At 37.0% G+C, this 72,089-nt stretch overlaps 1 protein-coding gene across 2 annotated transcripts; it reads right to left on the minus strand.

Annotated features, from left to right (window-relative positions):
• Positions 1-4,376: 4,376 nt before the first annotated feature.
• Positions 4,377-59,153, minus strand: LOC121314321 (acid-sensing ion channel 1C-like). 2 transcript variants are annotated; one of them, XM_041247444.1, is made up of 10 exons: positions 58,068-59,153; positions 49,038-49,188; positions 46,656-46,783; positions 30,408-30,558; positions 29,579-29,635; positions 28,127-28,280; positions 20,180-20,271; positions 19,048-19,127; positions 17,467-17,538; positions 4,377-4,599 (listed from the first exon to the last, which is right to left on the minus strand). In XM_041247444.1, the coding sequence occupies exons 1-10, from the start codon at positions 58,701-58,703 to the stop codon at positions 4,495-4,497; spliced, it is 1,626 nt and encodes a 541-aa protein (XP_041103378.1). In that variant the 5' UTR covers positions 58,704-59,153; the 3' UTR covers positions 4,377-4,494. The 2 variants fall into 2 exon arrangements, with proteins under 2 accessions (XP_041103378.1, XP_041103380.1); XM_041247446.1 differs by lacking the exon at positions 4,377-4,599 and adding an exon at positions 13,735-13,820.
• Between the last annotated feature and the right edge of the window lie 12,936 nt (positions 59,154-72,089).

Genomic DNA, 72,089 nt, shown 5'->3' on the forward strand with positions numbered 1-72,089 from the left:
GGGCTAAACTAGAGGCCTTTTCAGGGACATTTTTGTCCAATGTTATTCCACGTCCTGATTTATATGATACTTTTAACTTCACTAGCCAAAATAGCTTAATTAATATGCTCAGCAGAACTGGTAAAGTGCCACTATTTTACATACTTATGAGCTGAGACCTTATTAAAGTCATTTCTTCAAACTATTCCAAATGTGTCAAAAGCACAATCCTCAGGCAGAACATCTGGTTGCTCCTTAGCACTGCTATTAGTCACATCAATGGTAAATAAGGGCTTAAACAAGGTCACTGGGTCTATTTCTTTCCCAGAATTAAAAAAAGTACAAACAAATTCAAATGTAATCTATAAACAATGGTGACATATAATCATCAATTAAACCTCTTGAAATGATACAACTAAAGTAAAAATTGAAGATGGGAGCATGGACCTCTCACACCAGTCAGTAAATTGAGAATAAGTGAATGATAGGCACCTTGAATAAACAGACACAAATTTTCAGTCCATTTGGTGACCACGTAACTGCGTGATCAAGGCCAACAACATACCAGTGATCAAAACATATCTCAAAGTAGTTTTAAACTACCTGTTAATGTTGCATCCTAATTTGACTTTTACTTGCCATCCACTTCATAGAAGAACCTGTCTGATCTCGACTATTAAGTTAATTAGGTGACTGTCAATGTTGTCAAACGATCTGTGATGGGTCTACTATGTGCAGCATTGCAAGAAAGGCTAATACGAGTTGATTAGGTGAGTTTCTTTCCCCTCCTTGTATTTAAAATCCTAAAAGGTTGGAAATGCAATGCATGTTAATGGAAAATAAATCCTCAGTTACAACACCAGATAGTCCCTGTAATGTTGGAAGGTGTCCTAGTCCCATGTTCTAGATTTTTGCCCAGATATAATAATAAAAAAAAAAAAAAAAACGCAGAAATCATGCGCACTCCCTTTAGTCTCCTGATTATAGTTTCAATGTTTAAATACTTCCCCACTGAAATCATCAGGAAAATGCAAGGGTGTTTGTTGTCTGTTTGTCATTTAGGCCAAGTTTGCAGCTATAGGGTTCTATGTATCATTGAGTTTTCTTTCATATCTTGACTTTTCATGTTTTTTTGTGACTTCGTAGACCTGCCCCCGATGTATTAAAGTCATTTTCACTGCTGTAAGTTAGCTTCATCCGTGCTGCACTAGTTTAGTTACCACTGTTCATTTCAAACTACTTTCGTATGCAAATGTACAATTCTTTATTTATTTATTTACTTATTTTATTTAATCGTTGCCAATTATTAATGAATAATAATAACGTAAATTAAGCTAATATTAAAGAATCTTAAATATAATTTTCTTTTTGAGAATTCAGGAATGGTGAGTTAAACTGGGTAGATAATGAACTGCAAAAAACAATGTATTTTTAAGGAAAAGGTGTTTCAATGGGGTATGCTTTTTTATCTTAGTTGCTGTCAGAGTCAAAGATTATTTGTCTCACTCGCTTGTTTGGTGCTCCCGTTGTCAGAGACTGATTTGTTAAATGTGCCTAAAAGCCACGAATTGTAGGTGTTATTGAGTGATTGAAAATGAGACATTTTGCATTTGGGTGCACAGGACTCAAATATGGGTGAAAGGTTAAGTACACTCTTCTGACAAATATGCCATTTTGACATCACTACTGTGGTATTATGCCTTTCTTTCAAATGACTCAGGATGCAAATATAGCCTTCCATCCATATATATATATATATATATATATATATATATATATATATATATATATATATATATATATATATATATACTTTTATACTGATAAATAATCTCCTGATCACTCATTTTATCACCAAACTCCTCAATAATGCGATCCAAGTCATTATTTTATTACTATAGCCACAGCCAGGTCCAGTTCATAAGCATCCAGGGAGACCACCAACAAGGGTGAGGTCAGCACTGGGTTAGGTGTTAGTGGCGGATCCTGGGCCGAAGCAGGCAGTTGGGTCTGCTGCCTGGCCAATTACTCCAGGACTTGAATCCTTCAGACCGGAAATGTTCAGGGCCTGCTTTGATTGTCTTGCCCACTTAGTGCTCCTCACAATAGATCTAGAGCAGCTGCCAGAGTCTGAGCACACGCGCCAGTGTCTGAGCACAGGGAATACTCTACGAGGGGCGCTGGGACAATTGAAGGATGGGAGAGAGTGGGGCTCCCAGCACTGCAGATGGTTACTGGAACACAGATTTTGCAGGAGGGGGCATCTCCCAATGCAGAGGAGGCGTGATGCAAGCCCAGGCACCTTACACAGAGGGGGTGCTTGTACTCTGGAGGAAGCTTCCTGCCGCATGACGTGCAGACATGGAACTTTTACATGCTCGTCATCATGTGTACTGTACATGTGCGCAGTGTCAGAATCGAAGCACAAGTGTGATTGCCCAAGCACTGAGAGCATCCAAATGGAGGCACTGGAACTCTAAGGTCCTGCGGATATAACAACGCAGAGTGTACCAATATCCGGGTGGATTTGAGGCTGAGATGTCGAGACACTGAAGGCACCAAGGCTCTGCTGTCCTGAGGGTGGCAAGCACCGAGGGTTGGCTAAGTATCAAGAGCTTGAAGCCTTGAAGGCCCAGGCGTGTGAAGCACTGAGGTGCGACAATCAATGGAGCATTGAGGCACCAAAGCACTGAGGGTACCAAAGCTCTGAGGCATGGGAATGCAAAAGAACTCAGGGCTTGAGTGCCGAATCAAACATTGGAGTACTCAAGTGCTGAGGGTGCAGGAGCACATAGGTCTTTGAGTGCGGGTGGCCTAAGCACTGACGGGTGTAAGGGCACCTACTGCATCAAGGCTCTAAGGCTCCGAAGGTGACGAAGCACCAAGGAATATCTAAAAAATGGGTTACCAAAGCACCAAGGGTGCCGAAGCATGGGTGGCACCTTGTGCATTGAGGTTCTGAGGCCCTGAGGGTGACGAAGCACCAAGGGGCACCGCGCAGAGGCCGTGACGACCGCTGGAATTGACTCAACAGCGGGACGTGGCTGTACCCAGTGGAGGAACCCACGTCTCTGCAAATGGCAGGAGAAAAAACACAGAAAGCAGACTGTAACCGCAAACGATGCAGGCTGGTGAAAAGATAAGAAGATTTAAAGAAGAGCAGAGCACAATGATAATAGCTCAGTTCAGAAGCTGAGTTTCTGATTCCAGGGAAGTGGCAAGCCGACTTCCAGCAATATTTTAAAAAAGTAATATTAGGAATTCCAGGCTCTTTCGTACAGACTCAATCAGCAACTGGTTTGGTAAGTACCTTAACACAGTGAGAAGCAAAATAATAATTGAGCTCCGTGGAGTAACTATTTGTTCCCTTGGAAGACGGGACAGAGGACATCACTTCCCGGGGAAGCCTATCTGCCGCTCTGATATAAATTCTCAGTGAATACCTACCTACCAGTGGCAGGCATTTCCCAAAAGCATTGCTGGTGGTCGTTTTTGAATTGAAAGGGAACTTGACTTTCACTGTTCCGAATTTATTGATAATGAGGTGCAAATTCCGATCTCTCCTGTATAATAAGCAGTCATTCGTGCTGTTCGTAAACTTGCGGTTAAATTATGGTATTTCACAAAAAAGAGCTATTTTAGCACATCGCACATAAAAATTCTATCAAAGAAGGAGGCTACAAATTCATAGCATTTACGAACACGTAAGAAATATTAGTACATAGAGCACATAATGTGCTCCTGGAGAAAGACATTAAAATATTTTGGTTCCTTTCTGTACATTCATGATTTCACGCATTCAGGGGCGTCGGATACATGGATGTATACATTTCAATAATAAATCAAGAGACTAAAGGACTGCATCAGTGTAAACTGGAAACAAACCATATCACTCCCCACCAGCACTGCTTATATAACTTTAAAAAAGTTGGTCACCCCAATTGTTCATGGAACTCTTGCTATCTTTTTTTTTTTTTTTTACAGGCAATTGCTATTTTGTTTTTCTTGTCATGTTCATTTTTTTTGTCTATTTCTTTCAATACTCCACTTCCTCTTGGCTTGCTCTCAGGGGGATTACAAATGGGCATTGTTGTTATAGGGTTACCAGGAAGAGTGTTTCTTTATCAGGGACTTCTTTAAATGTTTTTCTACAGTGGGATGTAATTGCAGATTCTGTAGGCTTCTTTCACATACCCCACAGACTGGGCATGACTTCTTCCAACGTAATAGGATTAAAAGCAACACAGTACATAAGAATGCCTGGAGATGTCAGTTCAACCTGAGTTCTGTTTTGGAAGTGTGTTTTTCAATCAATCAATAAATAAATAAATAAATAAATATGTGTGTGTGTGTGTGTGTGTGTGTGTGTGTGTGTGTGTGTGTGTGTGTGTATTTCATTTCAGGCGTTTACATTTTCATTATTTGTGTTTTTTTTCCTGTTTTTATATATAACAGTTATTGTCACAGTTCATTTCCAACACCCCTTTTTTCCCTCCCACCCCCTGCGGTTTATCGTCAACAAGCAAACTCCTCGAAGTTGCCTAGAGTCGGGTGACGAGGTAACATGTTCGACGTGAATCCGACACTGTCCGAGTGACTCCGGAGTGTATCACAGGTGCTCTGCAAAACAAGAGCGGGATAAAGGAAGGAGGAAGAATAAGGAGAACAAACAGGAGAAAACAAATGGATAAAATTAACGTTCATATGATGACGAAGAGTAGGAGAGAGAGGGTAAAAGGAACAGAAAAAGTGTGGAACAAGATGGAAAGAAGCAAAATAAGGAAAATACAACAGGAAAAAAGAATTACAAAAAAAGAAAAAAGTAAGAAAAGGCAAAAATAGAGATAGACACAAAAAAATGGAAGTGATTGCGAAACAGGACAACATTGTCAAAGAATAGTGAGACGTACAGAAAACCAAGACATACAAAAGATGATTTAAAGAAAGCAGGATATAAAAGAAGAAATGTGAAAAGATATGGAATAGGACATCGAGGTAAAGAGGGGGAGAACAATGTTGCATTTTTCCTGTTAACTTTTACAGAAACACCTCTTTGCCCGTTCAGATTCCACCAGCAGGCCATTGATGGTGACTTTAGGGACAGGTGTACGTCAGTTAATGACATTGCAGAGGTATGTTTAAGAGCTGGTATAACACTCTTCTTTAGATGTTATTTTCTACAGGAAAAGCTCAATTTTCATGGACACATTGCACGTCATCATCTGATGACATCACAAAGCAATGCATCTAGCAATGCCATCTGATACATGAACCATGTCAATGAATTCCAGAAATGGGCTTAAACTGCAGCAACCACCTTTCTCCCAAAGTACCTAATGATTCATGGTTTTAAAGTTTGATCACTTATCAACCACTTATCAGAATGTAAGTAGTAAGCCTGGTCTGTGGCATGTTCATTTCAAATCAGCATACCCTCCAACTGTACCAATTTAGCTGGTACAATACTGCCTGTCTTATTTTGGTACCGGATTCTCATGGCTTGATTGTGTGGACCGAATTTTTAGATCCACTCATGTTCCGAATTGGTTGGCACTGACTATGCTTTGTTGTGATAAAACTTGTGAAAAACATACAGTATGTATTTTAAAACAAATGTCATGCTTTTCTGTGACATTTCACTAAAATTCAGAACATATTATACATAGTACTGCCAGAAAAAAAAAAAAAAATCCTATATAATAGTAATATAATATATAATAGTATATATAATATACTATAATATATTATAGTAATAATATAATATATAGTATAGAATATATTAAATATAGCATAATATATTATAGTACTGCCCCCTCCATAAAGTAAACACTGATCACTTCTGATAAATAAAATACTGCATTCCTGCCTGTAGCTGTATCTGTTTAGTGTGTAGTTTTTATTGTTTAAAAAACAAAATAACTACATTAAATTGCTCTAAACAAAGAAGAAGAAGAAGAAGAAGAAGAAGAAGAAGAAGAAGAAGAAGAAGAAGAAGAGAGAAGAAGAAGAAGAAGAAGAATGTCATTAAAGGAAATTACTTATTTGATATGGCATCAGAGTGAGATGTTGTGTAAAGGTATTTTTTTATGAGGGGTAATTAAAATATCAACATCCTTTTAAATGAACAGAGGGAATGTGATACATTTTGTAATTTTAATCCAGCAAATTAATAATTTATCTAACAAAGGTGGCTTTAAAATGTCATGTAAGTCTTCTGACATAGAGAGATAATTGGTTAGCATTGTCTGCCAATGAACTGTTATTTAAACAAAATAAATTTATTTACAAATCCAGAAATAATCATCACTGGGCTTTGCTTGTTGATTTCCAAAGTTTTCAGGTACTGTTGTTAACCCCTTCTACGCCTAATGTAGCCAATGTATATATATATATATATATATATATATATATATATATATATATATATATATATATATATATACACACACACACACACACACACACACACACACACACACACACACACACACACACACACATACACAGTGGCTCTCAAAAGTATTCACCCCCATTGGACTTTTCCAAATTTTATTGTGTTACAACATGGAATCAAAAGGGATTTAACTAGGAGTGTTTGCCACAGGTGAACATAAAAACGTTCATAATGTCAAAGTGAAAAATAAAATCCTCAAATTGTTCTAAATTAATTACAAATACAAAACAGAAAATAATTGATTGCATAAGTATTCACCCCCTTGAGTTAATATTTGGTAGCGGCATCTCTGGCAGCAATAACAGCCATTAGTCTATGTGGATAAGTCTCCACCAGCTTTGCACATCTGGACACGGCAATTTCTGCCCATTCTTCTTTGCAAAATTGCTCAAGCTCCGTCAAGTTGGATGGGGACCTTTGGTGAACAGCAATTTTCAACTCTTTCCACATATTCTCAATTGTATTGAGGTCTGGGCTTTGACTGGGCCACTAGTGTTTGGGGTCATTGTCCTGCTGGAAGATGAATCTTCTCCCAAGTTCCAGGTCTCTTGCATACTTCAGCAGGTTTTCCTCAAGGATTTCTCTGTACTTTGCTGCATCCATTTTTCCCTATATCTTCACAAGCTTTCCAGACCCTGACACAGAGAAGCATCCCCATAGCATGATGCTGCCACCACCATGCTTCACAGTATGGATGGTGTTCTCAGGATGATGTGCGGTGTTAGGCTTGCGCCAAACACAGTGCTTAGCGTTGATGCCACAAAGCTATATTTTGGTATCATCCGACCATAGAATCTTCTTCCACTTGGTCTCAGAGTCTCCCACATGCCTTCTGGTAAACTCTAGCCGAGATTTGATGTGAATTTTTTTCAACAATGGCTTTCTTTTTGCCACTCTCCCATAAAGGCCAGTTTTGTGAAGCACCTGGGCTATAGTTGCCGTATGCACAGTGTCTCCCAGCTCAGATGTGGAAGAGTGTAACTCCTTTAGAGTTGCCATAGGCCTCTTGGTGGCCTCCCTGACTAGTGCCTTCCCGCCCGGATAGTTTTTGAGGACGGCCTGTTCTAGACAGATTCACAGTTGTGCCATATTCTCTCCATTTCTTAATAATGGACTTTACTGTGCTCCGGGGGATATTCAATGCCTTGGAAATGTTCTTATATCCTACCCCTGATTGGTGCTTTTGAAGAACCTTATTCTGGATTTGCTTTGAATGTACCTTTGTCTTCATGATGTAGTTTTTGTTAGGAAATGTACTAACCAACTGTGGGACCTCCCAGAGACAGGTGTATTTAACCTGAAATCATGTGAAACACCTTAATTGCACACAGGTGGACTCCATTAAACTAATTATGTGACTTCTAAAATCAATTGGTTGCACCAGAACTTATTTAGGTGTGTCATAGCAAAGGGAGTGAATACTTATGCAATCAATTATTTGCTGTTTTATATTTATAATTAATGTAGGACAATTTGTAGATTTTTTTTTTTTTTTTGTGTTGATCAGTGGCAAAAACTCCTACTTAAATTAAATCCATTTTGATTCCATGTTGTAACACAATAAAATGTGAAAAAGTCCAAGGGTGGTGAATACTTCAATGTGTGTGTGTGTGTGTGTGTATATATATATATATATATATATATATATATATATATATATATATATATATATATATATATACAGTGCCTATAGAAATATAGAAAGTCTACACACCCTTGAACTTTTTTCATATTTTGTTGTGTCACTGCCTCAGAGTTTCATGCATTTAAATTATTTTTTTCCACTTATCTACACACCATACTCTACACTGTTAAGGGAAAAAGGAGTTTTTTGGGGAATATTAAAAATACAAAACTGAAAGATCATAATTGGATAAGTCTCCACTCCCCCTGAGTTAATAGTTGGTGGAAGCACCTTTGGCAGCAATTACAGCTGTGAGTCTGTTGCGATAGGTTTCTACCAACTTTTCAAACCTAGATTTGACAATATTTGACCATTCTTCTTTACAAAACTGTTCAAGCTAAGTCAAGTTCCTTGAGGAGAGTTGATGGACAGCAATCTTCAAGTCATGCCACAAATTTCCGATTGTATTTAGGTTGGGACTCTGACTCAAGGACATTTACCTTTTTGTTCCTTAGCCACTCCAATGTAGCTTTGGCTTTGGGTCGTTGTCATGCTGAAAGGTGAACTTCCATCCCAGTTTCAGCTTTCTTGTAGAGGGCAGCAGGTTTTCCTCAAGGACTTCTCTGTACTTTGCTCCATTCATTTTCCCTTGTATTCTGAGACGTGCCCCAGTCCCTGCCGATGAGAAACATCCCCATAACATGATGCTCCCACGACCATGCTTCACAATAGGGATGGTATTCTTTGGGTGATGCGCTGTGTTGGTTTTGCGCCAAACATAACGCTTTGCATTTAGGCCAAAAAGTTCATTTTTAGTTACGTCCTGACCACAAAACTATTTGCCACATGGCTACAGAATCTCCTGAGTGTTTTTTTGCATACTTCAAATGGGATTCAAGGTGTGCTTTCTTGAGTAATGGCTTCCTTCTTTTCACCCTACCATACAGACCAGCTTTGTGGAGTGCTTGGGATATTGTTGTTACATGCACATATGTCTTAGCCATAAAAGCCTGTAGCTCTTGTAAAGTTGCCATTGGCCTCTTGGTAGCCTCTTTGATCAGTCTGTTTCTTGCTCGGTCATTCAGTTTGGAGGGACAGCCTCATCTAGGCAGGGTCTTGGTGGTGCCATACACCTTCCACTTATAATTAATAATCTAATTATCATCTTGACTAATAATCGTCTTGACCATGCTCCAAGGGATATTCAAGCATTTGATATTTTTTTATACCCATCCCCTGATCTGTGCCTTTCAACAACATTGTCCCAGAGTTCTTTTGAAATTGCCTTGGTGCACATGGTTGAGTCTTTGCTTTGAAATGCACTACCCAGCAGAGGGAACCTAAAGGAACTGCTGAATTTATCCTGACATCATGTGAATCACTACAATTTAACACAGGTGGAGGCCACTTAACTTGGTGTGTGATTTTGAAGCTAATTTAGGATTGCTATTACTAGGGGTGTGGACATTTATCCAACCAAGCTAATTAATTTTCTACAAATTTCTAGAATACATTTTTCACTTGGAAGTTGTGGGGTAGGATGTGTAGATAGATAACAAACAATTTTAATGCATTTTAATCCCAGGCTAAAAGGCAACAAAAGGTGAACATTGGGAAAGAGGGTGTAGACTTTTTATATTATATATATATATATATATATATATATATATATATATATATATATATATATATAGAGACACACACACACACACACACACACACACACACACACACACACAGTGCCTTGCAAAAGTATTCAGACCCCTGACCAATTCTCTCATATTACTGAATTACAAATGGTACATTGAAATTTTGTTCTGTTCGATATTTTATTTTAAAACACTTAAACTCAAAATCAATTATTGTAAGGTGACATTGGTTTCATGTTGGGAAATATTTTTAAGAAAAATAAAAAACTGAAATATCTTGCTTGCATAAGTATTCAACCCCCACACATTAATATTTGGTAGAGCCACCTTTTGCTGCAATAACAGCTTTAAGTCTTTTGGGGTAAGTATGTACCAGCTTTGCACACAGTGTCGGAGTGATTTTGGCCCATTCTTCTTGGCAGATTTGCTCCAGGTTGTTCAGGTTGGTTGGACGATGCTTGTGGACCGCAATTTTCAAATAGTGCCACAGATTCTCAATGGGATTGAGATCAGGACTTTGACTGGGCCACTGTAGGACATTCACCTTTTTGTTCTTGAGCCACTCCAATGTTGCTTTGGCCTTGTGCTTGGGATCATTGTCCTGCTGAAAGGTGAATTTCCTCCCAAGCTTCAGTTTTTTAGCAGACTGAAGCAGATTCTCTTGCAGTATTTTCCTGTATTTTGCTCCATCCATTCTTCCTTCAATTGTAACAAGATGCCCAGTCCCTGCTGATGAGAAGCATCCACACAGCAAGATGCTGCCACCACCATACTTCACTGTAGGGATGGTGTGTCTTGAGGCAGGGGCAGTGTTAGGTTTGCGCCACACATAGCGCTTTGAGTTTTGGCCAAAAAGCTCTATCTTGGTCTCATCTGACCACAAAACCTTTTCCCACATCACAGCTGGGTCACTCTCATGCTTTCTGGCAAACTCCAGACGTGCTTTCAGATGGTACTTTTTGAGTAATGGCTTCTTTCTTGCCACCCTCCCATACAGGCCAGTGTTATGCAGAGCTCTTGATATGGTTGACTGGTGCACCATTACTCCACTCCCAGCCACTGAACTCTGTAGCTCCTCCAAAGTGATTGTTGGCCTCTCTGTAGCTTCTCTCACAAGTCTCCTTCTTGTCTGAGCGCTGAGTTTTGGGGGACGGCCTTTTCTTGGCAGTGCCTGGGTGGTGTGATGCAGCTTCCACTTCCTGATTATTGATCCAACTGTGCTCACTGGGATATCCAAACACTTGGATATTATTTTGTACCCTTTCCCTAATCTATGCATTTGTATTACTTTATCTCTAACTTCTGTAGAATGCTCTTTGGTCTTCATTTTCCTTCAGATTCACAGCCTTACCAATGATCCTTCAACAGTGGGGTTTTTATCCAGAAAATGTGACAGCAACTTTAATGGTTCACAGGTGGAGGCCAATGGTAAGGTAATTGTGTCCTCGTTAGGGCAATTTCTTTCATCGGTGCAAACTGGGAGCTTCCACAGCACAGGGGTTGAATACTTATGCAAGTTTTTTTATTTTTCTTAACAATATTTCCCAACATAAAACCAATGTCACCTTACAATAACTGATTCTGAGTTTCAGTGTTTAAAAATAAAATATCAAACAGAACGAAATTTTAATGTACCATTTGTAATTAAGTAACATGAGAGAATTGGTCAGGGGTCTGAATGAATATATATATATATATATATATATATATATATATATATATATATATATATATATATATATATATATATATATATATAATTTATTTTTTTTTTTTTTTTTTTTTCTGATACCTGGGACCAATGTACATGGTTGCCATGTACAACCCCGGTGAGTGTAATAACAGGGGGCACTCTGTTCGGGAGTGTTTATTTTCGTTTTTATCAAAGTCCATAAAATAATAATAATAATTTATGTAAATACATACACTTATTATTTATTAATAATAATAATGTACCAAGGTTATTGATGTAAATACATACACTGGAATAGGTGCATTTTGTACCAAGGTTATTACATGTATTATGTGAGCACTGTAAAAGAAGAAGAAGAAGAAGAAGAAGAAGAAGAAGAAGAAGAAGAAGAAAGAAGAAGAAGAAGAAGAAGAAGAAGAAGACGCTTACCAATAAAGCTACTCCCCTATTGACATAGCCACTAAGGTTTCCATCACAAGTTATTTTTTTATTAATAAAATACAGTTCAATAGTCATGAATCTGTTCTACACTGTTTACTCACACATTCAAGCTTTTTCAATTGATCTTTTTCTATATTGTTCTGTTGCTTTGGAGAAACAATGGCAAACATGTTGAAAAGTAAACATTTTAAATTAATGATGCTGTCTAGGGTGTATTTTGTATGTTCAAACATATTACAGGGAATGGTAATTTTTGTTCAGGGGAATGCACCTGGTTTCCATTGCAACATTTTACCTTAACAATCTCCACAATACAGTAATTATAGTGTATTTTTGTACTGCCAAAAAGCTTATTGCTCCAAAGTACCAAACAAACAATCCATATACTACAGCAAATGCTAGGCACATGTGTATGTTAAAACATAATAGCAATTGTATAAATAGATTGATCAAATTAAATTAACTTTTTTTAAATGTCAATAATACATAAAAAAATGATAAAGCAATCATTATTATTTATTTATTTTTGCTGTTTACATTCCAAAAATAACAAAAGGCTTGTCTGATTGATGACAGCATGGTTTGTGTTACACTCAACTTTGGAAGCTGTAGTATACTTAAAGAGAAAGTTGGTAGGGGTAGAAAATAACATTATATTTATTCATTTGTTATTCTGGTTCTTTAAATTGTATTTCTGTAATTGTTTGATGTTTATGTTTACATGTTGACATATTTAACTTTTTCTTATTTTTAGCCAAACATATAATACTGTAGTGTGGCAGGGGGTGATAATGTAATATAAAATATTTCTTACTGATCCTCAAGAGCGCTTGACTCTTTTGTGCCAGGGTTAAGTGCTTATTTGGGATTAGCGCCCATCTCCCAGCAGCGCATCATTTGCTAAAGACTCAGCCCTCCAGTCTTTGAGACGAACACTGATGCCCCCTGCACGACTACAATACTGTTTTATTTATTTATTTATTTTGCAGTTCATGGCTGTTATAGTACGCATGGTTTAGGTCAACTTGAATAATAGCAGTTAAAACCTTGCCATGGCTGTAAATACATAATTAAAGCTATCAGTATCATGAAAAAAGTTCATTACATGACCTATATCCACAATATGTGCAGTACCATCATTTCCAAACTTAAGTAAGAAAAGTCAAGTAGACAAACATTTCAGGATAGAGCCTTCTTCAGTGTGTTGATTTAAACTGTATTGTTGTGTCAGTGACAAAGGGGTGGCCTTTCCTGTGACCTTCTCTGTGAGAGCCATGTGTAAACACATTCCATCATGTCTGTCTACTTGACCCTGGAATTATGCTGTATGCTGTGCCTCTGCTATATCCCTGTAGAGTACATATTATGAAAATGTTTGTATAACAAGACTGAACGAGGTAAGATTATTACTTACATACAGTAGATAAATGGTTTAAATTCTAACCACTATTCAACTACTATTTGGGGTTACAATTAGATTATGTGACATTCCTTTCAGCTGGCTTTGTGATTTATGTCTCATTCTATTCCACTTCCTAGTTACAAAAAAGCAGGAATAGATTTGACAAGGAAGTGCAACAAAAATACCAACAGGACTCTGAACACCTTAAGAAATGTAGAGAGCTAAATAGGTGGTATAATAATTGAGAGAAAAGGGTTAAAAAAACCAGCAAAACAAAGCAAATACATGCTTCTTTCTCTTTCATTTGAAGTGGTCCAAGAGTTTTGCATTAAAAACCTTCAAACTTTATTTACATTAAATCATCACCATAACAAAAAAATGAACACAAAAACACAAACAAAACCATCCCATAGAACCAGCTTGAATTGAAAGTGTTAGTTAATTAGTGTGTAACGTATGAAATGGTTCCGGTGTAACAGAACAAAGAAAGCGGGAGGAGGCACTATTATTAATGGGGATCGCTACCTGGGGAAATGATTGGGCGTGACACCAGGGCTGGTTGGGTTCTCTGGAAATTCCTGGAATAGACATGATGAAAAGAGGATGAAGTGACTGAAATAAAATAATACAATGCAGAGATTAATTAAATAACAAGTGCTTCAAAATAAATCATTGTGGTAATTGCTCATAATGGTGCTACGGTACTCCAGGACATGGTTAGATAGGCATCAGAGATTAAAGGAGAAGGTGGATACACAGCCAAATCTAAAACACTGAGTTACACTTTCAAACAAATGTCACTAATTACATATGAACTAACACATTTCCTATTGAATTAATTTTGGTGTGCTTAATCATAGTGTTAGGGTATGACTTTATTCTTTGCTTAATTTGAAATTAATAGTTCAAATGCAATGACATTTTCAATGCAGGCACTTATTATAAAGTGTTACCTAGCATTGTTTCAAATACATCATTGTATTCTTAATTTCTTAATGAATGACCGCCTATGAATTGGCCTAGTAGACTATTTGACCAAGCAAACTATTTAACATAACTTTTTATTTGAAAAAGCGCTTCCTAGTTCATTTTCTGAAATAAGTTAGTTTATACAGTAACTTTCATCTATACCGCGTTGGCGTGAAGGTTCGCGGGTGAGGGTTTGCGGGTGCCTTCGTCTGTGCTGAGTTTGAACTATTTCTGTAACTTGGGTTGTAATTCTTTAGAAACAGATATGTTGAATACTACTTTTTTTTTTAACGTGTGGAGGTTTGTTATATTAACACCATATAAAGGTGAAAACAATGAAACATACAGCTTTGATGAAATGTGTTTTATGGCTTTATTTTACTAGATCGTATAGACTAATTCACAGAAGACTGCTGTCAGATTCAGATTGAGAGTTTCAAATTCAAATTCTACCTTAGTATAGTGATGCCTTTAATAAAATCCTGTTTGTTGCAGATGATTTGAAAATTTCCGAGGCCTCTGTGCAATGATCTTCTTAATGTTCAACAATAATTATTTTAAGTAAAAATTCAAATATTTAAATAAGCATGCTTATTTCCAGTCCTTGTCCATATTATTGGCAAACAAATTGAGATCCAGCAACTTTCTGAAGAAACAAAACAAAACACATGTCCTGGAGTACGTTAATGAACGCTATTGTGGGAGATTGATAGCAATAAGGGAAGCCATGGACAAGCCTGTGCATCTGTCAGTACCCCAGCTATACTACCAACAGTTTCAAAATTCACACATCAAGTGAATCAAACATCAAGAAATAATCTTGGACACATTATGATAAGTGGATATCAATGCCTAAGTATATGGGAAGAAAGTATGATCTGTGCATCAGGATGAAATATTAATTGATTAACTAGAATTTCTTAAAAAAAAACACACACACACACTAATACTTTTGAATTCTTATCACTTATTGTAAAGTCTCACTGAAAATAACAAAGATAAATAAATTCAAATTACATTATTCACAGTCTGCTTTTGCAGTCATTTAGAGTGATTCATTCATTCTTTTATACAGCCAGTATTGAAGGGGTGATAACTCTATCACTAGCATTCGCACAATTCCTTACTGTTTAGCTGTTGACCTTTTTATCTTCATCAATACATTTTCACTGTGACTTGTTGTACACCTGTGTCTCTAGGAGGTATTACAGTAAGAAATATTTTTAAAAAAACTTTTTTTTTTTTAAATTTAAGCTCATTTCTGGACCACATGTTCAGCTGTTGTGAATCCAGTTTTGTTCAATTAGAGCATAATACAGTATAAGTATACTGGAGATATACTGATATTACAGCATACTCACAGTATACATTATTCCATGGCCCTTCACATCCATACATTCTTAAATGTCCCCTGATAGTGAACGCATCTCCAGCAGATTATCACCAGTATTATCTGCAGTATTTATTAGCTAGTGCTACTTTTAGTAAATTAATGTCCATATTAAATTGGGAGTTTTTTTGTATACTAAAACACTGCTCACTTCTAATTTCTGCACTGTCAGATTATTATTATGAAGTCATACAATATATACAGTAGTATCCACATTTCACATGCAATATGAATTAATTTCTAAGCATAGTTTCAAACGTATAAACCAGGTTATGCATGCTGGGTCATCACTTCAATTCTTAAATGTTTGTTCAAATTGCTGTTATGCATGAGTTAGACTAACAAAAAAGCACATAATAATAATAATAATAATAATAATAATAATAATAATAATAATAATAATAATAATAATAGCTGTTTTTTATTCTTTTGTGTGAACTTTAAATTTAGAATTTGTGAATGGCAAGCCATTTTATGGGTTCACCATATATATTCTTTTCAGCATCTGAATCAAATTTTAACATTGAAGTGATTGGACAAGAATCACAAAGAAGCACCACCTTTCTGCAGGCATGGTTAAACATTTTGGGATCAAGCTTTGAAGCTTTTTCTTCAACTTCAAAGGTATGGCCAATCGAATGTTGTTATCTTCTTATATCTCATTTGGCATACCTTTATCCCCTTCTAGTTATAGTCCCAAACCTATTTTCAACTTAGCACAGAAAAATATATCACAACACTATAAGGGTGGCCAATAGACTGCAATTATCTTATCTGCTCTACATATATTCTGTACATGCAATAAATCTATTAGCCTGTCACTGTACCGCCTTGGATGCTGCTCTCGAAGCACTGTTGGGCCTGGTCAGTACTTGGATGGACGACCTCCCAGCAAAATCAGGTGCTGGAGGAATCTATGTTGGTGGCAAATTCCCCACTGTGACTAATTCTTAATAGGTGGACATCGCTGACAAGATTTTACATATCAGTGGGCCCATTGGTACTATTTCTTAATCACCTTATGCTTTATTCAGTACAGGAGAGAGCACAAGACATCTGGACTATGTTTTTTTGCTAAAGAAAAATTCTCAACCAGAAAATAATGAAATTAAATGCATTCAACTGACTGTTTAGTTAAAGGGGTAGGGTTTTCAGCTTGTTATGGTTAACAATGCCTTCATTCTTTCCCACAGACAGGTTAACTATTCATCCTCTGCAAAAAGTTCTCGGAACATCCTTGACTCAGAGAGTATCTTCACATAGCAACACATCAGCACTTCTCTGCATAAACAGATGACTCTTTCTTCAGGAAGCTCCTTGAATATGTTCTGTTTAATCAGATGTTCAGGATTCCCCTGGAATCCCCTTCAATATTTCCTTAACCTAATATTAATACTTGTTAATGTATTGTAACAATGTGTTGTTTCCCCTTCTCTAAACTTAAGGCCAACGAAATATAAATATTACAATTTCTTCAGTCTTGATGTTAATTAATACCATCCTAGACAAACTAACACCCATCCTAATCTTAAACTCTTTTCTTTGAAAAGAAAATAAAAGTAAACTTCTTACCATTTAAAAAAAGTATAATAAAAAAATAGCATATTTCTAATCCAGAAGTGAACACTGTGTACACTTCCCCCTGTACCATTCACAGGCTTACATCAATAACGAAACAGCAAGCCTGGGCTGACAGGTATGACTCTGACCCCTTAGTGACATACAGTTTGCATATACATATAGACCCTCCTGGAGCCATGTATGGTCCTGAAACCTTTTTTAGTGGATGAATCAAAATCCTGTAGCACAGGCAGCGATCTGCATGACAACCGTAACCAAGCATAATGAAAGGAGAAATCACTTACCAGATTATCACTCTGGCTCCTCTTAGGCCTTTTCTTGCGTTTCACATAACCAAATACCTTGTCTTTAAATACCTATAAGATAAAAACAAAAACAAATTAAGGTTGTATATTTAAATTTAAAAACGTAAAGCAAACATAGATTAAAAGATTATATTGTTTCTATAAAAAAAAAAAAAAAAAAAATGTGTGCAGTGTTAAAATTACTTTAATAAGGATTTTTTTGTGCCCCATTCTTTGTCAGGTCTCCCCCTTGTAAACTTGGGCACTTCCTGTGTAAACAAGGTAAGTAAATAATGACTATTAACCCAATAAATCAAGGACTTTGGTAAAATTCTTGACTATGAGCCACATGACTGCTGGTTCACATCCCAGGCACTCAATAAAACAAGTGGAAGATATAGCCAAAATATTTAAATTATAGCTGTTGTCTGTTGTCCAAATGTAAAATGTTGCAGAATATACTGACGCAACATTCTGACTACATGTAACACTTTAACAAAGACATTGCGACAAGTAATTTCCCCCACCTTACCGCACACCTTATCAATAGCTTTTCAATGTATCTACTGGAAATAAGTCCATCTGAACTGCAGCTATTATTAAAACCAAAAAATAAACCCAGCAAATAAATAATTATTGTCCCCTCAAAATTGTATGTCATGGGGTAATGAATTCCCAAGTTGATTTATGAACAAAAATACAACAGTCCCAACTTTAGTAAATAACGTGTACTGTAGAACACAGGAGGGTTGCGACAGCAGGGAGTGGGGATGCTATAAGCTGTTAACACACTGCTGCTTCAGTGGACAAAGCTGTCCAACTCTTTATGGCTAAAAGCACCATAGCAGAAAGTTTTTTATAGAGGCAATACAAAAGCTTATTAAATAGTTGAAAATAAGCAACTAAAAAAGATAATGAGTGATGTGGTTTAACCAGACCACATGAAGACACACTTTCAGTAGTTTTCTATGAGTTTTCTGTTGCATGTTTCTGTTGCCACAACATAAATTTTTCTGCTTTTTGACTTCAAATAATACAGATTGTCCTTTGTGGTCTTTTCACTTTCATTAAAACCCCTAAATAGGATACTTCATTAGACCAATATTGTGGAGGTCAGAGCCAAACCTCTCCTAAACTGTATTATGGTACAATAAAAACTTGACAGAAACATTTTTTGTGTGTGACTCAGCAGCAAGCTTGTATGGATGTTTTCGACTTGTTCTTGTGGATAGTTGAAACCCTCCTATATAAACTTTGTTCTGATTTGGATGTTTGTCTTCATTATACTGTTTCGTTCATGGATGGAAATCCCTGATTTATAATTCGTTATTTTGCTACTTGTCAGTACTGGAAAATCAAGCCATATATAATTTCATCAGTGAATGAACAAATACGTAATAAGGCAATACAAATCACATTTATATATGTGCACTACATAATGTATACAATTAGACAAAACTGGTATGAACTACCATATATGTGCTGGGTAAAGAGTTGTGTAATTTCTATACTTATTACATCTAAAGCCTCAGGTGGCTGGATTGGTCATATATTATATCAAAATAAATAGATGTGTCTCACCTCATACAAATAATCAAATATTTCTAATATTGTTAAAATACTGGCTCCGATGAACAGACCCATCTGACCTCCAATGTCACCTGAAATGTGAGAGATACAAGATTCAAGAAATTGCAATAAAGCAACTGTAAAACAAAACAAAACAAAAAAAACAGTTACATGATGGAACACTAAAATAATTGTTATGCTCAAGCCAAGGGGACACTACTCTACATGTTGCTAGAAAATGTAGGATGAAATCTGTTGCTTCTACATTGTTGCTCCAAATTGCAGGGGACACTGTTCTACATCATGTAGAAATTGTAGATAGAGTGTTGATGGACAACACAGAAAAGACAATACATGGATGATATTTCCTATCAAAAAGTGCATTGGTGTTTTTTAGTGTCAATATAACTTACCAGCATTTCTTTGTCAATATAATAAAATACACGTTATTCTTAAATATGAATATATAGGATTGTATTAGTAATATTTACCATTACCCTCATCATTTTTGTTCTGAATGTGTTATTTTTGGCTTGAATGTATTTGTATTTTATTTGTGTAAATAAAACTAATTGCAAATAGAGAGAAGCTGAAATGTGATTAGTGTTATATATTTTTTATTATATTATTTTGAATATAGTTCCTAATTATGCCAGGTGAGGATTGTTTTTTCTTCTTGAAATCAGATATCGGTAACTATGCATAACTATATTTGCAAGTTGCGTCTGCTGAACTGCAAGGTTCAAACAGATTTAAACAAAAGGTAGGACTCACTTTATCCGTTACTATTAAGTTAAATGAAAGCCTTTTTTCGAGACAAAATGAACACAACACATCGTTACACAGTGCTGCAGTTTGACATTAACTTTCTAATGCTTCAGCATCTGCACCAAACCAGCTTTTTTTCTGTAATTTCTAATATTAGACTTTAATGCCAACACAACGTTATGGTAAAGATGACTGCTCTGAACCTGCAGAGCTTTCAAATTGAATAAATACTAGAAATGAAAATAGTCACAACCAAAGTTAATTATTGTAGAAAATGTGTTTTAAATACTCAGTTGCTACATGTTTAAACTAATATATTCCCATCTGCCGTTCAGAGAAGGCTTTCACAGGGGCCTGGTGTACTGCAGGAACTCACCAAGCAATCCTGCCACCTCATAGGCCTTCTTCTGCTCAATTGTCTCGTAGTTCAGAGCCTCGAAGAAAATATCTAAGACTAAAATATTCTCACTGAAACACAAGGGGAATGAGTGGTTGGAGGTTAACATACAGGAACCAATCTTGTTTTTTTATCATACTAGATTTATAATATATTCTAAATTTGAACCACAAGTTGCCATGCAACTCAATCACCTTGTGAATTATTTTGGCTTTCATATATAAAAATGTAAAAAAACAACAACTTGTTTTACAGTTAAGAAAAAAAAAAATATGCATCTTATCTTTATCTTCCAAAGTACTGTTATGAAAATGTGAAAGAATACTGGTCAAAATGATAAACCTTGATAATAATTATAATACAAAAATATGACCAGTTATACTTGCATTTAACTTTTATTCATCAATTATGTTTTGCTGCCTTGATTTATTTATTTTTTTTTTTCAATGCGTGGGCTGATATCTCTTTCTGTGTTTAATGACTTCCTTCACTGTTACTGCTTTATTCATTATTTTTAATTAATTGCTTTACTCCTTTGAACAAATTCAGCTCAGTGAACATTATCTTGTAGGTCAACGCAGCTGAGGGGGGTAACTGCTTTGATAGTTGATTTCTGTACTTTTTTATGCAAAGCACTGAGAACAAAAGAACAAATAAAGTTATACAGAAAAGGAGGCCATTTGAATTAATTATCAGCAACAACAACATGGCTTGGCGACCCAGTGGTGCAGTGGTAAATAAAAAGTGGGTAAACTCCCTTCTCTGGTGCTCCAAGCCATTCTTCCTGGGTTTTTAATTGGGTTTGGAAGACATCAAGGGCAGAAATGAAAGCCATTAAAATGAATTTCTGGCACACTGCCACAGCAACAGTGACAACACTGTTTTAAGAATGATTTTGGTTTTGTAAATAGCACAAACTAAAGAGGAGTCTGCAAGGCAAACATAATGCACACATCATAAATTCAGAACACGAGAAAACCTTGTTTAAAAAAAAATAGCTGAAACCCTCTCCCAAAAACATAAATAAACCAAGAATGTGAATATATGTGGCAGGGTGCCCTGCCCCTGTGCTTATTTTGTGTTATATGCATGTATGTATTGGTGCTCAGAGTGTGCGTTATCACAGGTGATTAAAAATATATATTTGTATATAGGCACAGGGATTGCACAATCACTCCACGTGCAGATTAAAGTGAGTATTAGTATGGAAGCACAATTAGTTCACGTGCAGATGTACTGAGATTCCAATTGAATGATTAATTAGCAATCAAGTCTCGGTACAGCTGCATAAAAAAATCCAGTATTTCACGCACTCAGGGTTGGGTGTTCGGTGAGTTGAGCACAGGAGTAGAGAGTGGAGCTAAAAATAATAGCAATTTCTACTGGTGCTAAACCACCTCAGCACAGTACTTGTTTGGGTCAGTGTTTTGTTTCTCTATTTATTTTGGCCAACGCGCCATTTTGTTTTGTGTTTTGGGAAAGCGTTCTGTTTAAGCCTTTTATTTAATAAATGCTAGCATTCCTGGTCTGACGTCACCCCTATAGCCAGGAAGTAGCAACTAAGAATATCCCTAAAGTGACTGAAAAGTTAACTGAAGATACTCTACTGGTGAATAAGAAACAATTCTGCTGTTTATTATGGAGGTAATCAATTGTACAGCTCAGACTAAGAGTAGGACCGAGAAGATTCAAATTATTGGTAAAGATGGAAAGAAATATTTTGGGATAGAGATAATGCCTATAGAACAGATAAATGAATTACTGGATAGGGGTGGACAGATGGAAGTGAAGCGATAATGTGTTTTAGTATATGTCAATGGCATGCACGTAGTTTAATTGAAAATGGGCAATAATTTAAGATATTTGTAATAGAGTTTAAGATAGTAGATATTTTTGTATACAAGAGATTTTTGTATACATGGTTGGTACTTTATGTACCAGGGTATACACTTATAAGGAAAGTTAGAAAGGAAAATAGAGGTGGAGGAGTTTTCATTGAATAAAGGAAAATATTGTTTTAACTGAAATGGTTATTGTTTCTGAATTGGAGGTTATAGGGGTACAAATACGTGCTGAATATGTATAACCCATGTAAGGAGTTAATAAAGGAAGAATTAATTGTTATTATTGAACATATGAGGGTGGGAAGGATTATCTGCAGAGATTTTAACAAAGAAATAATAGAGGAGTTAAGTTTAGTGGTTTTTAATTTTGGGGAAGGAACAAGGTTTGATGTGAATACTGGGAAAAGTTCAGCACTAGATTTATCGATTGTTTCAGAGTAGTTGGGAGTGAGAGTGGATTGAAAAGTATTAATATCTGAAGAAATGGGAAGTGATAGTTTTTTGATAATTGTTACAATAAATGGGAAGCCTACAACTGAAGAGCAGGTGCAAGAAGAGAGATGGGATTATAAAAAAGTTTAAATATTAAATATTAAAAAAAATCAATATTTATGTAGTATGACCACTGATGAAAATATAGTACATGATACGGTGGATATTTTTAACGAGGCAATGATTAAGGTTATTTCTCAAGCAGCAAAAAATGCTATTCCAGTGATGAAACATTGAATAGGTGTTAAACCAGAGGTTCCTTGGTGGAATGAAGATAGTACTAGACTGATTAAAGAAATTAAATCACGTAATAAAAATGTTAAAAAAAAAATAAAAATGTTAGCACATGATTAATTAAGTACAAAAAAGCAAAGGCTATGGCTCAAAGGGTTATTAGGAAAAGAAAAAAAGAATATTGGCAGGATTATTGCACTAAAATAAGTTGTGATAGTTGGAATACCATAAAGGCAATGGCAGGAAAAGGGAATATTTTTGTTGATGCTGGATGGGCTAGTGATGATGGGTGATGAGAAAAAAGCATCTATGTTGAGGTTAGCTTTTTATAAGGTAGGTCAAGATGATAAATATAGTAATGCATCTTTGGATAAGATGGGTCAATTTTATATTGATAATTCTTTGATATTGGAAGATAGGGAAGCTGTTCAAACAAAAACAAATGTTTCTTTCTCACTTGGAGAATTGAAAGCTGTGACTGAAAAAAGCAAGATTTCTACACCAGGTGAAGATCTTATAACATTTTTAAATTGAAATATTATTTGAAGCGTTATAATAAAGTATGGGAGCTGTGTTTTTTTTGCCTAAAGAATGGAAGAATGCCATCGTTATTCCTATAAGGAAGGAAAGGATCCACGTGAAGTGGCTTCTTATCAACCAATAGCATTGACGGTTGCTATCTGTAAAATTATGAAAAGAATGGTGTATGGTTGTGGCAAAGTGCCCGCCCCTGTGTGTATTTTGTGTTATCTGTTGTGTGTTAATGTTGGTGTATAGTCATTGGTACACAGGATATAAACGGGTTCGTGTAACACAAGTGTTTATAATATATATTTGTATTTAGGCACAAGGATTGCACAGCACTTCACGTGCAAGTAAAACGTAATAATATGTGAGCACAGGGAATTGCACTTTATTAATTCACGTGCAGTTGTACTGCGATTCCAATTGAATGATTGATTAGCAATCGAGTCTCGGTACAGCTGCATAAAAGCTACATGTTTTCACCCACTATGCGTTGTGTTCGGTGAATGGAGAACGGGTGTGGAGAGGAGAGAATTAAGAACGAGAAAACGAAACAAAGTAATATATATAACCGTCGTTTTCACTCACCTTGTTTGTCTGTTAGTCCACTGTTTGTTTAAGGGTTAGTCTGTTTTGTTTGTCTATTTATTTTGACCTCACGTGCAGTGTGCTGTTTTTGTTACAACCTTTTTATTTACTGTTCTGTTCACTCATTAAATGCTGAGCGAAACCATCCACCAAACTCCATCAAACTCCACCACCTCGCTCTATTGTTTATTTCCTGTTTTCTGTTTCTGGCCTGACGTCCCCCACTCCGGCCATCTTTGTGACAGTGGTACATTGTTGTTGTTTTTTAAGGAAACTAAAAAGTTACTATGTGACTATCAAAGTGTTTTTTGTTAATATAGATCTACGATAGACCAATTGGTAAGTTTATTTACAAACGTCAAGGAGGCATTAAGTGTGAATGAGGTATTTGGGTCACTATTCATTTACATACAGAAGGCTTTTGATATTGTTTGGAAAGAAGGTTTAATATATAAAATAGCAACATTGTGAATAAAAGGGAGGATTCTTTGGTGGATCAGAGATTTTCTGAAGGAAACAGGATTTAAAGTGAAAGTTAAGAGGAAATTATCTGAAAGGTTTGAGATGCAAAATGGAACTCCTCAAGGAAGTGTTATCAGCCATTTGCTATTTAATATAATGGTTAATGATTTAGCAGATTATATTTTACTAGGATCTAATGTAGTTGTGGGTTTATTTGCTGATGAGGGGGTTATTTATAAAAGACATAAACATAGTTAAATAGTTAGGAGCGAATTGCAGGCAGTAAAGAATATTCTGCACAAGTGGTATAATCAATGGGGTTTTAAAATATCAATAACAAAGTCAGAGGTACTCTTGTTTTCACATAGGAGGCAAGAGCAGGGAAGTTTAAGTATATTACACCAACATAAGATACTGAAAGAAGTGGAAGAATTCTGATACTTGGGAGTGTTGTTTAATAAAAAGTTGAGTTGGGAAAAACAGATAAGTACTATAATAGATAAATGTACAGGAAGGCTTAACATTCTAAAGAATATTTCGGGGACAAGTTGGGGGGGACGAATAAATCTAGTATGATGATGAAATACAGAGGATTAATTAGGAGCCTAGTGGACTATGGAACTCAGATATTAGTGGGAACATGTAAAAGCAATATTACAAAATTGGATGATATTCAAGCTAAAGCAATAAAAGTGTGTGTAGGATCTTTGAAATCTTCTCTGATTAAGGTTCTGCAGGTTTTGGTAAATGAGATGCCACTAAAATTAAGGAGGGAATTATTAAGCATTACATTTTGGATTAAGGTTAATTCTCTTCATATAGCATTTCTTCCTTGGAAAAGCATGAAAAATAGATGGCTAAATCACAATATAAAGGAGATTTGGGAAACAAATGGGAGAAAGTTGGGTTTTTGGTTGCAGAAATTGATAATGGACATAGGAATTGAAAACCTGAATTTAGTAAACAATGTTAATTTGAAAGTGTCACCAGAATGGTTGGTGGACAAACCAATTTGCTGTATAGACTTGAGTGAGCAAGTGAAAAAAGGAGGGGATAATCATCCAGCGATAGCTGCACCGACACCTAAAGAAGATATTTCAATCCTGCTTGGGAAAATGTATGTTTTGTTCTTGAATGGTCTAGGGGTGGAATTAAAATATACAGTCACCAGAGATCATGCCAAGAAATTGTGTAAAAAGATGACCAAAACATTAAACATGTCTGCAGCAGAAAAAAATCTTCACTTTGTGTACAGAATGTGCGATGAAAGCACTGACCAAAGTGACATGAGTCAAATTATTGTTTACCATTATTTTTTAACCTAACAGAAATACCTGGAGGCTATAATGCAGCAAATATAAGTGCAACCATATTCAGTTGGGAAAATTAACAAAATAATGATGCTATGACAACATTATGAGGTACAGTATGTTTATTTTATATTATAATTAAATGTATGTAATACTAATGGACATGATATATGATCATATCCTAGTGAGGTCAGTATTTTGTAGTGTCCGTCATGTAACATGACTGTGCTGAGTCGACCCCTGCATAGGTGTTATTTTAGTTGAATTACCATAACTGCTTTGTCCGATGCTCCTCAACAAGTTTTTTTTTTTTTTTTTTTTGATTATCAGCTTAAAGTTTATCAACACCTTACAGAACTAACCAATGTTGCATCATTAACAATTGAAAAATGTGATTTTTCGAAATCTAACATGAAATACTGTAACGCTACCATGGCTTCTGGTAGACTTTTGCAATATCATTTTGTAGTTTCTTTGATTAAATGGTGTTAAATAAAATATCAAGATTATGTTCATGGAGTTTTTTTTTTGGTTTTTTTTTGGTTTTTTTAGTTATGTCTCAATCCTAAAATGATATGCACAACTTTTGGCCATAGCTGTAGATTTGATTGAAATATGATATGTACCCAGACCCAGTAGAGGTGTGCTGTGTTGACCAATTAAATATACCACCGTATGACTGAAACAAGTTTGCGCTAGCTCGTAAAATTCACTTGGAAAGTATTTCCTTTGCATTTGTGAGCATCGTTTATCGTACACGGTATATTTTTTATCTACTCCTATCAAACTTTTTTTTTTTGTTTCCATGTTTTTTTATAACCACGAGTTTTGGTGCATAAAAAAGTTTAATGGAAACTTAGCTATATTTACAAACTCATTGTGTGCTTATTGCTTTAAAAGGATATTTTGTTAACAGGGACCATATCATTTTTTAAATAATTCAAAGATACAACACTTGTACAATAAAAGGGATTGCAGTTAAGTTAACATGGATTACTGGGCAATGAAATGGTAGCTCTAGCAGCAAAACATTAGGTTAAAAAAGGTAGAAGATTGACGTAGTGATTCCTCTGGGATCTCTGGAAATGGGAGATTTTGTAAAAGAATGGCAGGAGAGATGGGATAAAAGTGTAAAAGGAAAGTTTTATTATAATATTCAGAAAGAGGTTAATAATAGCTAGATAAATAAGGAGCTGGGCAGGAAAGAGGAAAGATCTTTGGATAGGTTAAGGATTGGACATACTACTCTGAATGGTCATTTATTTAGATTATATAGACATATCAATGGTTTATGTGAGAAATGTATAATTCCAGAAATGGTCAAGCATTATGTAATAAAATGTAAGAAATTTGAAGAAAACTAAAGAACTTGAAGAGGAAGTTGATGAACATGAGGATATATGACTGTGGCAGGGCAGGGCAGGGCCCTGCCTGTAATTGTTTTGTGGTGTTTTGATGGTGGTTGGCAGGGATGGGGTTAATTTCCTATCCCTGCCAAAATACACGTGAGTGTGGCTGGAGCTGATTGCATAATAGGTAATTAGACTCCAGCCACGTTATATAAAAAAGGGAGAAAATCCTTTTTTGATGAAGGGAGTTGGTGAGTGAAGAAGTTTGTCACTGTGTGTTGCTATGTTTTGCATAAGGTTCAGTGAAGGCTCTGCCCAGCCTGAACAGTTTTGTTTAAACTTTTTGTTCTGGCCCTTGAGCTGGTTATTTTGGTTCTGTTATTGTGGTCATGACTTGTTTTTGTTTAACTGTTTATTTAACTCTGTGAGCAGTGTTTTGTTCGACCTTTTTATTTCTTTTTGTTGTGCTTAAATTGCTGTTGCCTAGCCTGAGTCTCTTTGCCTTCCAATACCACCTGGGCCCGCAACGCTACCCTGTCACAATGACTTAAGCATTAATAGCTTGTTGGGAAAAGGGAACGAGGAAGGGAGACGAACAAGAGAAAAGATAATAACTGAATATATTAGGGAAACAGGAAAAGAAGGAATTTTATAAATGATAAATTAAGACGATATAAAAACGAGACTAATGACTACAGACAGTGCACTAATCATCTAAATGTATAGATGGAATGCGCCACAGTTATGAATGAAAGCTCTCAGTTCAGTCACGCTACAGCAACACAACACAGATGCTCACTGTTAAAATATCTTATCTTTTACCCAGGATTTGCATATCACAGGAGAGAAGAAGTGAGTAAACTCTGTATCTCTTATATGAAAAGTGGGTAAACGCGATATTGCCCAAATTAAAAGTGGTTAAATGCTGTTTACCTGCGTATACCAGTTGATTCAAAATTAGTTACATTTTGAATCAAATGAAGCCCATAGATCATCAACTTTTGAAAGAATACATGGACAAAGACAATTTTCATTCATCAATTCATAAACATTGTGATGGATGAGCCTACTGGATTCACCTTATCCACAGAAAGGTTAAATGAAACTCAGTATCCTACTCACCCGATGTACTGTTCAGTCTTGTTGAATTTCTTAGCCAGGTATTTGGCAGATGCTTTGCTGGGGATTTTTACCATGGAGAGCTCCTTACCATAGCGGGTCATGTTGCAGGGAGTCTCACATACACAGTATTCATTGTCCTTCTCTACCAGGAAATCTGAGGGGACATCAGTACGCAAAAATCGCACCACTGTACTATTTGCAAATATGAGCATAGCTATTACCATGAGTACATGTTTGACAGGGGTTGCATATCTGTAATGGGTTTAGACTGTAAATACAGTTTTGTTGTTAAGAAAGAAACCAGAGCTAACGGGCATATTTTAGTCAGCTGAGCACTCTCTGGCAAACAAGCTATGTGAAAATTCAAGGAATATGGAGTGCAATTCTTGAATTGTCACAGTTTGTTAGCACGGTCCAGCAGATGATTGGGTGTAAAATAGAAACATGAATGATTGTTTAGAGTATAAATGGGGGTCTTGAAAAAATGAATTTTGTCAGTGTCAGGTTTATTAGGCTATATTCTGTAGTAGCCATACAATTGCAGTGCAAAATCCTGTGTCACGAAGAAACCCCTGGTCTCCGCTAACATATTTAAAAGCTGATCCCAATACCTTTTACAAGGTCACTAAAGCTACACAAATTGAAAAAATCATGAAATGTGGATGGACATTCTGTCTTGCAAAGGTAGGCATTGGGAAATTAATTACAAATGTACAAGTAGCACCTGACTGGATTGAACTAGATGAATTCTCTTATTGTAGCTTTAGGAACTTCACAACATAGCAGACACTGTGCTGCCTAAAAACAAGTTGTCATTCAGTAGTAATAGTGGCCAGAGCTTACTACTTGCAAATCCATTATTATTAAATGAGAGGTTCTGGACGGGCTTCTCCACAATATCCTCTTTGTGAGCGAAATGCATCCCCAGATGGGATAATAAAAATTACTGATTGGCTAAATATGTTGTCCAGTGGTGTAGGGACAGATTGACAGTTGGACAGCTGCATGTTATCAGCTATTATTAATTACCATAAAGCAATGTGCAATTCATATTTAATATGGATACTTGTTCTGAGACTAAAGGTTTATGTTATGTATCATATTTCAACAAATTATATCTATAAAACAGCCATTTAAATCTGTTACATCTGCTGTTCCTTCACTTTCAAAAAATGAAAAAGGATTAAGTTCTCAGCAACCTAATTAAGCCGTCTTGCACACTGATTTCTAAATGGTTTGATTCTGCCAATTTGATTAGGTGCAGAAATAGCTTGATTACTTTGATTAGTATCCTCTTGTATTCAAACATTTAATTGCTATGAAGTAATCAAGGTTTATACCATACCTCAAGTTTGACATATTTCAGATGCTGAGCAACTCGTAAGCACAGTAATGGCACAGCAATTAGGCTCTACTTACTTTAGACAACTAATGAAGACAGGAGGTTCTTACCTAATGCTGGGTCTGCACACTCTTTATATTGCTCCGGGGTGCACACAATGGCATCACCTGCAGGGGCAAAATACACAAAACTGGGGTGAATTCAACATACCTTAAGAGTATGCAGCTCCCAGCTGGAGTTTTTAATGCAATTACTCAGATATTGTATTTTTATTATTTTGTATGTCTGTGCTAAGTTGAGTTCCGGAGAGGAAGTTATATATAGTGGATTATAAACAATAATGCCTTTCTCAAATACCACTGAGATGCTAGCAGTCTATTACCTCAAAGTTTCCCAGGTGAACTATTAGCAGACCAGCTATGACAACACAATGGATTTAGAACAAATATTACACAGCGGTCGTGATACAGTAGTGTGCTAGTACTGATCCATATTGGTTCATACCATTGGCACCTTAAAATATGTGGTAACATTCCATCAATAGTTCCTGTCACTGTAGATACTTCTTACTACAGAACCATTACTTTACCATTTTAGTGCCACACTTTTCTCATCAAAATTAAAACAATTTGAAGGAGGTGTTAAATGAAATATTAAATATTGCTCGATATGTTTTATGGTGAAATCCAACCAAATTCCCTAGGCCAACACCACTAAACATACCCCAAACTAGCAAAAAGTAAACAATATGTGTTTAAAGCACCCTCTGGAAAATGTGATTGAATTTCACAATAAAACATTAGAATAATGCGCGTGCTGTATTTTTTTTTTAAATGAATTTAGCCAAGGTGGTACATTATACTGACCAAAGCTGTTGGTATGCACACGTTTCACTGTAGATATATATTGTTTCTGGCATGGACCTTGGATTCATCTTACCTGGCATATGAACCATCCTGCAGTTGCAGTTCTCAATTAGGTAGCGTGTCTCGCAGTCAATGCGGCAAGCCGTGATGCTGTAGGTGGAGAAAAACTCTGACTCTATCGGCGTCGACTTGCAGTCCCCCCAGGGGGGAGGGAGGTACATCAGCTAAAGAGTTACCAGGTCAGAAGAAAACATATTTAGTTGGGACCATGTGAATTATCATTAACCCCACACACCCAAAATATATATATATATATATATATAACTAAAAACAAATTAATATATTTTTGTTTTTTTTTTTCTTATTTTTTTTTTTTTCTGGATGTATACAAATGTTAGGGCTTTTAAATGATGTTTTAATCATTTAAACCTTTCGACATCCCCCCATGTAAATGGGTTTTTCCCCCAAAACTCAACACACACACACACACACACACACACACACACACATATATATATATATATATATATATATATATATATATATATATATATATATATATATATATATATATATATATATATATATATAATGATCACATATGTATCTTTTCTGAAATAGTTGTACAATTAGGTAATTGCTACTGTATGCCCATTGGTAAGTGAAAAGCTCAGAGCAACAGACAAGCAGAGACCATGCAATACCAGTCACAGGTGACACAGGAAGTCCTAAAGAAGAGGCACAGAATTTTGGGAAATGGAGACAGTCAGAACATACACAGACCCTTAGAAAGGAAAGCTACAAGATTTGAGTCTATAAAACCCTTTTTGTTTAATGTTATTCACAGTAAATGTTTTTTTTTTTTTTTTCCATTTTAAAAAGTAATACATAGAAAATTGTATTGTAAAAAGCCGCATGAAATATTTATTTTTAGAATGTGATATGCCATGAAATTAACCATTATTTTTTTTACTGTGTGGTGGTTATTCTTGTAATACAAATGACATTTGAGTCCAGCAAAGATTTTTTTGCAGCTTACATCCATTTAGTAGAAATTTAACATGCAGTTAGGTCATTTTTTTGTTCAAGATGTTGTTACACAGAGTGCCAGAAACAATCACGTATTGATGAAGGTTTCTGATGAAATGGGATTGCAAGCATCAGCTGCATTATTTAGGCTGTTAAGCCTGCAGCAGTGGACGTGATTTAAATATCTTGCAAAGTGAAGTGATAAAGCCATGTTTTGTACTTTCCAGGCAGACATAACTAGTAAAAAATAAACAGCTTTGGCTATGTACAATGAAGAAAAACTTTTTTTTTAAATTCTGTAATTCTCATGATGCAAACTATTATTGATATTTTCTGATAATTTTACACAAGGTACATGTTTAATGAAGGTTAAAATTAAATGTTGGGCTCTGTTCAAAAAGCTGTAATCCACACGTCAGTTTTGATGCATAAAATAAAAATGGATTTTCTAGGTCAGGGGTTCTAATACTGTTTTGTTTGGGTGTTTGTATAATTGTATGGGATGAACTTGAATATTGAACACATTTATAATCATAATCCTCTCTGTCTAGCTCTGCATCGTGAAATATTAATAACTGAAAAGACTGACATCCCTCTGACACCTTGTACAGTCTATGCCCAGCTCAACCTAATATGTATGTTACGACTCGTTTAAAATCTGTAAATCTAAAAATTAACTGGTAAATGTGTAGATTTACCAGCTCAGCGGTCAATATATAAAATAACTAAGGTGATGGTAATAAACTGTCTCTTACTTGCATCCACGATCACTGTCTGGCAACAATTCACAATACAAAATAACGTGTTGCCGTCTAAATGACGTAGCACACTGTATGATTGCACGCACATAGGGTTATGCTTTTTACTAAATGAGTTCAATTTAATACTCAATCAAACTTAGAAGAGTTTTACTGAAGAGATATCGATACTACCATACCTATTGTTTGCCCTGTGGTAAATTTTGATTTAAAATAAAACTTTTTTTTTTTTTACACAAAAGTAAAAGACAATGGGGGATAAAAACGTTCAAAATAAAACCATAAATCTGTCTCTATATAGGACTAAACATTAATACATGGTATCTGCTAAATACATTATTATTATTATTATTATTATTATTATTAATAATAATAATTAATAATAATAATAATAATAATAATAATAATAATAATAATAATAACATGTATTGAAGTTAAGAAAGATTAATCAAATAATACCAAAAAAAACAAAAAAAAAGGCTGTAGTTTAACAAAAATAAATAATAAATTTTGTTACTCTACCGGTTAATTTCTTTTTATTTTCTGCCATTAAGATCCCTGGTGTTACATTATTTCCTAATTCACCTCAAATGGATATTTACTGGTTAATCTACAGATTTATCAATTTTACACATGAATCATAACATGTACATGTCCTGATAAAGTGGAAATAAATTGTGAACATGCTCATTTCAGCACAAGAGTTATCAAGGTTTAATGCTTGACTGAAGAACCCATGGACAGAACACCTCGGTCAAACTGCTTCAGTTTATGCAAATAGATCATACATTGAATGTAAACCACGTTGAGGTCTTGTTTTGTTATTAAAACATAATCATAATAATTTTGAGTGCTTATATCTCCAGTCTCGGTGATCACTCAAAGATGTCCCTTTGTTTTCTGGTAAATTGTGCCAAGGGAGACAAAGCTATTTGTTGTTTGCAAAGACTGTTCCTGGGAAAGGTGTCCAATCAGCAAACTAATGATACAATATAATGCATTTCCTCATAAAATAAAATCTATCTTTCAAAAATAAAAATAAAATATGATCCTTCAAAACACTAGCTTATTTTAATCAACATGGTAGTAAAGTTTCATTTTCATATAAATCCAACAGAATCAAAATACGAAAAAGAAGAAATATCATTGTTCCTTCAATGCATCCCTGCCATGAAGATACCTATCACTTGGGCTGTATTTTTTTCACAGTAAAAAATGACTTATTTCATGGCACATCACATTCTAAAATGAGATATTTCACGCTGTATATTTATATTTATTAGAGCCTTGTCACATTCAAAACTGATCAATTTTCTTTACAGTTATTATACAGCAAATCTTCTTAGATACTTCTTGGAACAACAGCTAATGCACAATTCCATAATATTTTGTTTATGTCCACCTATTAAAGGCATTTCATTTTCGCCAGAAGTGAATTATCGAACAACAGACAAAATATAAATAATACAAATATCATCCGACATTTTAAAGAAATCGTGCTGCTCTGGGCAAGAAAAAAACTATGAATAAAATACAACCTTGACTATAACCAACACATCTTAATCTGTATTGGTAATACTTTGTCAAGATAATTCAAGTGCTAACCTATTTTACAATACAGAGTTACAGAGCTATAATTGCATCTCCTAACAATTTTTGTGGGATCAAAACAAAATTTCGCAATGTGAAGTAGTTTACAACATAAGAACATAAGAACATTTATGAACAAGATGAGGCCGATGTGTGGTTGCTGACAGCGATGACTCTATTACAACACCAAGGTCTTTGTCTTGATGTGCTTCTTCAAGTTATATCCCCCTATTTGCTATTTGGATTTTACATTTTTTTGTGGCCATCATGTAACACTTTACATTTGTTGACACTGAATTTCATTTGCCACATTTCTGCCCGGTTCGGTATGCATTCCAAATCTTTTTGGATTTCCTGGGTGGTTGTGAGTGTGTCTTTCACTTTCTAACTGTCCCCTGATCTAAGTTCTTGATGTAGATAGGAAACATGAGTGGTCCAAGGATAGAGCCCTGCAGCACCCCACTGAGTACACAGCATCCCAGTTATCCTTTCATATGCCATATGCTTTCATTTTCGAGGTCCAAGTATATGATATCAGAGTTTCTTTCTGTGTCCATTATTGCAGTGACTTCATCGAAGTCTAAAATGCTTATCGTGCAGGAGTGCCCTTTTCTGGGCTCTTTCCTATGATGCCGTTACTGTGTAGATACACCTGTAGATTCCCTCTTATGATTGGTTTAATGCTTTTACATGTTATGGAGGTGAAACTCATGGGTGTGTAGTTTCCTGGTTATAAATATAGGTATTACATGTGTTATTCTCCACTCAGCTGGGACATCTTCTGTTTTGATTGATTTGTGAAAAATCTTTGCCATTGACTTGGTGATGACCTCTTAGGTATTTGCCATTGAGATATTGTGCAGGCATTGTCTCATTCCTTCAAAGTTAGCCTTCCGGAAATTCTAGACCAGTGTTTTGAATGTTGTTGTTGTGCATGTCCAATAGGCTTCAAAATTGATCATGTTGTGGTCGCTTTTTCCAAGAGGTTCCATGATTTCTGTTATTATTATTATTATTATTATTATTATTATTATTATTATTATTATTATTATTATTATTATTTATTTATTTATTTCTTAGCAGACACCCTTACCCAGGGCGACTTACAGTTGTATACAAAAAATACATATCAGGAATTACAGTACAATTAAGAGCAAGATACAAAATACAATGACTTCAGTCCTAATAAGAGCAAATACAGAACGCTACGATTTGATATCAGGGCAGTTCAAGAGCCGATAACAGTGTTGACAGTTACATCAGGGTTAGATACAAGGGCAGATGAAATACAAAATACTACATAAATACTGCAGGATTAAATACAGTACAATAGGGAGCAGGTAAGTGCAAGTTAAAGTGCATTAAAGGTAGAGTGCTATATTGTCCAGAAGAGAAGAGTTGAGTTTTACAGGTGTTGTCTGAAGAAGTGTGTCTTGAGGAGGCACTGGTGTCTTGAGGTCAGGAACTGGGCAGTCCTGACATCCGTATTAAGGTCATTCCACCACTGTGGGGCAAGGGTGGAGAAGGAGTGAGCTCTGGAGGCAGGGGAGCATAGCGGAGGTACAGTCAGTCTTCTAGTGCAGGCAGAGTGGAGAGGTCGAGTGAGGGTGTAGGGAGAGATGAGGGTCTGGAGGTAGCTGGGTGCAGTCTGGTCAAGGCATAGGTAGGTGATCAGTAGCCAATGGAGTGAGAGGAGCAGTGAAGTAGTATGAGAGAAGCAAGGTAGAGAGAACACCAGGTGAGCAGCAGAGTTCTGGATGAGCTGGAGCAGATGGGTGGCGGATACAGGGAGGCCAGCCAGGAGGGAGTTGCAGTAGTCTAGATGGGAGAGTACCAGGGCCTGGACGAGGAGTTGCATGGAGTTGTTGGTGAGGAAGGGTAAGATTCTTTGTATGTTGCTCAGGAAGAGTCAGCAGCTGCGTGCTAGAGTGGAGATGTGCTGGGAGTAGGAGAGGCAGGGGACCAGGGTTACTCAGAGTTTCTTGGCTGAGGAGGAGGGAGTGAGCATAGTAGATTCCAGAGGAATGGAGATAGAGAGATCAGAGGAGGGGGAAGATCAGGAGGGGAAGCAAAAGAGGTCAGATTTAGAGAGATTGAGTTTGAGGTGATCCGACTGATCCTTGGGGGACTCCTGTTGAGAGAGGGTGAGGTGCAGAGGTTGAGCTGCGCCAGGTTACCTGGTAGGTGCAGTCGGAGAGGTAGGAGGAGAATCAGATCAGAGCAGTGCCAGAGATTCCCAGGTCAGTGAGACAGGATAGGGGAATAGAGTGATCGACAGTGTCAAAGGCAGCAGAGAGATCAAGGAGAAATAATACAGAAGAGAGAGAGGCAGCACGGGCAGAGTTTAGAGAGTTAGTGAAAGGCAGGAGAGAAGTTTCAGTGGAGTGAGTAGAGCAGAAACCAGATTGTAGGGGGTCAAGGGTAGGTGTTTTGAGGAGGGGGGTGATAGAGGCTTGTTTGATGGCAGAGGGAAAGAGGCCAGAGAGGAGAAAGGTGTTGAGAATGGAGGAGATGAAGGGGAGCAGAGCAGGAGCAGCAGCTTGAAAGAGTTGAGTGGGGAGGGGGTGCAGGGCTCACATGGTGGTTTTGTGGCCTTGGAGGAGGGAGAAAGAGGAGAAGGAGGGTGAGTTAATAAGAGAGACAAGAGGGTGTTGGATTTGGAGCAGGGGGAGTTGGGGGGGGGGGGGGGGGGGTGTTAAAGAGTTCACAGATATCAAAGATTTTAGAGAAGAAAGAGGCAAAGTCATCAGAGGAGATAAGGAGGAGGGAAGGTTGAGGAGGGAGGGGGAGGGTTGATCACCCGGTTATGGTGTCCCCTTTGCTTATGTGATAATGTCGTTGTGACACACTTCTAGTTTCAATCCTTCTGTTCTCTTTCAGTTATCTTGACCCAAATGGATTCACATAGGTTTTGGGTTCCACCTATGTCCATTGGTTTTACCCCATAAACAGCCTAAACCGACTAATTGAGTATTCCTCTCTGTCACTTGGGGTAAATGAAGTTTCAGTTATCAAAATGAATAGTTTTCTGAAGCTGCTAAGTCTAGTAGTTTGTTTTTAATACTTGCATTTTATAGTTTGACTATTATTGCCCACCATGACTTGCCTAGTTTCCACCTTTTTACTAGGTTTATACTGTGTGATTTACATAAAAGAAGACTTCATTTTGCACAAGTACGTTTTTTTTTTATATCAGCATCACGGAATCTTATGCCGAGTAGTTATTTAATTATTTATTTCCTAGCAGACGCCCTAATCTATGGCCATTTACAGTTGTATACAAAAAAATACATATCAAGAATTACAGTACAAGTTTGCTTTTACTGGTACACCTATGTTCAGTTTTCCTGCCAACTATGAGATAGTTTTGTTTTTTTCTATATCAAAAATACCCCAAGACAGAGTCACCAGGCACAGAAAAAATATAAACACCACAACAACCAAAGAAGCAAAAACAGTTTATTATGAAAGCTTTACATTCTGTTATAAAGGAATTGTAAGGTTGTTTTAAATGCCTTAGTTTCATGTTTTTATAACACTGTGTTGCTAAAGCCTTTTATACAAAAACTACTAATAATAGCAATTGTTGACCTTATTACTTCACTAAGTAATATGCTCTAGCATTATTAGATGTACATTATGAATCTCCAGCTGCTCATGCACATTTTTAACTGCACATTCTGAGATATCCACTTACACAAACACACACACGCACACTGGCTCAGGAAAGAATAAGCGCCTTCAAGACGAGAGACAAGCATGTCAGCTCGAAGTGAAGGTGAGAATGTGGTGGAGATAGGTAAAGCCACAGACATCATGGCACATTCCAGTTTTTAAGGGGTCCAGTGCAGCATGCAGCAAACCTGGATGGTACGCTACCCGCTGCTCTTGCGTGGAAACCAATGTTTGGAAACCCGGGGGGACCCCAAAACCCAGCTCATGAATGAATGGAGGCTCATTCTGGTTATGAATCTGCACCTTCACACCGGCCGTATAGGTCATTTCGTCTGGGAAGATGATTGACACACCAAACAAACATACAAATAAACACAAACAAAAGGAATGGATACATTAAGAGAGCAGAACTCTAAACAGGAGTAGGAGCAGATTGAGGCCTATCATTGTATTTATTTTAGAACCTGCCTAATAAACCAATGTCCTTAACCAGACCATGTTGTAAAAGCAGCGTTGTCTGTCCAATATAGCATACTGTATTTTCACACATTTTAAGCCAACATGAAAATAATAGTGAAGAATCTTGTTCATACAAATATTAGATTGCTATAATAAATACATTACTATGTTTGTTACTAAAAGTGAACACATCATCTCAGGCACAATTAAGGAATCATAAAAACTCAGTAGTTCTTGCAGATGATTTGGGAATAGATGCTCACAAAGTCTTTTAACTAACACGAAAGAGACATTTTGGTTGTATTTAGGTAGTTTGGTGGTATAAAACCAAAAGGAGACTAGCTCTAATAATAGAACATTTATTACAAAGTGTTATAAATTGGTCAGTCAGTCTGTCAATTTGTATACAGTATTATACTGATATATAGATATGAGATATAGAACCCATCTCAGCTGCTGCAGGACTGAACATCTATCTGGAAATAATACAAGCTAGTTTTTTATTGTTGTACAAAATCATGAACGGTATTGTGTTTAGAAATTGGCAGGGATGGGGTTAATTTCCCCTACCTGCCTGGGTTTATTATGTTCAGGTGGCTGGGGTTGATTAGTTGATTAAATGATTAACTTAATTAACGATCAATCAGCGCCCAGCCACCTGACATAAAAGGAGGCCTCTACTTCTCATTTGGGAGGAGGGAGCTGAGGAAGCAGGTTGGTGTTTTGTTGTTTGTATTTTTGAAAGTTTGAATCCAGTGAAGGCATTGCCCAGCCTGGAAACCTTATTTTTGTAAGTTTGCTTTTTGTATTGCTTTATTTGTGTTTGAATCCTTTTGTTTTGCCCTTGTGCACTTTTATTTTGTGTTATTTATAATAATATTGTTATTTTTTGAACTGCAGGCTATCTCTGGGCCTCTATCCACTCGCCAGCTTGCCACATTTGGTGTTAGAAGTGGGATATAGCGCCTCCAGGAGGCTCGGAGCAGTACTACAGTGTTTGGTTTTTTTGGGGACATTTTTTTTTTTTTTTGGATAAATAAATTAGAAAAAAAAAAAAAAAAAAACATGGGAAAAAAGAGCAGACAATGGCAAAGGCAGGAAAAGCAGCAGCTGAAGAAATGTAAGCTGCTGCAGCCACCGCTGGAGGACCTGGCCAGCCTCTTCCCCTGGTGTTCCTGGTGTGGGAAGGAGGACCATCGTTGGTGGTCCTGCCCAGACGTGCCACCGGCAAACTGGTGTGGCTGGTGTGAGGAGGACGGCCACAACTGGGCAGGATGCCCCTACAACCAGGCCCAGGAAGAGGTGCAGTGTTCACCCCGGGCATCAGGGGCCACCCCACTACCTCCAGCACCACCACCTTCACCACCTTCACCACTGTCCCAGGAGATCTGGGACTGGTTGATGCACCCTGAGGCAGACCTATTCCACGATCTCCCCATAGTTATCAACACGCTGTGGTGTCGAGATGGGGAGAGGTGGGAACAGTGGGAGGAACAACACCACCCAGCGTCCTTCCCAGAGGTTGCCCTCATGGTGGTTAATTATCTTGCGGTAGACATGGGAGATGCCCCAGTCACTCCAACAAAGAGGGTGGAGATGCCTTCCCGAGAGCCAGAGAGGGGAGAGCCGCCTTCCCAAAAGCCAGAGAGGGGTGAGCCGCCGTCCCAAAAGCCAGAGAGGGGTGAGCCGCCTTCCCAAAAGCCAGAGAGGGGTAATCCGCCTTCCTGAGTGCCAGAGAGGGGTGAGCCGCCTTCCCGAGAGCCAGAGAGGGGTGAGCCGCCTTCCTGAGAGGGAGAGAGGGAGGAACCGCCGTCCCGAGAGGGAGAGAGGGAGGAACCGCCATCCCGAGAGCCAGAGAGGGAGGAGCCACCACTCCAAGAGCCCAGAGGGGAGGAGCAGCCGCTCCCAGATCCCAGAGGGGAGGAGCTATGGCCCAAGGATGCCTGCCTTGCACCACCCAAGGATGCTTGCCTTGCACTTGCACCGCTCAGGGATGCCATGCCCGCTCTGCTCAGGGAAGCTCTGCCGTTTAGAAATTGGCAGGGATGGGGTTAATTTCCCCTACCTGCCTGGGTTTATTATGTTCAGGTGGCTGGGGTTGATTATTTGATTAAATGATTAACTTAATTAACGATTAATTAGCGCCCAGCCACCTGACATAAAAGGAGGCCTCTACTTCTCATTTGGTTGAAGGGAGCTGAGGAAGCAGGTTGGTGTTTTGTTGTTTGTATTTTTGAAATTTTGAATCCAGTGAAGGCATTGCCCAGCCTGGAAACCTTATTTTTGTAAGTTTGCTTTTTGTATTGCTTTATTTGTGTTTGAATCCTTTTGTTTTGCCCTTGCGCACTTTTATTTTGTGTTATTTATAATAAAATTGTTATTTTTTGAACTGCAGTCTGTCTCTGGGCCTCTATCCACTCGCCAGCCTGCCACAGGTATATTTGGTCCAAGACCGTTGGTTAATGTTACAAAAATGATATACAATATAGTGATACAGCCAGGAATCAAAATGGTAAATTATTTTCAGTAATCCAATGGAAACAGTACCTGCAAAGAAAATCTGATTCGTCTAAATATTGAGATGGGGTGTATGTGAGGCACCGGAACTTAAGGGCATTGGGACCCTGCGGAGTGGTGGCTGGTGACCATTCTGGATCCAGTGAGAAGCTACGGGTGGAGCCAGAATGGGCTGCCTGTGACCAAACAATGTGGTAACAGGTGCAGCCAATTAAGCTGTGATCAACCGTTATAAAAGCGAACTGGTGGTTTAGATAGAAAAAGGATCAGGGAAAGAAGTGGGAGAGCATGGTGAGAACAGTAATGAGATTAAAAGAAGGATATGTGTTTGGCTATTACTAGCCTTCCTTATATTAGTGAAGATTGATTGTGTTAATCAGTGCTCTGTGAGAGCTAGGTGTCTTTTTTTTTGTTTTATAATGTATTTAACCAAATCTGAACGTGCTGAACTATAAAACTCTGTGTCCGCTTCCTTACTGCTACAAACCCACTACTAGCGGTGTGCAAGTGTCCTGCCACCCTAACAACAAGGGTATTTTACAATGACGCATGTTTGGCCACCCTAAACTGTATTTATCACTATATTAGGATATATATATATATATACTATATATATATATATATATATATATATATATATATATATATATATATCCTGAACCTATTTTACTGATTTTCAATCATCTGAACTGTTCATTTAAAGCCCTGGTTGCAGCTAAACTGACTTCCATGGATACTTGTGTTCTAATCAATTTGGAATTAATTTCAAGGCAGACATTTTATACTTCCAGAGAACCTATTTGAGATGTTTGAATGAAAATATATAGGGAACCTGTAAAATCCCAATCCGATGGCTATGCATGCATATAATTTTTAAGTTTGGTTGATCTGTCAGTATGTATACAAGATCTTTTTGCTTTAATTAATGTACCTTCGACCCTGGGCTTTTACACTGACTCTTGCTTTAAATTTCCTACTGATTCACACAGCAGGATGAAGTTAATGAAAATTATAATGTACAGTACATACACAGAGTGATTTCCCAATGCACTTTCATATCCTTGGCAAGGTCTTGATGATTGACAGTCATTTAAGCGAATGAGAGCATTGTAGCACTGCTTTAGTCAATGAGATCTGTCAGAATAGAATAAAGTGACAGTGAAACTACAGTACTAACTAACCACTGAGATGATTGACAGCAACCGCTTGCCATTCAGAGCTGAAAGGAGACAGGACAGACAGTAAGCATAAAAACTACACAAACTAGAGATGATTTCTAAATGATTATTTCTGGTAAGAAAATAAAAAATAGCGAGTGGTTTTATTGACTTTTATCCTATACACATTTATTTCAGTCAAACTCATATTTTTGTGAGCTTTACCGATTAATATCGAAAAATAGCAAGCCTAATCAATCAACTTATCAATGTCTCCATTTTAAATCATTGAAATATTTGTCAAAAAAGAATATACTACTTTTAGTATCTATACATAAAACAGATTTTAAAACTTGATTTAGAATTTTGACTGTTAATCTATACCTTCAATACACTCAACAAAAACATATGGTAAAAAAAAAAAAGTCAAGTACACTATTTGCAATAAGTTCTCATAGGGAGGAGCCCTCCCCCCCTTCCTGACTGATATTTTACCACCACATTCACATGTATGCAGTACACTGATGATGGTGCTAGCTGAAACATTTGCTTACTTGACTTTCTTATAACATTCTTAGCCGTGTTTGGTTGTTTTTTTATATGTGACTTTAAATTCCCTGTGTAAATGGTAGACAAAGCTGGCATGATTAAAATGGGTCTGCTTCTGACACAGAATCTCCGAAACCCAAACCCAAGGGAGAAGCACCACCATCTCCAGTGCCTGAAGGAGACACGCCTCTGTCTCCAGAGCCAGAAAGAGAAGCACCGCTGCCTGCAGTGGACAAGGGAGGAGTGCAGCTATCTCCAGAACCACAGATTTAAATGATTGTGTTAATTGTTGTATTCAACTGTCACTGGATGGCTACACTGTTTACTGGTTATATATATATATATATATATATATATATATATATATATATATATATATATACCTTTCCAGGTCTGCACACATCTCCCCCAGGTCTTAGCCTTCACACACTAGAACACAATTACTAAATTACTAGCAGGTGTCCTTAATTAAACGAATACAACAGTGTGGTCCAGTGGTTAAAGTCCAGCGTTTGTAACTAGAAAGTCACGGGTTCAAATCCCACCTCTGCCATTGTGTGACCCTGAGCAAGTCACTTAACTTCCTTGTGCTCCATCCTGGAGATAAGCTGTTAAATCAATGTCTTATTTTAAGTGACTCTGCATATTATCACAGACTGGCACATCCCTTTTGTGCTATAAGTCATTAGATTCCTTTGCATGGAAGGCCTCGGTTGCAAGGGTGTGCGGTTCTTTGAATACAATATCAATTAAACTAAAGAATATAAATGTTTTGTTTATATAAAGGTTTTTCTGCAATCAAAACAGAGAAACTGTTAAGTTTGAATATAAGACTATAAAGTGTAAACTGTATAATAACTTTAGTACACAGTAGACTTACTCAAGAAAAATAATTGATTTGTTGGCCCCACCTTTACCTGCTTGTAGCAGAGCAGTGCTGGGCATGGAAAGGTTTTTTTGTCAGTCGAAGCGGGACTTACTGATTGTTGGCAGTTTTGAATCCAAGGCCGAATCGAGCATTTCATTTAAATTAGAAAAGTTGTCTAAAGTATTGGTTCATATCAGAAAGGTAGCGACTTTAATTGTGTTGGTGTTTGTGAGCCAAAAATGACTTCATGTGGTCAATTTGGAAAAGTGCTTACAGTGGAGTTTCATATTAATTAAAACACTAGTCTTGTCAAGTAAACAAGGTATCTGAAACCTACTTGTGCAGGTGTATTTTTAGAAACAGAGGTCAGTCTTAGTCCAAGCATGGTACAAGTTAAATATAAGGCTATTATAATTAACATGTTCATTATACCCTAAATTTAAATTAAAATAACTGAACTAATCACTGCATACTTAGTGGTTTTATTCAAAGGCTTGTGATAAACCCCTACAGTCTTTGTCCAATAAATTTTAACACACATTTGTAGATGAAGTTACACTGGCCCACTGACAACACACTGAAAATGTAACATAATATGCTGCTAAGAGGAAATATATTGTAGACCAAGGTTAATATAATCACACAAAAAGTTGAAGTTATTTATAAAATAGCATCTCTTTAAATACACATATAAACTTGTATCATATTGTATTGTCGCAAGGATCCTGTGAACTTTGGTTCACCTGACTTTTTAAAGAATGGAGGTGTTGAATATGAGAACTATGAGATCATGTTCCAATATTTTGGAAAGGAATTATATCCATTCATTTTTAATGTTTTTTTATAAACTCCAATTACTTATAAAAAGAGTTGACCGAATCCTTCTAGAATATATCATTAAATCAAAGATAAGAACTGTCAAGGCAGACTGATGATCGATTTAATTGGGACTCCTGGTGTATTCAATGGAGGGAAAATCCTATATAATCCCAGAGCAAGATCCCATTATGTACCATTGACCATGATCTTGCAAACTGACATGGTCCATGTTCTGAGGGTCTCTGAGAAAGTGATTTGCTATTTGGTCGTATTTAGAAGTCTCTACTTTTAAAACAGTTCTTATTTTTCATATATCCTACACTACACTTCCATATACTGGAAGGTAAGCATATATTTGAATTTCTATCTTTTTATATTGGATGCATTGCTATAAGGTATATGTATTATGTGTTAGTTTTAAGAGAGAGGTGTATTTAATGTTCTAGAATGTATCTGTGGGTGCTTTAGATTTTTGCATTTTATGTATTGAAGTATTAATGCTGTTAAACCTGTAAAGGCACTGGATTGCCCAGATTGCTTATTACTTGGGATTTATGGTGGTCTGCACATGGGGCAGACAGAAAGATGGGGTGAGGTATCATAACACATACACACACACACACATGCATGCACGGAACACCTGCCCCAGTGCCTCTTGGCTCATCGCTTGGGCACACGTCCGGCTTCCCTTCTCACTCTCTCAGTTGCTCCCTTTATTCCGACTGGTTGTCCGTCCTCTCCCTGTCTCTCTCTCACTTCCCTCAGATGAGGCTCTACCTCCGTGAATAGGGGCCTGTGTAGTGGCTTGGTCATAATAATGGTGTTTGCTGGGCAATTCCCTCTCAGTGTTGATGTCTCAATATTCTTCAGTGTGCCTGTCATCTCCTTCTCTCCCTTGTATTGAGCTGGCAGTCCTTATATACTGTTCTGCCCCTTCTCGCGTCTGAGAATTCGATTGGTGGAGACCTCTCAGTAGCTCTTGCCTCCCGTCCAATCAGTGCTCCTGCCAGCTGTCCATCACAGAGGTCTTTCGAGGATCTTAAAGGGTCCGCCGCTCTCCCAAGGCCTTTACAGTATGTATTACATGGCAGAAAATGATAAAGCTCATTATTTTATTTCTAGCTATTATTTAAAGAATATAAACCATAAATATTTGACCCAGAGGGAGCACCTGTTACATGACAGCATTCAAAAAGACATTCAACTTCTCACATAGTGGTTTCTTTGGGGGATACCCTTCTCTGTCTGCAAGTTTGATTGAATATAGCAATAACATAGGGAAATAACACAGATTTTAAAATGGTGCAGTATTTTTTTTTTAATTTAATAATCCTCTTCATCTTTTAAAATACATTTTGATTGGCTTAACATGCATATTAGTATTTGATATATAGTAGTCTCTTCCGCCAGTTACCAGTTCAAGTTGTGTCTACCAAGCTAAAGCACTTATAAGCATTTCAAAATCAGTGGCCCTTTTCAGATCTGTATAAAATATAACCTTCTCAAAAATCTTGTTATCCATTCTTTGATTTTCTGTGTACTTTCAGTTATGTTCTCCATTGTCAATTATTTGATTCCGAATACCAGCCCCCCCCGTGCTATTTTCATCACTCTCGTGGACTTCCATCTCTTTTATCTGACTTTCTTTTTGCTGAATTCATTGCTTTAAAGTAACATGGATGACACCATGAAGTATAGCACCATTTTGAAAAGAAGGAACCATTTCACGGTTGCATACAGTAATAGTGGAGGACCACCATAAGCTTGCTTTATGATTCCATTACACTACATGACCACTAGCTGCTTGCCACAGTACTTCATGCTTTGTATCTGATATGGTTTACTATTATATTATGTCAATTATATAGCACTGATGTTAAACTGATTAAGTAATTCCACCAGATTATCAAAGTTTTTCTTATCTATATATATATCTATATATATATATATATATATATAATGAAATTAACTAGGATCCTAAATTTACTATGATACCATGATAGTAAGTCATCTAGTCAATCAACCACGGTCAGTGTCATTAATACAGGTTCAAGCAAGCATAATGTTGCAACAAATTCAGCAGAAATAAATCACAGTAATTAAAGGCTCTACATTAACTTATATCACACACGCACACACACACACAAATAATCAGGATGGTCTCTCGTTCTATTGAACAATTTCACTTGAGCACTTGATTATGGGATTACGACTATTGATCTGCAGCCAACTGGAAATGTGCAGTGTGTACTGTATGTAATTTCTTTATAGTCTTGGTGTAACAGGGTTGACCTACTGCTTGATTCATACGATAGCTACATTAAAAAAAAAAAAAAAAAAAAAGGTTATTTCTACAGTAGAATCTAATTCCAAAGTCAAGAAATTCTATTTTGATTATTTAAATATTGATCTTATTTTGGACATCCAATCTGATAATATTTCATTTCTTCATTGTTTTTGTTTTGTTTTGTTTTGTTTTACAAAGCAGGCTTCTAAAGTGGTGGTAATAAACACCCTTCTTAGAAATTATAGCCATACCTAAAGCATATAATTAAATATTTACTCAATGGGGACACTGACCGAAAACCCTGCATGTAAGACCTGCAGTACTTTTACATATAATTATTGTATGGTTCTTTACATTACTTGTGTTAAAATATAGACAACTGGGACCAACAAAGTAGCTGGTTTTAACTAGTTTTAATACAATTTTAATAGTATATGTTTTAATTCACAATCCCACAATTCCATTGGGTGCAAATACAGACATTTATAAACTATAACCACTACGTAGGTGTGCGTGTAACATAAGGGTATGGATAAAAGGTTAATGTAGAGCCCTAAATGGCTGGGGTTGGTGAAGGTGGTGGGCATAGTGTATATTACTTCATGCTAAATACCCTTTGCTGCTGGCATGACACAAATGTCTGAAAACCAGGAGCTACACCAAATCCCAGCTGGTCTATGAAGGGAGGCTCATCTTGGCTGTGGATTTGAACTTTGATCCCTGCTTCATAAGAGGTCTCATCTGTGAATACAGCAGGTCATAGAAGGTAACAGTAGGCTCTCATAGCAAAACCCTACCCAACACTCCAAATTCCATTTTCATTTATCCAATATCAGTCAAGTTCAATATGTGACAGTACAGGACAAAAAAAAGTACAGCTTAAGATTGTGATCTGGTTTTATAGTTTCCGATATCAGCTCTGGACCTGATTGTTTGGCAATTTTTTTTTGAAGTAGTGCTTTATGTGGTAAATAGAAAGTAAACCCTTTTATGTTTAATTGTTCATTTAAATATGGTGTTTCGGCTGTGCAGATGTTTGATATGATGTGCTTGAATAAAACTTTTGAGTTGCAGCCAATAGTTTGTCTTTCATTTTAATACTGATGTTTTTTAAAATGTAAGTGTCATAACGACTGCTGGCGGTGGTTTTAGGTATGAGTATAACCACGACGGTTCTAGCGTTAAATGGTGAAATACAAAGTAAAGGGTTTTGCCTGAATAAAGGTTGCTGCATACAGTAAGTCCACTGTAATGTCATTTTAAATCTCCATAAAACATACATCAACCTTTAAAGCTGAAGACCATTATAAAAATTAATGGACTGTAACTTAACAGGAAAGTGGAATCAATCGGATTCAGTCTGTATTCACGGATCCAAAATGGAAAGTGCTTACAATTTATTGAATCAATGCACAGAGCAACTACTGTAATGTGTAGCTTGTTCTACTCACTTGACACACAAGATTTGAAATCTTAGGCGTTATTTGCACATGTTTTTTTTTTTATTTTTTTTTTTAGCATGGTTATTAGAAACGGTTAAAAATTGACATTCAGCTAAAAGTGGGGTGGGGAGATAGTTTAAACATGACCGTTGACTAGGCAGAATCTGGTAATTACAATCTAGTTAATGTATATGCTATGTGTAAATTGATGTAACTTTAAATGGACTGTAAACCTTTTGTTACAATATTGATGTGATATGGACAACATAGGGTACAGCAAAGGTAAAGTAATGTGCTTCTTGTAAACTTATTCCTCCCAAAGTAGAGCTCTGATTCTGTGTGTGAACGTTTCCCCCCAGAAATACATGTGACCAGTATGACCAGTGCTAGTGTATTGTTTGAGCACATTATTATTTATTTGTATTTTAATGTGGATTTGATTATTATTATTATTATTATTATTATTATTATTATTATTATTATTATTATTATTATTATTATTCTCATGGTTTATGAGTGTTTTGAATTGCATGTTTTATTTATGATTTATAATTACTGCACACTTTGTTTTATATAGGTTTATTTAGTTGATGCTAGCTCTCTCTCTATCAACCCAGGCTGATAAGTAGGGCTGATTGGATACTAATTAGAGGAAACATCGTAGCCCCCTGTCCCGCCCCGGCCTGTCCCGCCCCGCCCTGCCCCGCCCCCCAAGCTACTTGAGTGGAGCATTAACTTGGAGAGGAGAAAGAAAGAAAAAACAAGGAAAACAGGGGGATCGATAGAGAAGATTGCAATAGACGGGGAGAATTTGGGTGCAGTGACTGAACGTGCGGGCTGAGTGCTGAGACAGGCTGACTGGAGGATTTAGCTGGCGTAAAGTAACGTGTTTGAGAGGAAGGCGAGATACTACAGTAGGAAGGGCTGAAGTCGACTAGCCCTTCCGCAAAGTTAAGCGCCTCTCAATTTGTATTCTGTTTTTCATGTTTTGCACCATTGAGAATTTTGGAAAATAATCACAGGAAACAGTATTTTAGTATGATGTTCTAAGCACATAGCCTGATTTTATATTCTCTCTTCGTTGCTGCTTGATACCTTAATCTATTTATTGATATGCTATTTACATATTGCTTGTAGATATGAACATTTTAAGTTTTTATAAATATATCAGCATAATCAATAGAACTGTTTTAAGTAGTTTTAATTTAGTTTAATTTAATTAACACGGCACTGGCCTCAATGTTATTCTTCTAAGAAGTCTTGACTGTGTTTTGTTTGGTTATTTTATTTTGATTTTTTTTTTCCTTTACTGTTATTAGCTTTAGTCTTCATTATATTTATTTACAAACAAAATAAAAATTACTACTACTTAATCCTCCCCGTGCTGTCCATTCCTGGCTGCTGGTTGGTCAATGGTGTGACTCCCCTCTAGAAAGATAACTGACCCTGTGTTTAGCCTGAATTGTTTAGTCATTCAAATATATTTCTTGGGTGCAAATCCCCAGTGACGTAGCCGGAAAGTTCTACATTAGTGTGCCCTGCGACATGCTCACCAGTCTCGCCCCAGACGGGAAGGTACTCATCCTGCTGAATGTCCAGCATGATCTCCAGGCCATTCCCAGTCCCACCCTTCAGTGTGGTCAATATTGGATTGCCGTCTAGGCCAGAGTTAAACGTGTAACATTTCCCGTAGCGTGTGTATATCTGTGGGAAAACAGAAAGAGAAAGTTAACTTGCGCATTTAGTAGATTTTCAGTTTGTGAATTCTCCAAGAACATTCACACCTTGAACAACATGTTTTGTATAAAGATAAAAAAAAATAATCAAGCATCAGTAAGTGCCAGTACCATGTAATGAAAACCTACTGTGGGTCAAGTTTCATTTTTTATTACTAGATTGCACTGGATCTTACAACTATAAGACATTTTGACAGATCTTAGCAATATTACTTATCCTTACAATGCTTCATAACCAATAACTCTTGTCCAACTGTGTCACAAATCTCATTAGAAGTTAAAATAAATGAAAACAATATTACAAATGTGAAGATATCAGCCATCATTTTGGTTTTCCCACATCTCTTCTAGTATTGAATTTTACAATAATAATAATAAAAAAAAACTACAAATACAAAGCAACACAGCATCAGATGTCAAAACAACATTTATTTCTAACAAGGCATCACTTGTTATAGTGCCAGTCCTTTTGTGAAGAAACTTCATTTTTACTAGCAAAGAAATACTGGACATTGTTTATTTCACGTAGACAGGCTGGTGGGAGGCTAATTGGATTCAAGCAATGTAGAAGGCAATGACAAATGACCTGTAACATTGCCAGTTAGCCTGTGCTTTTGACATTATTTTATATGAGAAACAAATGGTCTTTAAAACTTAGAGAATAGCAGTGAGGTCATCACTCAAAAGCTTTCTACAGTATATTTGAATGCAGCTCTAACACATTAAAATCAACTGCATTTTAACTAGTAAATATTCAAGCCAAGCTTCCCTGAGTAGTATTTATTTTGTTTTTACATGGTAAGCCAGCTGTGTAATTATTCTTCTAGCACAAAATCCTTTCACTTGAAATTTAGTTGACATCACTAACACACAGTTGTAATTGAGAATCATAATCAAGCACTGACAAATATAGTACAGAGCAATTAGGACTTGTCACATGGCACTCAGTATCATGCTCTTATGACAGTCTTATGACTGAAAGGTTAGCTTCTATTTTCTTTTAAAAAATAAAAAAGTGAGATTTTTCACTCAGTATCTGTCTTTATTTAGAATAAGTACATGTGCTGTTGTGGATCAGTTTTATTGATTCTTAACTGTACTGTTATTCATTTAAATTAAATAAGACTTGCTGCTTTCAAAACTCACAACTGTCCTTACTTTTTGTCAGCCAATCAAGTGAATGTTAAGGTGAATGTGCAGTAGTCTGGTTTGCAGTTGTGATTTTGTGGGAGCGTACAAATTGCCATGATGCTGTGTTATTAATTGACTGTACTGTTCTGTACTACCAGTACCATGCACAATCACAACCAACTGTTCAACATAACAGTTCTTTAAAATATTTACTACGATCCAAAGAAGCGCATTCAGCATGCCATTTCAAAAGCTGTAATTAACTGCCATTAATGACTAGGATGAGGAACTGTAAGCTATGTCTTTTCTTCTTTGTGCTAATCCAGAGTAAGAATGCCCAGTAATCAGTGACAGGCTAATCATTACCACTTTCATTATTCATATCCAGTGAAAACAAATAAACCACTAGATGTTGTAATGCAGGTTTTATAGAATAAGCAAGATCTGAAATAACAGAAATTGTCAGAATTTCTTGTGGCTTATCAGAATGTTTAGAACCTGCTGCAGCTCTCCTTGCCCATTAACATGCATTAATTGGTGTCATGTTGGTTAACCAACAGGAAGAACCTACTGGTACATCTGAGTATTGAAATTGGGTCTCCGTCTCGAAGGTTACCAATAACGGACAGGCTTATCTGTGTATTTCAACTCAGGAGCAAATACTGCAGTACTGTTTACTGTGTACAATGACTAATATACAGAAGATGTTTCCATTTAAAAGCACTTCAAATGTAACATGTTTTTACCGTTTTGACTTGCTGATTTAACAACATGATGAAGCCCAAATGCATGTACTGTACAGTAACATATTTGCCAACTTTAGACAACTACTCAGAGCAAAGGAAATGCAATACATTTATCAAGACTACTTCATACTGGGGAGATCAAATGATCTGTGAGAGCAGCTTAGGCTTTTTTCTCCTCACCTCTACCTGCTTATTTTGCTTTTTAAGGTGGGCTTAATCCCTTGCTACCTTTCTTTCTTCTATACTGTTTGATGTCTGAACTGTCCAAGAATGTCATCTTTGTCAAAAAAGAAACCTAGCTCTCACTCTTCTTCTCTGCCTAAAGTGGAAAAAAAATAAACTAAATCTGGACGAGTCTGCCATTAGTGGGGCCTTCATGTCACACACTAGCCAATACTTGGAACAGGTGATATCTCAGATTGAAAATATAGCGACTGAGACTGCTGCTGCGATAGCCGCTTTGCATTCTGATTTTTCACTTTTCTCTCAGGAATTCAACACTCTTAAATCTGATTTTGCTGCTCGTCGCAAACAAGTGGATAGCAACAAGAGGGCTATAGCGACTCATGAGAACAAGATCGACCAGTTTTAGGCTAAGTTTTAGCCTGATTGGTTTGAAAGAGGGAGCTGAGGGCACAGAGACCGTCAATTTTTGACTAGATCACTTCCATTGTAGTTTCCTACCCTGTCTGGGATGGACATTTGAATAGTGTGGGCTCACCGTATTTACTCTGACCACGCTAAAACAAGATTCAGGCCTCAGACACCTTTAAGATACTTGGAACGCCAGGTTATCCTTCAAGTAGCCAGGAAGGACATCTTGTTCTGCAGCTAAGGAACTTAAATTCTTCCTGGATTATAGCAACCTCACAGCTCAGCGCCGCGGGGCCTTCTCTCAATCTATCACTTTTGCCTGTTCCCATGATCTGCAGGTGTTTCTAATTTATCCGATGGCTCTTAAGATCTCTTCACCTGTTCCAGTCCCCAGCTGATGCCCAAGCCTTCCTGGATTCTCTCGACTTCATGGACCCATCCCATGGCCTCCGGTTTTTCTCCCTTTCCTGCTGGGGAGACACAATTTGATGCGATGAAGGTGGTCGGCTTTGCTGGCGACGCCTCAACCTCGGCTGTTCACTCTCCAAGTCCTTGGATACTTTCACTTGATGGAGATCTGCTGATGACATCGGGGAGCACCTGTTGCTGTTGTTGGGTCGTAGTTGCTAATTTGGACTGTTCTGGACTTTAATTGTTATTATTGTTATTAAAGATGAAGGAAAGATTGAAAAGAAAGGAACTTTTTTCTTTGGATTTGTTCTCTTTGCTCTCTATAGTACTTTGGCTGCACTCTGCTGTGCTCATAGTTTTGGTCTTTTTTCACGACACAATGTAAATATCTTCTTTCTTTGAATATTTCACTTTAATTTTATTGGATTTTTGTATCATGGGGTTTATATAGATTGGGAAGGGAACAGAGCTCTTGCTTGCCCTGTCTACCAGAGTCACGTATAGATAAATTGTAGGGTGGGGGTCACTGGATTTTCGATTTTCCCGTGCTATATACTTGTTTTTGTGGGGTAGGTTTTTTCTGGGGGGGGGGTAGGGTGGTTAATTCACTGACACAGGAGACTGTAAAGAAAACTAGTGCTAAACCCCACTTGGGTGCACAATTTATTGTTGTCCACAAGGTGGCAATGCTATCCTGTGGATCAGTATGACGGTTTTAATCCCTCGGTAGAAGGGACTGAGGGCGTCATCCCAGGAAGGGACCTATTAGCAACTCTTGTATAGAGAGCTCAGAAAATGCCTACCAATAGGCAGGCATATCCCATACATAATGTTGTTGGTGGTCGTCTTCGAATTGAAAGGGAATAACGTCTCAGTAAAATCTCTGAACTGGAAACTAAGTTAGCATTTTTAGAACATGCTCACCAGAGCTCCCACTCTGAAGCCACTGAGCTCGATCTCAAGCTTATTAAGAAGGAACTTCATTTGCTGCTTAGACAGTGGGCCAAGTTTCTTATCCATACGAGACAAAGATTATTTCAACGGCAGCAGAACTTCCCATTTACTTGCTCTGAGACTGCATAAAAACAAGCGCTTTGCAGATATTTTAGCTGTTAAATCCACACAGGAAGATTTAATAGATCCCTCCCAAATAAACTCGGCATTCCGTTTCTTTTACTCTGACCTTTTATAGCTCTAATATTTACTTTGATAAGAAAACCTGCATGTATTTCCTCCAAAATCTCCAAATGCCACACCTTTCACCCACTGAATCTGCAGCGCTCAAGGCCCCCCTATCCTTGACTGAACTAGAAGAAGCATTACAGAGTATGAGCAAGGGGAAATCCCCAGGCATTGATGGTATTCCTCCTGAACTTATTTTAACCTTTTGGACTCAATTGGATCCTCTCATGCATAATATGATGCAAACTGCTCTAGATAGAGGCTCTCGTTGTAGAGACATGAATACTGCTGTTATTTCCCTCTTACTAAAAAAGATAGAGATTCTATTCTCTGTACGAGTTATCGTCCCCTATCTCTTATAAATTTGGATGCTAAGTTATATGCTAAGGTTCTATCACGCTGTCTGGAGACCTATATGACTCATTTAATTCATCATGACCAAACAAGATTCATTAGGACCCGTCTGGCATCCCATAACATTCGCCATCTACTTCATATTATACATGCTGACCCAGATATCGCTGCTCCCTGCGCTTTACTCTCACTTGATGAAGGGCATTTGTAAGTAAGCAGGAGAGTTTTTAATATAATCCTGAACTTTACAGGTAGCCAGTGCAGCTGGGCAAAACGGGGGGTGATGTGATCACGTTTTTTACATCTCGTAAGGATCCAGGCAGCAGCATTCTGAACTAGCTGCAGTCGGTTTATGGTGCGTGCCGGGAGACCAACATATAGAGAGTTGCAGTAGTCGAGTCGAGAGGAGACAAATGCGTGACAAAGTATCTCTGCATCCGGGAGGGAAAGGTAGGAATGGACTTTGAAGATGTTTTGAAGATGGTAGAAGGAAAATTTGACCACGGAGGAGATGTGGGCATCAGACGAGAGGTTTTTGTCAAGAAGTACACCTAGGCTTCCTACTGTGGGGAAAGGTAGCAGAAGACAGTTTCCAAGGTCTTAAGTTCAGTTTTAGCCCCTACTAGAAGGAGTTCAGATTTGTTACTGTTCAGTTGAAGAAAATTGGCAAATATCAGAGGGGCTACCATTGTCGAGTTTTAAGTAGAGCTGAGTGTTGTCAGCATAGTTGTGTTGATGGTTGTGTTTGCCTCTCAACTCTATGAGGGGGGGGGGGTGACCCTGTCTTCTAACATACCGTTGGTTAAACATTTCAGATATCTGGGTATTGATATCCACCCATCCTTACATTATACGTTGTGTCAAATAATTTTAACAAAATCTTTGCTCAGGTGAAATCTGACTTAGACAGATGGTGACATCTTCCTAATTCGCTGCAGGCCTGCATCTCTACAATTAAAATGAATATAGTCCCTCACATCAATTTTTTCAAATCAATGCTCCCTCTTTCTCCCCCTTCCAGATACTGGAACAAACTGCACACTTTGAAAATTTATTTGGAAAGGTAGACAGCCACATATTAAATTTTGCACTTTACAGTGAGAGAAGATTTCGGGAGGTTTATTGCTGCCAAACTTTAAATGATATTTTTGGTCATTTATATTACGTTCACTTACTGTCTGGCTTGATCCTGATGTTCCTGTCTCATGGCGATTACTGGAAGAGAAAGGGAGGGAATGGGGATCTCATTTGTTCTTGTTTTTTTGTACTGTTATTGTTCTATGAGTTCCTCAAAAAATATTTGGTCACAAAAAGACTACTTCCTACTGGCAACCCATTCACTACTTGTTTTGACTGGTTTCATTAAAGTCCCTCACAGGAAATATATTATGGGTTCAAACAAAAGAGGTCACTGTGAAATGCGAAAGTGTCTTTGGCCCGGAACAATGCCTAGCATGTACTCGGAACATTATCCATTTATCAACTAACCAGATGCCTCTAAAAACTGTAATTTCAGCTCTTTGCCACTAGATGGATAATATCTTGTTTGAATGTGTATCAAAATAATAATACAATTTAGTTGTGTAAGATCATTGGGAAAGAGTGCCAACAAATATGTGTGTGTGTGTTGCTTTCATATCATTGAACTTGAGACCTACATAAGGAATTAAAATGCACCAAATGGTAACTGTATATCATTGTCTTTGTAGAAAAGAGTTCTGTGGCAATTCGCTGGATGACAAGAAGGCAGTTGAGGTCTGTGGGTGGCATATTTGCTCCATCACTAAAAGGATTATAAAAATCAATTGCATAAGGAACATTTCTTAACAAGCAGCTGCCAGCTTATTTCTGCTTCAAAGTTCAAACTGTTTGCTATGTAATGTATTCGAACGGCTGTTCTTATTATCAAATGTGAGGACATTAATGAACGTTTTTTGTGTTTTTCCCATGACATTTGGTAATAACCTGACAGTTCATCTGTTGAAATTATTGTAATGGGAGCGCAATGATACCAATCAGTCATCCATTCAGTGGCAGTAGTAGGCACTGCATCAGTAGAAATGACTTATCCTAGGCAATGATTTTCTAGGATTAGCACTCGGGGATAGGGGTCTTTTCAAGTTCAATTCAAATTCAACTTAAATTCAAATTTCTTTGCACAAATTATGTGGGGACTGATTGCAGGAGCTTGTTTATCCTGTTGGGACAGCGGTTAATAACAACAATAAAAAGGAACTGTTAAATCAGTTATTTAGCACCATTCAACACCAGGCGTCTCAGAATGCAAACTAACTAACTTTCTGTGTACTGCGGGAGAAAAATGGCACATTTAAATAGATGTTTTTTTTAACCTATGAAATTGTCTCCCCCAATTAAAAATGTCAAATTGTTTTTTATTTGACACTGAGAAATGTCATCACAAAGCTCTGGGGGTTGCTCTGCTAATTATCCACAGTAGACAATTTTGGTGAAGCTTTACATTTTACTTCTTCTTAAGACATTAAAAATCTCTCTAGCTTTCTTTGTGTTACGTGGGCTCTTGCTTAGTTCACATCTAACCATTTATTTTTATTCCCCGGGGCGACAGATGCATTTGTAAATAACAATGTGCTAATGCGTGGCATTTTTATTAGTTTGTTTTGTTATTCAGTTTCATCACAGCCGAGCACTTCAAGTAAATTGCTTTTGATGAAAACATGGAAACAGTCAGCCAGCGGAACAGATTAGATACACATTTCCTTATCTTCTTAAACAAACGTGGAACAGTAATGATAAAGTAAAACTAATAATTAACAGTACCTGATTGGTATGCATTCAACTATAATAAGGGTAAAATAACAATTAGTTATGTATGTAGTTAAAGTTATTGTGCTTCAAGAAATGTAAGATTGAATTTAGATTATTTGTTGTTATAACAGGTTTGGATCCTAATTAAGTAGGAATAACATTTTGTAACAATAATATGTTAATGGCACTGCTAGTATAAAGTTAGAAAGTAATTACATTTATTCTAAATGCATTTGTTTCATATTCTTAATAAACTATATTGCTATATCTTACATGTATAATTATTTATTATTATTGACTGTTTATAAAAGGTACAATAAGGAAAAGAGACTCTTCCAGCACAGCAGACAGTGGCTCAGTGAGCCTAGAAACTTGTGTAATTTACATAACAGTCTAACCATTCCCTGTACATTTCACATCCTGTCAGAATATTTTGACAGTTCATTTTTCAACATTTGTGTTTAACAGGTTGATAGGAAATATATCAGAAGACTGAGGGTGCTGTTTTCAGGTATAAATGCAGGGTTGCCTATGTTTTCAACCATTCACAGTAAATTAAAAGCTGACGAGTCTTAATTACTTTAAAAGTTTTTTTTCCTCACACTTGGACCATGTTGAACAAAAGAATATAGTGTGGTCAGTAACTCTAAAATGCCAAAATGCAAGAGAAATACAATCATCATTTATAAAGCTGCTGAAAAACAGGTCAGTCCAGTCTTGGTACCAAAAAGCTTTATATTATAAACAATCAAATACGTACAAGTAAATCCTTGTTCACTTTTGGGGTTGATTGTGACAATCCTATAATTGCTATCCTAATTTTTCATGGACCTCATTTCACACTTTTTATGGCTGGACAGAGGTGATGGTTTACCACAGAAGACCCTTAAAACTGCAACACTTTAGTGACCTACTTATATAGAAGGCACTGTGTACAAGTTGTATGTTCAAACACTTTAAAAGGGCTTTCAGAAATCTCAACTGAGAATATAATTTATTAGTAAGTTTCTACATCATTAAGCCTCTCTTGGCCAATTAACATGCCTCATTCACAAAATTACAGTTATCTTCCCCATAATAGTTTGTGTTGTAAGTGCATAAAAAATTGATCTACATGTATCTGTAAAGTGGTATTAATGCATTGTAGCAACAAGCACACCAAAGGTTCACCTCATTTTAATAAGAAACAAGCTATTATTAGGCTCCTTATTGGAATTTAGGTTAACCATTGAGCTTTTGTTCATACGTTTTCTTAAACACTATTACAGTACGCTTAATCTCAACCCTTGCTGCTGCGTGATAAACCCGTCTTTTGTTTGTGCAGAAATAAAAATCATTAAAATAAAAAGCAAGGCTGGGTGTGTATCTGAGTCGCATGTCAGATTACAGTAAAACAGATTAGCTGTGATAGCCACATACTGTTCTGCAGTAGCACCATTTCCTGAGCCAGGTAAAGGGGTGTGTGATCTGAATCAACTGCATTCAACAACACAATTATAGGACTGAAATGCATTGCAGCTGGTTATTTTATTTCAAAAGAATGGCTAGCATAATTTCAATAACTGCACTTAATTGTTTAGTACTGCAACAATAAACAAAAGTAAAACCTGAATAAATCATTAGACATAATTTGCTTACGTACAGGTGTGAAGTTCCTAAAGGTGCAAATTCCTCCTTGAAACTTGCATTCCAAAAGCATCTCGTCCATCTGGTGACTCAGCCTATTCATCATCTCTGTCGTGTTGACCACAAAGTGAGCCGGGGGGGTGTAATGATTAAAGTCCATCAGATCCATGAGCATTTTTTTCCTGTCGTCCCGGAGGACATGTAGGCTGTTCTCGTTGACTGAGTAGTTCATGTGCAGAAGGTCTAGCCAATAGCCGCTGTAGTAGAGATCCATCTTGGTCAGCCTGGACATGCGGAAGAGGTTGTGGTTGCAGATGGTCACGGCTGGGAAGGAAAGGTTCTGAGCCCACACCATGTGGATCTTGGTCACTGCAGGATAAGACATCAGATAAAGAATACGGTTCCACGACCACATGGACAGCAATCCGACGCAGATAAAGAAAGCCAAGAGCCAAAATGCCCTACGTGGCTTTGAGCTATTGCTGGCGAAGACATACTTTAGCCCGTGCAACTTGGTCTTCTTCACAAAAGACAGGGTGATTACCTTAAATGTGAGGGGATGATCGATTTGGGTGGTCATTGATGTCTGTTTTTCCTCACTGGGGTTGGATTCATGGGTAATAGGGTCAAGTACATGGTGTACTGATGCCATAGTTGGGCAAAAAGCCAAAAAACAGCTAACCAGAATATAGTTCTTAAGAACACAAGACGTTTTTCAGTATAGTTTTCTTTTGACACAAGTTGATGGAGATGTGTGACCTAACACCAAATCCGCAGGAGTCCACTTAAATGAATATTCCTATTTTAAAAATTCCTTAACAAGTCATTCAGATAATGTATTTTTCTTCCGTTCATGTGCTCTAGTTTGTTTCCAGTTATGACCTGGCTTTTCCAAAGCAAGAATTTAAAGAAACTAAAAGTTTACAATCCTTTTAAAATCCAAAGCTTACCTTCAGCAACAACAGAGCTACAGTGCCTTAGTCGCATGTGAAAATGTTGCCTGGCTGTTTGCAATCCTTGCCACTCTCGCAGCTAATCCCCCACGCACTTGTTAAGATTCTGTTTAGTTTCATTTAAAACTCCTCTCTTTTCACCCAGCTGCTGTAAGACATGCATTCAGAATTAGAGATTCCTGTAGTTGTGTTGTGAGTCTTTTGAAGTGCATAACTCCTCCCCTCTGCTTGGAGATAGATATGTGTCTAAACTTGCAACAGGAGCTCAAAAGCCATTCTCTATTATGAGAGAGAACAAAGAGAGAATGTAGAGAGGCAGCAACACAGACGTATTCAGACGAGTGAACTTTAGCCTATCGCTGGAAATCTAATGAATGCCTGACTTAATGTTAGAAACATTTAGTATGTCTGAGGCAGTCTATGACAAGATGACAGCTCATCATTAGCCACTGGCTGGTGAGTTTAGGAATGTAACTGCCCTGGAAATAAATTCATACTGTATAGCACTGCCAAAATCATCTGGTATTGAAATAATAAGTAAGGTAATAATTTTGGTCTTATCGACTATATTTACTATATCACTAGAGGTAGTTTGTTTTTGTAATCATAGGGGTAGCCTTTTTGTAATAACACAAACATAACAATGCTGTCTTGCTACCTGAATCTATTTACAAATTGGGAGCTGGAAACAAAATGTAACATATAGAAAATTTCTCACTCTCTATCCAGTATATACTTGTAACAGATTACAAAAAGATATAGCTTATCAATTATTATCATCTTACTCACTGATTAATGAATTTGCTTAAATACAGATGCAGGACTTTTTTAAAAAATTTACTGGAACACATTTTCAAAACTTTTATTCAGTCTCAAAAAACACCTGGCAACTTTGACAAAACTTGGACTAAACAACAACAATTTTTGACCAACTTACACCTTAAATCAGATAAGCTACAGCTCCATTGTTTTCCAGTAGTTTTACCGTACCAGCATTATCCATGTATTTGTAAGGTTAATGCTGGGATAACCGTGGATGAAATGCAGGTTGATTCCCAAGTTCTGTAAAATGCTTAAAAGCAGTATCTTAACAGTTGACAGCATTATTTGAGTATATGATACATGATCATCGTCTGACTGCTACCTTAATCAAGTACAGGGTCTAAAATATAAAAAAACTACAGCAGTATAACGTATTAAGATTGCACACTGTTTGGTTATAAGACTGAATAATGATAATTAGGCTAATGTAACTATATTAGTGAAACAAGTTGAAGCATTACAAATAAAAATGTCCAGGGACATGGCAGATTTATTGTGATTTAGTGCTCCTCATAATACACTGATTTAATGCCTGTATTACTGGACCTTATTTATGTTGAGGCAACAAGTGGTAAAGTCAGTAAAGATTGCCATAATTTACAGCAAGGATGGTGCTGAGAGACGCTGAATAACAGAGTACTGAAATAAAGTCTGACAGCAGTTACTCATGATAAGTACTGGAGGTGCTTTGGCTCTTCTTTGCCAGCAGACCATACATATTTGCAAGCCTTGGTTTAGCGCCTGCATCACGGAGCAAAACACTTGGCTACGTTCTGTATTTGTAATCTCTAGGCCAGAACAGTGCAATGCAGTTCTCTTCAAAATGTTGTAAACGTTTGATAGGAAAAAAAACAGAGCAAACAGACACTCTGCATAGAGCTTGTGTCTTTTCAGAAATTAAAAAATCTAACAAAGAAATATACAGAAATGTGATTTTACAGCTCAGAGAACTGTAAACCCTTTGCAGGCAATGCAGAACACAGAGTGTGGCCAAACAGAAACGTTTCTGACATAACAATTTACTTTAATTTGCAGTACATTATTTACTTAAATTATGTATTCTGGTATCTGCAGTCATTGCTTTATACCAGCGGTTTTGAAATGTTTTCTAACTGGGACCCACTTTTTAGCAGTGGGTAGAGCAGAGTTGAGTACACTTTTCAACAGCAGACATTACAGTACAAGAATAATTACAGTATCATACAGATCTAGCCAAGCTCATTAAAACATCAGGGGGTGATGTAAGGACATGAGTGATTTGCAGGTGCAAAACTGCCAAAATGCTGCCGTAAATCGTGTTTAGCAGCCATAAAGTCTGATTTTATTAGTTGCTAAAAATACGGCGCATGTAAAGAATGGTGTTCACCTAACAGTTTGCACCCACTATCAAATGTGCCCTTTTCCATCATTAATCCATTAAAATTATATTGAAATGCATTCAAGTGAAGAAAAGAGCTTGCAATTGGGCAGGATCTGAATACTAAGTGGGTGCAAATATTATAATGTGTGTAACAGGGAGAGATCTGTGCTGACTCTGCTGGCGTGTTCACGGGCTGCAGGAAGAGGGCGGCAGTCGCCCAACAACCGCCTGTGAGTCATGGCAGTGACACGGGGAGGTGGGAAAGTGTGAGTGTGGACTTTCCCCCTCTCTGAATGGCCGAGAGGCGGGTCTTGGGTGATTGTCGGTCCTATAAAATAACGCTCTGTTGTTTCCTCAGGTCTGCCCACTTAGACGCGCTAAGGGTGCGGACACTTTGATTCGGGACCGGGAATCAGTGAGACAGAGAGAGAGAGCGGGGAACCCTTGGGCAGACCCCGGCGTATTGTGAAAGAGCAGGCGAGATAGCCGAGAGAGTAGGACGGTGATCCGGGTCGTGCGGGTAGCGGCGACCGGGATAACGCTGCCGAGTGCAGCACCTTTTATTTGTAGTTTTATTACTGTTTTATTTTCCCTTGTTCTTTTCGCCTTCTGTTTCCATTATTATTTCTTTGTGCACCTGCGAGTGCATTTGCGCTTCGTGTACCAGCTGTGGTATTTCTGTGGTGCTGTCTATCATCGTTGATAGGCAGCCCACGGTCAACAGTGCCCTCTGCCGGAGAGAAAAAAAAATAACCGGTCTAAAATAAAACTGGGCACCTGTGTGGTGTTTCCCGAATACACCTGTCTGTCTCCTGGTCAGTGAATTACCCACACCCCTTTCACAATGTGATGTAAGGTTTTTGCCTTCAATTTACTTTACACCTCTTCTTACAAGGTGCAAACCATTGTAGAATCAAGTAACTAAGATCTGTATAAAAGAATACACCTGCAGAGACCTATCATTGGCTTCAGGATGACTGCTGTGGTACACTTCCTGATGCAGCGACACTTGGATCTTGTTGAGGAGGCAGGAACACATCTGGAGGAGAAGGTCAAGACGAAGAAGACCCTCATATTTAATCCCTGGGTCACTTTGTTTGAGATGCCAGAGGATGCAGTGATAAAGCGTTATCATATCACTCCACAGCTCATCCTAGATCTAATAGCCGAATTCAGGGACAAGCTAGACCCCAGCGTCAATCTAGGGACTGCACATGTGAAAGTGCTGTGTTCTCTGCACTACATAGTCTCTGGTTCCTTTCAGACTACAATTAGAATGTCTGGAGGGATAGACCAATTCACCTTTTCCAGTGCTAGGCAAAGTTCTGGATATCATGCTAAAAAGAGCAAGCCAATACATATCATTTTCTAAGGATACTAGCATAATAGATGTTGGCTAAGGCTTAAACTCTCAGTTCCTCCTCAGAAAACTTGACCTGACTGACATATCACAGACCCTGATTAGCACTGACCTTGGACTACCTAATATTAGTTTAGGTAAACCTCTAAATGGTTCTAGTTTTTTTTTTATTAGTTTTCATTAGCTTAACAAATCTAAACAACATTTTATTCATAATTGGATTTAAAGGGAAATTTAAAAATAGCTCTAAAGCACCAACTTCCTTAAGATATATGGTGTCCATAAATAAATAGATAAAATACATACAATTATACATACATACATACATTAAATAAAGAGAATAGTGAGCAACAAATACTTCCTAAATTATTTACTTTTCAGACTTTCACTAGGCAAAGTTAGAAAAATTGCCAGCTACATTAAGACACATATTGACAGGATGTAAGGTGGGTCTTAATCAAGGACAGTTTACTTTGCATCATGACCAGGTGCTGCAATGTTTGGCCTTAACATTGGAAGACATGCGCAGCATGACCAACAGTTTGCCACCAGTGCCAGCAATATATGACACATGAGGAGCAACATTCCTCTATCCAGGGGAGAAATCACCAAGAAAAGGTATTAAAACCAAAACTCGTCTAGGACAACTGGAAGCTGCTAGAGACTGGAAAATGCTGGCAGATGTTAGACAACGGGTTATTTTCCCACCTAAGATTGCCACCACTAACCTTCAATCAGCACGCCTAGTTCACCTTGTAGAGTTAACAATGCTATGGGAGGATGTGTTAATGAGGCATATGAAAGGAAGAAACTGAAGTGGAACAGAGAGAATGGAAAGTCCAGGTTTACCCAGTGGAGGTGGGTTGTTGAGGATTTGTGGCACACTCCACAACCTGGTTTCTCAGAGACAACGGATTCAGTGGTCAAGAGTTGCGACACATAGTGAAGAACTTATCTGAAACAGCAGAGAGGAGCAGCAACTGGCTCTGGTTGAGAGAAAAAGATTCTGGTTGGGGAATTCAAGTGCTGTAGAAAAAAGGCAACGTCGATGTAAAGGAAGGTAAATAAGCTGGGCTTAGCTGAGTGGGGGACGGAGGGGAGTGATGCTGGAACGCCAGAATCACTGTCGAGCTCTCTTAAGGTGTCATGAGCTAGTCGACAAAACTTGCCCACTTGAAGACCCCAGAGAAGTATTCTACTCAGCTTAGTCCAGATAGTTGTTATGCTGATGTACAACTATACAGCCATTGTGTGTGCTGATGTCTCAGGGAGGCAAAATAGGCTGATCCCTGGAGCCAGCATTACACTTCAGCCATCAACACCAGGCAGAATGATGTCTACATCATCAGATGGCAGATGGAAGGGAACGCAGATGGATCACATTAGTTTACAGTAAAAGAAGCTATGTCTTAGTTGGTGCTTATCTTGGCGAGAGCTGAGTCCAATATCAGCATGAAGTTTTAACACCTACTCTCATGTAATGGAAATAATTTGTTCTCATTTGAAAAACTGTTTTAAGGATAGCATGGCTATAATTATAATTTAATTTAGGGTTTGTAGATATTTTGTTTATTTTCCACATCCTAATACTCATTTCAATATTTATTTCTATTTTGCTTATTAAGACATATTATTATAAATATGAGACACCATACACAAAACGAATTAACTTAAAAAATGACATATATATGTGTGTGTGTGTGTGTGTGTGTGTGTGTGTGTGTGTGTGTTTAGCCCACTGTTCAAACCAATAGAGGTCATCAGTGTGTTTAGCTGACTTTTTTTTAAATTTATTTAGCTTGATTAGTAGAATTTAATGATACTGCACTGTAGGTAATCAAACTTTTTTTTTCTCTGTGTGTCAGAATCAAGAGGACGATTAACCCAGTATGATTAAGAAGTGTGGACTCTTAGCTACATGTCCCCAGAGTCACTGGGTCATGCTTCAAGGCAAATCACTTTATTCATTGCCAGAAACATTGCCAGAAACAATAAATACAGACCAAGACTTGGTAATATTACCAAGAAGGTAATATCTCAGACCTGTCCTGGCTGTGAACCCACTTTCTATACAAAACAACATTACACCCAGATCATAAAATGAGATACATTCCTGGAATATTACTGGTAGCTGTTATTATTCATTACACTCCAGAACATTTAAGACTGTTCAATAAATATTTCATCCATTGTTTTATTGGCCTAGCCTTTCAGGAACCCAGAAACGGTGGTATCCTTAATTAAATGTGTTATGTTAACTGATGTTGGCTTGGCTCATATGTTAATTCTATACATCCACCTTGTCTAATATAACTGAGATTGGGTATTATAAACTAGGGACTTAAAAAAAAAATAGTATGCTGTTTGTAGAGTGTATCTTTTATAACAGAAATCATTTTGCATGGTGTGAGTAGCCAAAACCCCTCAGCCCAAATTACAATAGATGACATCTAGTGTACAAAAAGAGGAGCTATGACAGTGTTCATATCTGTGTTTGGTATCAGATTGGTGTGATAAAAACAGATGCAAATGAAAGCCCATTCTAACAATAACCCATTTAGAATGACTAAGATAATGCCAATTTTAACACAATCTTAAACCTCAAATCCCTTCCATATCTGTAAACTACCCCTGTACTTAAAAGGATACACTCTACATTTTCAGACTATTTCTTACCAGTTTAATATCGTATATATTAGTTTTTGTATAATTGCTCAATTGCTATTTCTGTTTTGATCATTACTCACTTGGTTTAAATACTAATAACCCTTGAAACATTAACTCTGAATGGAGGTGGTTTTAGTTACTTTCTCCACTTTTCTACTACAATACTTTATTAATGTTTTATATCATTGCACTTTGTATTTTATTTCCTTGCTCCCTCTGAAAAGCAGGAAAAGAAAAATGGGAGAGCGTATTATAGCACATAATACCAATTAAAAGAAATACAAAGTTACTTGTCTTTAAATAAGCATAGATAAATATAACATCTAAATATGGTATCAGATATCAGAATAGTCTGCACTCACATATCCTACCCTATAACATTTTGACTTCCATTTTTTCAGGGAATTAAAAAAAGATACAATGTCAAAAATACATAGCTGAAAGGACTGTATTTTCATATAAATAGACTTCCATTTAGATATACTGTAGTTGGTTTTGTTGCTACAGTACTATATTTTCAACAGAAGTAATTTAAATTCCGATCTATCACGTGCCAAAAGACATGACTGGACCCGTAGACTGTAATACAGTACATACTTTTAAATTCGGTACATATTGTAGCAATATGTAAAATGACCCATTAACGACCAAAGAGCAAAATCAAATCAAAATGTTACCGATGCACAGAACTGGGTAAAACGCAAACAGAAATGCATTTGTTAACTTCATGCCAAAGTACATGCTCTGTATCACTCTGTCACAAGCAGTTACCAAAATTGAAACAGTACTGCATTCAAAAATGCAGAATATATTGCTCAATAAGGCCCTAATGTCACAGTTAACTTGTAAATAAATATGCACAAAAGGAACTAAAGATCACAGATTTAAAAAAAAAAAAATACATCAAAGTATCAAACTTTTTAATGATTACATTGATTTGCATTACGGTAGCTGGTCTCATTCGCTTTGTTGTGCTGCATTTTGGTCAAGTGAAACTGGAGTAAGGGCTATGACGACTAATCAAGTACATTATAACATTGAAGAGGTGGGCTTTGTGTCAGAAGACTGGTGACAGAGTCAGAAATCATGTGTGACGGGTAAGTGCAATAATTTGTTACACACACACACACATATAATGGCAATTGATTTGCTTCTTAATACAAGGATGGTAAAACGCGACTGACGTGTATTTGAGTGTTGTATATCCGAGTGCTGATTGTATATTATCTTTCTAAATTGTTCATAGAGCTATTTTAATGAGCTTGGCTAAGGTTTAAAAAGTACAGTGTTTGTGGCGTGAGGTTTATTGCAGCATATACTGATTCTATACTATATCGTAGGATATAGCAACTTGAAATCCCTGTAGATGTCGGCAGTCGATTCCAAACTCGATTACAAAAATTTGTTATAGAAAAGTCTTGATCTCATGGAAAGAGTTTGTGCTTGAAAAATCATATAAAGTTTATCCATCAAAACTGTCCTCTTTAATTAAACATTCTCTCATATCCTTGACTCAAGATGAATATTTAATTTGAGATAATGGCAAGAATCAAGAATATGTTCAATTTTAATTTCCTTTAATACTGTTTCGAAATTACTTTTTCAAATAAATTAAGCCATTTTATAAAATAACCATAAGACCAGTCAGAATAAATTGCTTGTTTTGCAAACTGGCAGGAACTTATGTGAAAAAGATAATGTGCTAGATATACTTTCCCTGACTGGGTACAATTACTTTCTCTATTAACAGATAACCAGCACATTCCTTATTCTAGAGAAACATCTCCTACTACCATCACATTCCTCAAGCATAAGAGGTGTTTCCCTTTACATAGGTAATATTTCCCATAAATAATTTTAGGTTACTATGTCTTTAAGAAATGTGCTTCAGAACTGCCACCATCTTTCTTTAAATGCTAGAGTTAAAATAATGCCTTTGATTTCCAATCATGGGCTTATCGACTCAGGAATTCCATTATTGCTGTGTTTAACACAGTAAACACATAGTTGGTACAGTATACTGTTAATGTGATTCACATTTTTATAATATATGTATTGTTTTTCATACAATTAAATTTATGACAATATCTATTCCAGTGTACATGATTAGAATTCATATCCTTTCATTCATAACTTCAAATGCTTAGTCAGAATTCCAAGGTGGATCTACAAGAAACAACCAAGTACACTCCTCTTTATGATACACTGAAGCAATGGATTAGGAACCTATCACCTTCCTCCAGTATTTCAGGGGATCCATTCTCAAGGTACACCCTAGCGAGGCAAGGGAATGGGGGTGGAGTGTCTGTGAGGTTGTCAGACAGAACAGCGAGAGTGAATAATTGACAGCAACAACACAGAGCTCCATGTATATTCCTGGAAAATACTGATGCTCCCCAAACTGTTGTTCTCAGCTTCTGAAGAATAAATTGCTTTCATTTTATGTACACAACATCTTGCAGAGTATTCCATGATTTATAATATTCAGTTCCAATTACGATCTCAGTTATTAGACTGAATAGAACGTGTACAATGTTCAACCAACGTAATACGGTGGTATAGGGAAATAAGGGTTACATATGCTTTAAAATGTGTGTTAAAATGTGTTAAGCCAACCAAAGTTGCATCGTACCTGTTAATTGATGCAGCAAATTTGTATTTTAAAGATTTAAGGGATGAAAGTCATATCTTAAACTAATACAATTTAAAAAATAAACATTATAATAGTGCTTTTTGGAGTCCCGCTATATCACCGATAGTTGTGTTGTGGTGTGTCAGAAATTGAAGCAGACAGAAGAGGGCGTCTTTTTATTTATTCATTGCAGATGAAATGCAGAAAAGATGACACTGTCCCTTTAAACAAATCAATACAAAAACCTAACTCTGTTTGGAGCACTGACTAACTTTTTAGGGTAATAAACAAATATATTCAATCTCTAACTAGCTAAGCCTTTTCCCTGATTAACAAAATAACACATCTTCAAAACAATATACTGATCTTAAGAAATATAAGTTGTCTAGCACCATAGCACAGTCATACTCTGGTCAAACAAAAGACAACCAAACTGCTAGTTGCGGACAGTTTTGTGGAGCAGCTCATTACTTGGCTTAGGTGAGACTTATCTGTTCAGCTGAGCCTGGTGCTGTCCTTACAAAGGTAACACGACATTCTCCTGTCATGACACTGCACTTTGATTGGCTATCATATAATTGTTAATAAAACAATGAATAATCCTCTCCCTACACCGAAACCCTAACCTTAAGGTCAGTGTCCTATACTGCAGTCATTACACATCTAAAGAAGTTCATGTTTGACAGTGAATAAGCGTTTTTGTTACTTTAAAAATAAGTGACGGCAGGTGCTGACTTCCTCAGTTGTCCTGAAAGAAGAATTTCATGGTACCTTTGTAAGCATTGAGACCATGGCCTCTGTGACTCAGCAGCTCCCTCTAGCTGCCAGCTATTAAAACACAGGTAATTTTCTCTACACTTAAATACAGTAGCCTTTAGACAGAAAGTAGAGCTCTGGTTAATCTCATGCCAAAGTACATGCCCTGTGTCACTCTGTCACAATGTGTTCTACTGGAAACCATAAAAATGTACAGAGTAGGACTAAGAGACTTGCTAACACACTCAATACACACACACACACACACACACACACACACATATATATATATATATATATATATATATATATATATATATATATATATATATATATATATATATATATATATATATATATATTATTAGTGTAGGTCATAGTGTAGGTCATATTGTATATACAATATATGCTGTCAAGTCTTTTTGGGGAAGATTCTTGGTCTTATGACATTTAATTTTCAGAATACATTAAATCATTTCTTACCTGTTTGATATCATAGTATGTGTGTTTTTATATATGTTATTGTATTTTGCAGAGGAGACTGTAATTCAGCTGGTTGAAAAGGGTCATCAGTTAATAAAGGATACAGAAAATGAAGGATAATGATAATAAAGGTAAGAAAAGAAATGTTATGAAAATATATTATCCCCTTTCTACAAGGGGATCTACAGTAGGTAGAAGAATAAACAAATGTTCAATTTTCTATGTACAAAGCTAGAGACATACTACTGAAATCTCCTTTTCGTATGATCCCTGATACTAATTTATTTTTCAAAATGATGATGCCTTTGAGCTATTATAAATTAAAATCCTTGCCATATTGTATCTCATCATAACAGAACATTGATGTGTTTGTTTCCATTGCTAAGTGTGTGCTCCAGGCCAAGGTTAAAAAACACAGCTACAAAAATATTATCTATCAGGATGTAAACCATATAGCATAACACTTTCTCACCCACTTTCAAACAGGTTACATTTAAAATATTTACAGATTTCTCTACTGGATAATTACAGATTAAAAACAACCATAAGCTGTCTCCCCTGTGCCTGCTTTGGTATCGTTAATAACATTGTTCACAAACTCTGAAACTGGGCTGTCATTTTATATAACTCACTGCTCATCAATCTTCCTGACTCTTTGCAAAAAGTCCCTTTTCTTTATCATAAGGTATAGACACTGACTGACCAAAAATAATGCAAGTCAAATTAATGATAAGAACATAATGTACAAACCAGAGCAGGCCAGGGTATTGTGCTATCTTTTGCTGTGCCACCAACTTTGCTGAGCCTCCCAAGCAAGATAGCTGAGAACGGTTTTAAAATAATTTGTTTCCGGTCAAACCAGTCAACAATACTACTTGCTTTTAACCTCCTACATTTTAAAAGATTCGAATGTAGTAGTTTTAGTGGGTAATAATACTATCAGCCTATAAATTGCAGTACCTGTCCCAGCAATTACAGTACTCAATATAACAAACTGTGCATCATAGTGTAACATGGAAATCTAGATTCTAATGTGTGTTATTATTCCTATAAATCACTTCTGTGAATTAGAAAGGAGAAACAGAGTTGTTTTACTGTAATCCTGTTTATTCCCTGCATAGACAAGAACCTGACACATGCTGTTAATTCTAAAGTGGGTTTTGTTAAAAATTCAATTATATTTAATAACCCCTGCAAAACCTTATTAACAGTGAATCATTTTAGCTGCTGGTTAATGAGTTTATGTACACACAAGGAAACCCTCATTTAGCTAACAGCCATTTTGTTTTCAAAAGCTGTTTCAAAGTGACAGTGACTGAGTTTCTTGTGGCTGAACAGTTTGAACTGATTCCAATCAGACTCAAAGAAGAAGCAGCACAACTGAAGAATCCAGCAGCTTAATAGAAATTGAGAGTACTTGGAGACAACCATCTCTTGGAGGTCATGTCCTCCAATCCAACTTCCAACCGATGCATCTTTACAACCAATCTGACCTCTGTCCACTGTCAGACAAAGACCAGTCATTGAAGTCCTCACTCAAGCTCATAGGGCCCTGTCCAAAAACAATCCTTGCAGTTTATGCCTGTCAAACAATATTACCAAATTGTTGGGAGAAGACAAGCTTTAAAATAAATTACCCTGTTCGAATCAGACATTGACTTCATGTGCTTATAGGGTGGCAGGGTAGAGGCACTGTGACATTGTTGACTGTCTGTGATGTACGTATTTTGGTTTTCATTTGGACCTTTCACTTTCTACTTCAGAAAGCACTTTGAACTTCAAAAAAATGTTGCTATACAGCTATACGTCAGGAATTCACCAGACCACTGCAGCTTCGTCACTGTTCAGCACCAGAACAACGGACAGCTCCCAACTGTTGCTGTAAGAATATCACAATGCTAAATTAGCAGTGGCATTAAAAAGGGCTAGCTGTTTTGTTTGTTATATATAAATTATAATCATTTTCCAAATGCTTTCTGTGGTAAATTGCATAAAAGCATACCAAACACAGTAAATCCCAGTAAACTACAGTGAAAGTATGGTAAAGCAGTTAACAATAATATTAATGCACAGTGTGTGTTTCTGTCTTGTGAAGCTGAATATACATTATTAATATCAAATAAATAGTACTTTGATTACATTATGTAACACAATTTTTGTTCCTGGGTAGTAAGTGTTATTTCCTAATTGCTTATGCCTCAAAAGCATAGACAATGGCTATTATTCCCCAGAAAATTTGCTTTTGTGACCAGGACAGTGATATTTTGAAATGTACCTATTTCCAATGAGAAAACGGGTGAATTTGTGTCTTTTCGTTCACATAAAGTCAGAAAAAAACAACATATGAATCCAAATTAACATGTATTTATACTAAAGTAATAAAAAAATGACTACAAAATATTTAGAAGTGAGTAGTTTTTCGAGATTTATGATTATACTGTAAATCACTTTCACGAATCAGCCCCCAAATGTAGTCTCCCATCATGTTCTCGTTATACTGTCCTTGGTAGCGGCATTCAAAGTCCAGTATGTCCTGGTGGAAGCACTCGCCTTGCTCCTCTGAGTATGCTCCCATGTTCTCCTTGAATTTATCAAGATAAGCATCAAGGATATGGACTTTGAGGGACATCCTACAGCCCATTGTGCCATAGTTCTTCACCAGTCTCAACCAGCTCCATACAGTTTTCGCCCTTGTGATTGCCCAGGAAGCCCCGAACTACTGCGACAAAGCTGTTCCAAGCCGCTTTCTCCTTACTAGTGAGCTTCTTGGGGAATTCATTGCACTCCAGGATCTTCTTTATCTGTGGTCCGACGAAGACACCGGCTTTGACCTTTGCCTCAGACAGCTTAGGGAAGAAGTCTTGAAGGTACTTGAAGGCTGCCGACTCCTTATCTAGAGCTCTGACAAATTGTTTCATAAGGCCCAATTTGATGTGCAGTGGTGGCATCAGCACCTTCCGGGGGTCCACCAGTGGCTCCCACTTGACGTTGTTCCTCCCCACAGA

The sequence above is a fragment of the Polyodon spathula genome, chromosome 4 (genome assembly GCF_017654505.1).
Source record: "Polyodon spathula isolate WHYD16114869_AA chromosome 4, ASM1765450v1, whole genome shotgun sequence".
Classification (NCBI taxonomy): Eukaryota; Metazoa; Chordata; class Actinopteri; order Acipenseriformes; family Polyodontidae; genus Polyodon; species Polyodon spathula.

Coding starts and splice junctions, on each gene's coding strand:
- LOC121314321 (XM_041247444.1), bottom strand. CDS start 58,703: ATGGCATCAGTACACCATGTACTTGACCCTATTACCCATGAATCCAAC. Junction 29,636..30,407: donor CAGGATGGTTCATATGCCAG/GTAAGATGAATC, acceptor TTGCCCCTGCAG/GTGATGCCATTGTGTGCACC. Junction 20,272..28,126: donor AAGACTGAACAGTACATCGG/GTGAGTAGGATA, acceptor CTTGTGTTTCAG/TGAGAATATTTTAGTCTTAG.